This window comes from Sinohyriopsis cumingii, chromosome 16 (genome assembly GCF_028554795.1).
Source record: "Sinohyriopsis cumingii isolate HCF-2022 chromosome 16, ASM2855479v2, whole genome shotgun sequence".
In the NCBI taxonomy this organism is placed as follows: domain Eukaryota; kingdom Metazoa; phylum Mollusca; class Bivalvia; order Unionida; family Unionidae; genus Sinohyriopsis; species Sinohyriopsis cumingii.
Genome location: NC_142976.1, coordinates 24959765 through 25031853, shown reverse-complemented (window position 1 = coordinate 25031853; position 72089 = coordinate 24959765). Strand labels below are relative to the sequence as shown.

Below are 72089 nucleotides of genomic sequence, written 5' to 3'. Positions count from 1 at the left end.
AATTATGCAAATTTTTGAACACCCCAGCAAGATTTCAGGTCTTGGTAATGCTTTATATATAAATCTCACGCTTGTACTAGTGTATGTATATTTCTGTCTCTGTTGTGTTTGACCCTCTGCCATCATTGTCCCTAGACAATCCCACCATGTTCAATTCCCCTCGACGCTCAACAGTCCCAAAATTTATTAATTTCCCTTGACGCTAAACCGTCCCACGATTTTTCTCCATGTTAATTTCCCTTGACGCTAAACCGTCCCACGATTTTTCTCCATGTTAATTTCCTTTGACGCTATATGTTCCCACGATTTTTCTCCATGTTAAATTTCCCTTGATGCTATATGTTCCCGGGGGGGGTCTGTAATGCTAATTCCCATTGACGCTATAGTATCCCTATTCACTACTCGCATATGTGAACAGTGACAATTGTTTAGTAAAACATCTTTCCCATACTTTGAAAAGTGTGTCATAGAGTCATAAAGTAGAGACTGGAGAAGTGAAACGGAAAATATATTATGTACTGCAAGTTGGAATAAGAAGAGTCAAATTTTGATAAAGTAAATCATTGCTAGCTGTGAGGGGAATTCAATGAATAGATTCAGATTTAGGGACTTCAGTGTAGTTTGGATCAATAATAAATCTGACTGCCGAGTCTTATATACTTGATTTTATTCTGTGAACATATTTTCTTCAAAAGAATAGAAGTGCACTATTTTGGTGGAAAGATAGGAATGGATACACAATTTTTAGATTTATTATCGAACCTGCAATGGTATTCGTTCAAATATAATCTACTCAAAAGATCCGGGCATGAATCTGAATTTCAAATCCCAAATCTCTTTTCCATTCTAGAACTTCCTTTAGATTAAAGTTAAAACTGAAGAACTTTAAAGATGTTCTTGCCTTCACATACATTCGTTACTCTTCATGTGAAACTGAATGACATTGATTAGACATATAAACTTTCATCTTTTGGAATTGGAGACTGAACTCCGATTCAATACCTGAACGGTTTTGGGAGGAGACTGAAAATGTATGCAGATCATTAAAAGTAACTGAGCCAAGCGTTTTGAGTTTCTATTTCAACTTTTCTTAACTAAGACAAGTACAAAGCAGATGGGATCGAAACAAGTCACTGATGCAAGAACAAATAGATCAAACGTTTGGTGGAAGGGTTTTTACACTTGTCAGAATGCATCCATGTCTGATCAACTGTGCTTAATGCAAAGCGTTACCAAGGTGTGACAAACGGGCTGCCTGACTAAAGTAACAATGTTGTCAGGATGACCCGCATGAAATATGGCCGAAATTGCTTCGGAATGTGATTGAAAATTTCAATAGGTTTCTTTTAATAATGTTATCCATACCTCATGTGAATGGAGTGATTGATATAAATCTGAGTCGTTGTGCCTAACGATGTATTTGTAAATTCGACCTAAATTGATTATGCTCTTCTTACTTCATCTTCTTTTGATAACAAGTCATTGAAGTGTTCTGTTCTTTCAGTCACGACGGCCACATTTGATTACATTAATTCTTTGAAACTGACTTTGCTAAACGGAAACAATTACTAGAGATTCACAACGGGTTTATTGCCCAAGGTCTCAATTTGTATAAATTTAGGAGATCCAATTATGAGAGTAGACTTGCTGTCAAATTTGGCTCATTTTGCTGGCTGGTTCTGAGAATATTTCTTTAACTGTTACATTATTTTTTAATAACAAAAAAGGTAGTCTAATTCCAGGTAACGACAAACACCTGGACGTTATTATCACGATAAATATATTACACTTAAAATCTATGTAAAAGTCTTACAGGAGGAGTAGTAGTTTCAGTAATTCTTTTTTTAAGTAACTGGTGAGATATCTGACCAGGAATAATTAAAATTCACAAACATTTAAAAACGCTTAATGCCAAGGATGTATTCTCAAAAATTTGGTCTGCAGTAGTGAAGCAGATTTTGAGAAGTTAAAGCTAAATATCAAATATTGACAGACTCGCGACATATTCAGGTCTGTAATCTCACATAATAATAATGTGATGTGATGCGATTTGGATTTTTAACGTAGCTTTAACAATTTTTCAGTCATATCGCTACGATGTCTGCAATGTGGCAGTTTATAGTGATGTCTAGCATTGGGGCATCATGCCGCAGACATGTAGCATGATGTCCCACCCAGTCACATTATCCTGACACCGGGCCGACCAGTCCTAACACTAACCTCTTAACGCTGAGCGCCAAGCGAAGCAGCTGTTAGTACCATTTTTGTAAGTCTTTGGTATGACTCAGCCGGGGATCGAACCCACGACCTCCCGCATCCGAGACGGACGCTCTAACCACTAGGCCACCGGAGCGGTTCATAATAATAATAATAATAATAAAACGAAAATTGATATCTTCAGCGCTTTTCTATTCTTTTTTGTGTACCTACATGAATAAAATATTATTCAATCTAATAATAACAACAACAATAATAATAATAATAATAATAATAATAATAATAATCAGAATCACTTGTTTTGTCACCAAATATGCTTATCATCCTGTATGATCTATATATCTTTCTTGCATCTTAGCTTGGCCAACAAAATATTTGGATATAAATAGTAGAGATGATCGATTGAATGGATGACAAACTGGCACTAAATATTAGAGTTGTGTACCAAGTACCAAGTAAAATTTTGTCCCACGGTATTTTTTACATATAGTATCGGAAACTCCCTCGGCTACTCTACTCCAAGTCTCGTTATCTTGGGTTCTTTAGGATAGGTCTTTGTGTTTGGAGCGATACCCCGCCGTATCTGTCTGAGAAATGACGCTCCATAGTACGAAAGATTTCTACCCCAGTAGGTTAAATTCTTATTCCTGTCGAGGACTGCGCCGTCGACTGGGTCGTCCTGTAGTCGCCGAGATGGATTTTAAATAAGCATTGGATGAGTTACTTCTTGATATAAAGTGCCTAATCTGAGACACTAGTATTGAGGTCCAATCGATATAAAATGGAGCAAAATGTGTGCTTCTTTCCGTCAATGTATCCTTTATTTCCTAGAAGTATGTTATACTTGCTAAGTTTCTTCATTGTTGAAAAACAAAACACCATTTAAAATATATTTTATAACAAAACAAATGGCAAAGCCCAATCTGCGAAATTTTGTTCAAAACCGTTTCATGTGTGGAGTACCAGAAAGTTTACATTTTTCTATTACAGGCAGAACAGTACATTCAGGCAATTTTGTGTAAATTAAAAAAGAACTAAAATCCCCATAACACTTGGGCAATTTTACGTTCATAGCTGTGAACCATTTATATATCGATCATTTCACTTTTTGAGTGTGTGTTTGTGTGATTTGGATTTTAAATGTAGTTTGAACTATTTTTCAGTCATATCGCTACGATGTCTGCAGTGTGGTAGTTTATAGTGATGTCTAGCATTGGAGCATCATGCAGCAGACATGTAGCATGATGTCACACCCAGTAGCAGTATCCTGACACCAGGCCGACCAGTCCCAACACTAACCCCTTAATGCAGACTGCCAAGGGAGGCAGCTGTTTAGTACCATTTTTGTAAGTGTTTGGTATGACTCGGCCGGGGATCAAACCTACGACCTCCCGCATCCGAGGCGGACGCTCTAACCACTAGGCCACCGAAGCGGTCTTTTCACTTTTGAAACTTGTTCATCATCTTGTGAACTGTCGATTATTATTTCATGGAAACCGTACGTATTTTCAAAATTCTCCAAAAAGTCATTTTGCACAATTTACTGGATGAACTATTTTTGCTTTCATAGTATTTATTAACCTCTATCAAAAAGCTTCCAGGTTCAGATTTGGTAATATTGATTAATTCGATATCCTCAATAACTTTATGCTTTGTCTTCACAATCATCTTCGAGATTTATTATAGCTTCATATACCTTTAACAGATTTATTACTGTGGTAATATACGGTATTAACATTCTGTTGCTGCAAATGGTCTGGCAGTTACAGGTCACCTAAGGTCAGCTCCAGGCTCTCACTCAGTTGTAACCCTATATGCCTTATGATAACATTAGCTTGAGAAACCAGTGTGCGTGGGTATTCTCCGTTTGGAGTCAGCTGAACCTTGCCATTAAAGTAGTTAGACCAAAACCAAAAATTCAGTGCTTTCCTATCCGTTATTGGTCAGGGTGGTAGAGACATTTACATTGAGGCCAATGAAGCTGAAAAAAATGATCCATGTGAAGGGGCAAATTTCTGGCGATCTATGAAAAACACATTAGTTGAGACCAGAGAACAATTAATTAGATTTATGGGGACAGGCGCGTATCAAATCGCCATACTGCCATGATCGGTAATGTCTTTTCGAGGGGAGCATTTCATTCTTAATTAAGTATTTGTTTGTACAGCAGCCAGACGGACTATTAAGGACTCGGTAAACTTTGATTTCATGGTAAAACTGTCACAAATTGAGAATTTCTATTAACCCGTAGTCGTAACGTAGAAGGTCAAACTGACCCCAGATTTGGCGCCTCTGGAAAGAGGCGGCAAATATACTTAATTCTGTATAGTTACGCTAAATAAGGGTGTTTCCCCACACTAAATTTCCTAGTTTTAATATCACCACATCGAAAATTTTAATCAGTCTAAGCTTTTCTGCAAGAGAAAACAAGTCAATAAGACTTCGTGAGAATTTGGAAGAAATTCTCTTTAAAACTGTTGCCGAGAAAAACTGATGAACACATTAGGCGGTGGAATCGAGGAACGCTGAAAGCTCAAAGGTATTTGTGACAATTCCATGTAATTTGTTGATGCCATATATAATGCTTTGCTGAATTTATTTACTTATATTTGCATGAATTTAATTTCTACATTTGTATATCAGTTTGCTTTTTATTAAGTACTGTGTTGAGTTTATGCATAGGAAGTCGTACATTAATCTTTAGATAAGTTTGACGAATTGGGTTAGGTTCTAAGAATTTCATGCATTACATTAGTTAATGAGTTGCGAGAATCCGTGTGAATTCACCGAATTTAGATTTCATGTAGGACTAAGGTTGAGTGTGTATTGACTGACATGACGTAGAAGCCATGTATTTCATTTATTCACTTGTGCAAATTGAGGCTGGTTCGGAACCGTTATGCTTCGTGTGGTGTTAATGTGTGATGAATTAGCCATTAAACTAACTAGGGTCATTATAGTGAACGAAGAAACATGTTATGCAGTCGTACAAGGCATTGACTTCGATTGTTCACTCGAACTTACGATGAACTAAATCTATCAGTAAACAGATCGGCTACTTTATTTAAATATATTTTTGTTTTGTTGTAATTCGGTAAAAAATTATATTTAAAAGTATAGTATATTCCTGATGTAATGAATTCTCACAGTTGTTTTATATAATTGATTAAATTGTTTATTTACATGTACGGGGCCTCGTGTTGGTTTGTTCTGTATATCTGCTCAGATCTCTATCTATTCCACCTACAAGTTTCACCGCTTATTTATATTTACTCGAACCGGGCAATAATATTGAGGGCGGTCAACCTCTAGATAACGAAAACCAAATTAAGCATGACACCAGCGCCTTACATTCCACTTATCAAGAAATTTGAGGACTACTGCAGTCCGAAGCAGAACATCACAGCAGAATGCCACAGATTCAATACAAGAATCCAACAAATGAATGAAACCATTGACCAATATGCAACTGAACTTAAGCTGATTGCAAAAACTGCTAATTTGAAAATCTACAGGAAGAAATGATTAGATATAGAATTGTCTGTGGCACTATTTCTGGAAGAGTAAAAGAAAGACTTTTACGAGAAGATCAACTGACATTACAAAAAGCACTGGCTATCTACAGGTGTCGAAAACAGCACTATTTTCTGAAATTCTGCAAGACAAAACGGGTGCATGGCATCCAAGAATTCTCAAGTGAAGAGGAAGAAACGTCTTTTGTAGGAACAGTGACAAAAGCAAACACTGAAATCTGTGACAAAGAATGCTACGTCACTGACTCTTCATGGTACAGATGTCAAATTTAAAACTGATACTAGTTAGCAAGTAAACATCATTCCTGTGAAGTATCGAATTTTGAACTGCAGTGAATTTTAAAGTTGAATACATTGAGCATTAAAATCTTATCGCATTTAAGCCAGAAACGTCTTTGGGAAGGGTCACTTCGACCTTTCTTCGTTCATCTCCCCTCATGTTAGTGTAAACTTCAAAAGGGCAGCATTCCAACTCAGTGAAATTGATCGGGGTATCTTAACACGGTCCTTAGAAGTAAAACATTTGAGCTACCAACCCTAACCGCTTGATAGGAACCTATGTCCACTTATCATTTTTTTCAAAGGGAAACTATCACGCACTATCGTCCACAGATTCCGAACTGTCTAAACCTGATGATAGGAATTATTTCTTTGGGGAAATTTACGGACCGCTGCCTACGATTGGGCAGAATAAATTAAGGCGTACACTTTAGAGCAATCAGACTTTAAAGTGACGATCTTAATCGAAATTCTTTAGTCTGAAAATTTCCTGGAAGAGTAAACTTTGTCGACTCCGTTGAAAGTCTAAAGAGAATAGAGAATAGTGGTTTCCTCGTGAAACAAGAAAGGGATCAGGTGGTCATCTTGTAAAAAGAAAGACATGTTTTAGTGCTAGGACGCACAAGTTCTGAAAGAGAACAGCAATAAGAAAGTTCTGAAAGAAAACAGCAATAAGGTACGCATTGTTTGTCTACACAACCTACTGCAGCATGGGAAATGGTTGGAACAAATTTACTTATGTGGAATAATTACAACTATGTCTTGATAGTAGACTAATGCTCCAGATAATTTGAAGTTGCCAAGTTAGAAAATACATGAGCAAGCACAGTAATCCCACACACGAAGTCAGCTTTTGCAAGACATGGAATACCACGAGAAGTAAGGAGTGATAATGGACCACAGTTCTCTTCAAAAGAATATAGTCAGTTTGCAAAATCCTGGGGATTCAAACACAGTCTAACGGTTTAGCATAAAGAACCATTCAAACTGTCAAAGGAATTCTCAATAAAGCAGAAAGAGATGGAAACGATCCATATTTAGTGATATTGGAGTATCAAAATACACCAACTGATGATATAGGATCTCCAGCACAAATACTGATTAGTCGAAGACTTCGATCGACTTTTCCTACTAGCACCATAAAGCTACATCCGCAAGTTATAAGAGAGAGACACCTAAAGTGGAAACTGCGTAAAAAGAAAAATTAGCATCAGAAACAGTAAGACAGAACAGCTAAAGAGCTTCAAAATCTGACTGCTGGAGAATCTGAAGACAAGATCTTTGGAAACCAGCTGTAGTCATAAGGAAAAGTAGCACTTCAAGGTTGTATAATGTGAACACCCAGGATGGTGCTATATACAGGAGAAACTGAAGACATCTGTAACAAACAAAAGAGACATTACCAGAGATATATGGTACATACAAAGATACTAACAAGGAGGTCACTGAACTGAATGACAAGATGCCATTAGTCACCAATGAGCCAAACCAGACTGGAGAGATTCAAACAAAGAGTGGACGTCTAATAAAAAAACCTGCAAGATACAGAGATTTTGTTACATGGATTCGTTAATTTTTCTCAATTACAAAAATTGTGTCTTGTGAATATTAGAAACTGGAAGTGTTTAAGAACATTATATCTGTTATATCACATCAGTTTACAGGCAGATATAACAACTGGATTGAAACAAAATATTAGGACTATAGATTTAAGTGACAATGCCAATATATCACCATGTATTGGTTTTCATGAGTGTAAGAATGCTTGTTAGTGTCATAGGGCTAGAACTTAATTTTAACTACAATTAGTAGAACTTTTACAACTCACCATGAACTCTTGACATATATATATATATATATATCATATGTGAATTTAAAAGAAAGGCACAAAACTGTAATATATGGTATTAACATTCTGTTACTACAAATGGTCTGACAGTTACAGGTCACTTAAGGTCAGCTCCAGGCTCTCACTCAGTTGTAGCCCTACATGCCTTATGATAACATTAGCATGAGAAACTAGTGTGCGTGGGTATTCTGTTTGGAGTCAGTTGAACCTAGCCATTAAATTAGTTAGACCAAACCATGTTTTGTGTTATTTAGCAAACATAACAATTACAATTTTTAATTTTATTTTGAATATACTTGTCTGCATGTACACTGAATTTGGTTCATGCTTTCTGACAACTTTCATCAAACCAGCCATCACCTTTCCTCTTGCTTTGATGACAGTGTGTAGCTATTTTCTTTCCAAACATAGTTCTTGCACTTCCCAAAATAATATTAGAAAAACTGTGAGAAACATCACTGAATTCATCTTTGTTTTCTACACTGCTGATAAGTCGGGCAATACACCACTGCATATCTATCTGACAACCATGATTCTTTTTATCATATTAGTTTGTTGCAGAGTTTACTATCACTGTTTGCTGAAATATCCAATAATTATTAATTATCATGTTAGTTTATGTTATTTAAATCCAGTGGTGTATGATTAGAAAATTCACCGAAGGGCAGTTTCTAAAACTCTGCACATCAAATCTTGATGGGATAAAATGAAATAACCAATATAATCCCCAAACTGGTGGAACAAATTGATACAAAGATGGGTCATGTAACTTGACACCCATGTGTATGTATTTGTATGTGTGTAATTTGGATTTTTAACATAGCTTTTTAACAAAATCAGTCATATCGCTCTGATGTTTGCAGTGTGGCAGTTTATAGTGATGTCTAACACTGGGGCATCATGCTGCAGACATGCAGCATCTTGTCCCACCCAGTCACGTTATCCTCGATATCATCCACTCTGGAGTAGCGTTATCAAGGTTTTTAGAATTTCCACTATCTATATCAGCATGTGGCCATATTGTGCTGGAATGACGTCACACATAACAACATCACCTTAGTAATAGGCAGTAATGCAGCTGTAATTTTGGATGTTCTAACTTCTCATTACTCATTATTTTTAAAAGTAAATTTTTGGGAACTTAATAGAGAAATGGATTTTGAATATGTACAGAATGTTCTACAAAATTTTAGAAAAAAATACATTTTGATGATTCTCTCCTTAACTAACCTTTAATTAAACTGTAGGTGAATGTGAAAGGGTAATTTTTACAAAAGTGAAAATGTCTTTACTAAACGTAGTATATATATATATATATATATATATATATATATATATATATATATATATATATATATATATATATATATATATATAATGTGCATTATTTTCATACCAATAGTTTTTGTAAGGGTTATTTAGTTAATGATATAGTGCATACATTGTTTCATTCATAAAGTTTCAAGGCCGAGATGTACTATAGCATTGATAAACATCACATAAGCCAACAAGGATACAATTTCTTGTTAATGATGGTTGTTGGTTTTCTAAAAAGGCAACTGACCTATTTCCTGATTAACCAGTGTAAATCAGCTGATTTGTTTACTGATAGAGTATTTCAAAATACCAAGAATGATTCATTTAAAACCTTGCATTGCACTCTTGCTACTGCATGTTATAATTCTAAACAAGTGAATTATTACATGGAATTAGACATTCATAGCAGTACTATTGATCTTGGAAGAGTTCTATGAAAGGATTGATTTGTTTATTTAATTATTCATTCATTGAAATTGCAGTGCTCTAACATTCATTTATAATTTGGATATTTGGATATGTAATAGCTGTTTGGAATTACTGAATTTTTAATACAAAGAACATTATTTTGATTGGTTAATCCCTGATAAAATATGCCTGCCCCAGCAACCATATATTGGCCTTGGAGTTGAAACACACACCCCTCAAAAAAACCATCAACATCTCACGTTTTAGAACACAAATTTTGAGAAAGAATGTGAAGATTCATACTGTGTTAAAACAAAACAAAAAAACCCAAATAAATAAACCAAAGACATCATAAAACCATTTTCAGTTTATTCTTCAAAACATGTTGAAATGCAAATTGCTATTATTATATAGCAACACTTAATAAAATGAAAGCTACAACTTTACTGTCAGACAGCATGTACATATATAGTTGATCCAGTGCAAGTCCTAGTATGAAGATACTGAATCACTCCTACTGTGCTTTTGATTAAAAATGAACAAAATAAAACAAAACCAAACATAAGATTCTCTCCACTTAAAAAAACAAACTTTGAAAGGACTCCAAATTTATAACTAAGAACTGCTCTGACAAGTTCACTTTTCCAAACAAATCAACTTTTTTGTCAAGTATGTATTAAATACCAATATTTGAGCCTAGAAATATCACCTACAGCCCACCCACCCCTCCCCTGAATATTGTGAATGGCAGATTATACACCTGCCCTGTATTTAATATTCCTGAATTTTGGCACTAGTAGTGCATGGCTGACTCTGGAGATTACTCATTGGGTCACAGTGACCTAATGGTTTGCAGTCTTAAATTGTGCAGAAAAAATTATTTTATCTTGATCTCCAATATAGAACTCAAAACTGGTCGAGATATACATTCCAAAGATGATTTATATAAGCATAAAATGTTACACACCTTGATCTCAAATTACTCTAAAATGCAGCAGCCAAAAGTGATGGGAAAAAAATAGCAGTGACCTTGACCATAAAGATATAAATCTTAAATGGTTTAGAGTTTCATACCTTATCTTAAATGACTTTAAGGTTAAAGAGAGGAAAGGAAATAATAATGGAAAAAAATATTGAGCCAAGATCTCACCTTGAATATGGAACATCCAATGTAGAAGTCAACACATCTTCTAGTCATGATGCATTAATATATTGAGTTCAATCTGTTAATCCGTAGCAGTTTTAAAGTTATGGAGCAGAAGGAAATGTGCAATGAAAAAAAAAATATATTGAGTCATGGCCTTGACCTTGAAGATGTACCTCCAGTATGGTACACGACACATATTTTAGTGATAATGATACATCCATTATTCTGAAAAAGCTTTCAAAGTGTAAGGAAATTGCAAATGAAAATTTAAAATATTTAGCAGTGAACTTGACCCTGACACCTTATAATGATTATATACAAGTATACAAAGCTTGATTCCTTACTCACAAATGGATTTTAAGTCATTCAGTGAATATAAAATTATAACAAACAGAATCATGGATACTTTTTCTCTTACTTTTCCTCAAAAACAATCACCCAAAAATTAATTTTGAAAACATGGTTGGAAAGATGACGTGTATAAGAGCCTGGCTCATCAAAATTTACCAGGAAAGTAACCGTGGTTTTAGTAAAACTTAATCTAAACAAAAAGATTAGTGTCACAGCAAGAACATTAAAAATCATTAAAAATAAAGTCAATTCCACACCTGATTCTGATGCTGCCAAGGTTTCACCTTCAAGTTTGTTGAAGGATTTGACTGCAATGTCTATTGCTACTAATAATTCATCATTAAAAGATGTTTCTAAAGAACACACTTCCTCGTTATGCACTATAGATAATTGAATGTATCATATAAAAAATGAATGGCTTGCTTCCTGCATCAGTTCAAGCCAATTAACCAAGGATGCTCTTCTTAATCAAAGTCTGATTTTATATTTCTATCACCCCCCCAAAAAAATATAAAATGGATATTGTTTCTGTTTTACATTTCTCACATCTCTCAGAGTTTACCTGTCAGTTTCATCCAGATGTTTTCTCTTAAGGCCTTTCAAGAGCTTGTTGAGAAGTGTACCTTTACCTGTTTAATCCTTGCCTTAAACCTTCGTGGTCTCTCTATACATCCTCAGGTGTCTCTTTAAACTTGCCTAATCTTAGAAAATTGAAAATAAGTCTTGTGAAGAATTTCTGTAAAGGAAAAAAATTGTTCCTCTCCAATGGACAAGCTCTCCCAGAACATTCGAAATGGCTCATATCTCACAGCTCTTTTTCAAGGTTATCCAAGATGCGAGTTAATGCTAACCTCCAGTAGATCAAGATCAGATCTATTAATCTCACAAATGGCTGCTACCGACTCTCTTGATCTCATATGAACAACACTCCATTAAATGACCATTAAGATTCCTTGGTTTCTCCATCCTTTCTCTTCAGAACTTTTTTATCTTTTTCCTGTTTTTAACCTAAATGTTCTCTGACCAGCATTCCGACCTTTCCTAACAAATACATATCCCTCCAACATACATAACATGTTACCTCTCATTTCTCATTTATGTACACCTTCCTTATCTATGATCTCACATAAACTGTGTGTAAATTTATTTTGTAATCTCACATTACAATGATAGGAGCTGTATGCTGAACCATCTATTAAAAGCATGGCTGTCAAATGTGTGACACTGACCCCAAAGTAAAAAAAGTTAAACAAGCATGTTCCAGAATAAACGGTCTTAGCGTCATAATGATTCAAGGAATGTATGAAAATACATCAAGAGGTTTAGGAAATCTATGCAAATGAAACAACTGAACCTAAAACATGAATATAAATTTTCTATGAATGTGACCTTGAACCCACGGTGAAATGGCAAGAGTGCATGTCACCAAAATGTACTGTTTAAAATTCATAATAATTTGTCCCAATTGTGAAGAAAATCCATTATGTGGTTCAGGACATGTATGCAAAAAGAGAAATTTGAACCCAAACCACAATACACATTTTCTTTGACAATGATCTTGACCCTACAGACAAAAAGGTAAACATGCATTCACTGAAAAAAAAATTCTTAAATTTTTTTAATGATTCATCCAAATACAGAAAAAAAAATCTATCATGGTTTCTGAAAAAAAGCAAATGAAAAAACCTTGAACAAATATCTTTACGTTTTCTATAATTGTAACATTGACCTCAAGGACATAGCTAAAAGTGTGTCTTGGAATTAAATGTCTTAATTTTATAATGATATAATGCCAAAATATAAAGAGATTTTATCAAGAAATTTAAGAAATATTAGTAAGTATAAAAAAAACAACAAAAAACCTCATTCTTCAAATGACTGAGATCTTGCCCCAAGTAAAATGTCAAGCAAACACGTAGAATGGTTTTAACTTCTTTCTGATTTATGCCAAATATGATAAAAGTCTATCAGAGGGTTTAGGAAATATATACAAACGAAAAACTGTAAAATCCATACAAAATATTGATGCCAATGAAACTGTTGGAAAAGTGACTGTTGTGTCAGACTTCTTACTAATGAGAACGAAATTCACTTTGGTTGTATTTTTTTAAATTTTTTATTTTCCCCACTTAATTCTTCTACCTCAATGATGAATCTTACTAGCTATTTAAACAGCTCTACACTCTTGCTTCAAGCTCATGTTCTTGCTTCAAGCTATCATCCCTCCTCCTTGCTGCTACCACATCGCTGCAGATCTTTCAAACTTTTTGTTGTTGTTGTAAACATCATTTCTTAGATTACACACCAGCTTGATTTAGAAGCACACAATATCCCTTTACTTTCTCACTGAAAACATCACTGAATCCTTCTCACTACCTGTGGGAATTCATTCACACGCATCCAAGTTATACAATGACTGCTGTCATTTAATCTTCTTTTCTGACTCTCTTCCTTCAGCTGACTTATATGACCTTGTCTCCCAGGATTTAAGTCTCACTTGCTCCTCTCGACTAACTGACAATATTACAGCAGTTCTGTCCCTTGGCATCTCTCTTCCCACATCAGATCTGTTTGCAGATGTCATTAATTCCATCTTAATGAAGCTCTTTCTCCTCAACGAATATTGTGACTTCCTGCATTGGATTTCACCAGGCACCTTTTCCCACACTGAAATTCAGTCTGGTTATTTTGTTTTTAATCAAATCATAATTTATCCTTTTAATGTCTCTCAAATCGATGCAGATACATCTGAGCTCTCAGGCACTGAAATCTCTACACATTCCTCACACCTGAATGCTGCATCCTGTTTGCGGAACATTTTATTCCCCCGTCTCTTCCTATCTCACTCCAGATCTCAAAAACTCTCACTAACGGTGCTCTTCCTCACAACTAAAAATCCGGGGGATCTTTCTCACTTCTGAAATTCACATCATCACGAATATACATCTTTAGATTTACATCTTCACTCTCCTGTTTTTCTTAGATGCTCACACCAAAAATTTCTCTCTGAAGTGAACTGAGGACACAACCTATCCTTCTCGTCTCCTGCCATTCCTTCATTCAATCATTACCTCATCATGTTCTTCCCTCTCACAACTGTTACCTTGATTGCCATTTATCAAACTTCAGTCCACCTGTTACCTCATTAGCCACGTATCACTTGCAATGGTGTTGATATGACGATCCAGATGATGGGGAAACTGGAACAACTTTACAATTTTGCCTCAAATGTAAAGGTGGAACTTAATTCCAAGCCCAATAAGCACAGTCTTTATGAATCACCTAATACACTCTTAGCTTCAACGACCCCCCCCCCCCACACAAGCCCAAGGGAGATGTGTTGATCAGTCTCTGATCAAAAGCAATTCTCAATACATGACTTAGGAGATGACACTGTTTTCTTTTAATCCCTTTTGGAATTTCTATTTAAGGATCTAATATTTTGTGCTCATATATTCTCTACAGCAAAGATAAATACAATGTCAGCTATTATCCCATAATAAAGAAATGTCATTAGTGGCAACTCACATACTTCTTCCTTAATCTGAGTGGATATCTTAACTGATAATGGTTTTCAAAACGATAAACTACAAACTCATAACAATATATGCTCTAAAATCAAGACTTAGCCAAACTGACTTTTCTATTCTTTAAAAATAATATACTCAGCAAATCTAGTCTGAATGATAAAATTCATGTCCTGACAGCCATAACAATCTAATTATATTACAACTTTAGACATAGTTTTTTATTAAAGGAAAAAGCTTAATTGGTCTGGTTCATTTAAGAAAAGATACTGAAAAACTTATTATACAGAAGATCAAAGTGTACAATATCAAGTCCCCTGATGCACATCTTAAGAAGCTTATTTAATTTATGCATGAAAATAGGAAGAAGATTTAAGAAATACGTATTATCATTTAGTGGCAAATCAGTACAATAATTTTTATATGGTACTATTTATAACCCAAGTTCTTTAAATTTTAAATAAAGAATAGCACCAAAAAACTTCAAAAAGTAATAAGCTAAGCTTCAAGATTTATTAGTTACAAAATTGGTTATAAAAGTTTTAGGTACAAGGTTATACTGTGGAATTATGTATTTATGTGCTTAGGCGAAATGCTGCCTAGTTTTCTCATTTTTTTATTAGACTTTAATCACGTAGGATAGAAAAGGAGAATAAATTTAACATAGAAATATTTCAAAGGAAATAACCTTCGTTAACACAAGACAATTCTGTAGACCAACAGTTATCTTATGATGAAGATAAGTCAGACCAGAAATATTTACTCTGATCAGATGATGTTCATCTTATTATCTTTTGGGTTCTGACAATTTCTGTGCTGTGGAATTGATGGGCAACCTGAAATCTAGGTTTGGGCTTCCATACATTTAAATTTGGCAGTGGGCTGTGTGAATATAAAATGAACTGTTTATTACTTTATCCAAACATACCTAACACTTTACAAAAGATAAATTTTGACAATGTACAGAAAAAAACTACAAAATATATCCCAGGTGTTTCTTATTCCAGATCTTGACATCTTTTTGTTTGGAGATAATTCTGAATTTAGGTTTACCAGTTATTTGTCAATGTGACCATCTGTTTAGAAGTTAGCTTTCAATGTGGTCACCAATTTCAACAAGGAACAACTAGACATCATAATTAGTCATTTTGAGAAGAATCATGTCAACAAGACAATCTGTTCAAAAGAAGCAGTGATAGAATTCTCAAGATGGCCAGCACAGTGGACAACAGACTGAGGCCATTTTCATTTAAGACCAACGAGACCTTGGGATGAATGTGTAAAGTTTCACTGTAATCCTCACAAAAGTTTAAGAGAAGTATTGATAAAAAAAAAAGTAATGACAGACAGACAAACAGCAAATTGCATAAGCTCTTACGGTTTTCAACTAGTAGAGCTAAAAATATGAGTGAAACTTTCATGTTGTTGAGAATTTCTGGTTGATCCTATTGTAGAGGAACAAAGATGACAAATATGTTATTGTTTTCCCTATACCACTGACAGTACTATTTCAAAATAGGAACTGAAAAATTTACAATATAAAAAAATGTAAAGACTATATGAAGCCAAATCCCTTTGGTGTTATTCAAAACAATCATGGTGAACAGTTTAGAATTGTTTGGTGCACTATACCAGCATAATTAAAACTATTTAATAGACTCTACACAAATTCTTATTTAGTAACCTCAAAAATGTAAGAAATCTTCTGTTTACCAACAGAATTAGACCAAAAATTGATTCATGTTCTGGTCCAGATTAGGGGTGTTCTATTTACACATACATGGTACCCAGGGTAGGTTTTAAAAATATGAGCCAGAATACTTTAATTTCATAGAGTTCATATTAAAATAATAAGAAAATTCTAAATTGCATCTATGAACCAGTACCCCACTTTAAAAGTGCCTTCCCTGGGTCCCAGGTATGCATTACTGACCAGCCATTAGCCAATCCTAGTTACAAATTTTACAATAAAGCTCTGTACATTGAATTATCTTTAAGATAACTCTGCAGTGGAAATGAAGGACTTATTGACCGACAGTTTATTATGAGATCTAATCTGGTGATTGCATTGTATGCTGATTAAGTGATCCATTTATTTTTTCAGAGCAAAATTGTCCAAAACAACAAAATAAAACTATTAATTCCATCCCCCTCGACTCTGATGACCCCAAGGTCCATATCCCCCTGTGTGTCCTGACCAATCCCCATAACCAGTACTGCTAGTGCTAGTATGGCTGTCCCCCCAACTACCGGAGTAACCTCCCTGAGGTGCCCTTGTGTCTCTTGTCCCTCCAAAGCCTGGACCCATATTTTCATAGCTATCAGAGGCAGAGCTGTTATGTGCACTTGGGGTTGTCTGTCCGCTAAGTACAGCTTGTGCAGCAGCAAGCATTGCTGAACTCAAAACATTCATCCCAATATTATTAAAATTTGCATCCATGCCCCCAATCTCATGCCCAGAATTTCTGGCAGGTGCCCCCCATCCCCCTGATCGGCGATCATGAGGAGGTGGTCCATATGCAGGTCCTCCTCCCCTTCTATCAGCAGCATGGGGGTCCTTTTGTTTAGGGGCTGCATTACTGATATGAACACTATTTCCCTTGATGATATGATCTTCCCCACATAAAGACTGTGCTACATAAGCATCTTGAAATGTGACAAATGCAAATGATCGGAATGGTTTGGGAATGAAGACATCCACAACCTCACCAAATTTGCTGAAATAATCCCTAAGATCATCAGTGGACATATCCTCAGTACATCTGGCTACAAATATCTTCCTGCTCATGGCAGCCTGTGCACCAACGCCTTCCTGTATTTGTAAAAGAAATAAATTAAGAAATAGGGAAATAAATTATTTCCTTTAAATTGTACTTTGTCTATCATTTTAATGCTCTCCTGGACATGATTCAAGCACTACTATTTTTATGTTAAATAAATAATTTTTTCTTTTACATATTACCACATACTCAGGATCCAATACAGAACTGTACCATTTGTGAATCATACAACTTTTTTTTAACTGCCGCCAAAAGGAATAGATGAAATTAATAGACATTTTTCGTATACATAATAAATTGACCTGAATAATGACTATTTTGAAAGATCACACAGCGGAAAACAAGGCAAGTTTTAAGATGTTTCATTCAATATAAGAAATTATCAAGCTATCTAAAACTTCTTGAGGCATGTTCCATTTAAACATACATGGTACCCTAGCAAGACAGTTTTCTCAAAATATATTCCAGTGTATTCTAATTACTCATGGAGTTCATATAAAAATTATACAAAATTATACATTCTATCTAAGGGTGTCTGGTCCAAACTGTAAGTGCATTTCTGGGTCCCAAGTTTATTTTATTGGAACAGACCTGAAGATTTATGTTATAAAAAACCTAGCTGGTGTTAAGTTAATGCAAAGTTGTAAAATCAGGTCATGTTGGCAAAGTTCAGTCTGGCAATTATGGTACAATGTCGGTACATTAATGCCTACTACAAAGGGGAAAGCACAACCCAATTTAGCTACCCACAGAAAGACTAACAGATCTTAGGCTGTTAAGGTTTAAGTTGTAGGGAATAAAATAAAAGCAGAGGCAAAATAAAATGGTGCAATCAATAATTCTGCTTTTAGAAATTTGACAATAATAAGAAATAAAATACATGAAAATAATAAATATTAATGATATTTATGCACATGTCCCCCCAAATTCATTTCACTTTAATTTCATGCCCATGGAAGAAAATTTTATCAGAAAAAAATGACAGGTTGCCTTTGGAGTCTGCCAATATACCTGTAGACCCACCTGTGAGGAAAATTTAATTCCCTTATTGACTGCAGGCATATCTAACAATTTAGAAAATGACAATTGTCATTTTAGTCAAAAATGGAAATACTGAAATCCAAAAATTGGAAGGTGATGATATCCATTCACATTACAAAACTCGTGACACCACAGGCATGGCTGTTAGCAAAATGACTCCATGTTCTGTCAAAACTGACTTGACATAAATAAATCCATAGTGTCCCTCACTTACATTGCTGTTTGGTAGATTAACATCACACCATCTACCATCAATCATATGTCGTTGGGAGAGACATTTGGCTTGAGACTCGGCACTAGCAAATCGGACAAACCCAAAACCTTTGGAAGCTCCAGTCTTGGGATCCCTTTTCACCTGGCAAAATAGAAATCAACACCCAATTTATGCATGCACAATGTGCAGTCAATTGCACCAGCAATGAACTCTGATCTGCCATCACAAAGTAAAACAACAAGCAAGAACATTCTTTTGAAAATCAAACCAAAATGAATTATTAATTATAAAATAAAAGAAAAAGACCTGCCTAGAATAATTTATTTTACAGTCTACAAGACTGCACTGAATTAATCATTTTTTAATGTTTATAAAGGACCAGGATGGTTGATTGTGGAATTAAGAAACCTGATAGATCTAAAGTAATGTTCTTCCTGTTTTAGTTAAATAATATTGTTTACCATTGTGGAACAGGCAGTGTGCAGTACTTTGCACCTTTCATGAGCAAGCTGCTGCTTTTACTTGGAACTGTTTTTCTTAGTACTTTTTACAATTAGATTCTGTTGTTATCAGAATTGTTTTTACATTTTAGGCATGCAAAATATATTGATTCCCTGAAGGAGATAGAACACCATGTTCTGTAAGACAATGCCTCATTCACTCCTGGAGCAAACTCTTATACAGGCATGCGCAACTACAGTCGGCTCCACTTAAATGCATATCGCTTAATTGCATAGATCGCTTAAGTGCATAGTGAACGTATGTTCCCGTTTTTCATTGTAAATATACATGAATTCCGCTTAAATGCATACTCCATTTATATGCATAGCTTGGGTCCGGTCCCGAAGCTATGCATATAAGCGGAGTTGACTGTACTTCCAGGGTGAAGTCTGGATAGCAATTTTTAAAGCCAAAGTGTCAGTGTTGCCATATAAGACCAGGTCACAGGCCGGGTGTGGCCTGCAGGCCACATGTTGCACATGCTTGGTTTAATTGGACTCCTGAAATGACTTGCCAGAAATCTTTTCATACCTGAATTAGATTCAGTTCACCAAACTGTGAAAAATATTTTTTCATGTCATCTTCTGTGCTTCTGTAAGGCAAGCCTAACACAATCAGGTCACTGGTCACTTCACTATCCTTGCGCTTCATCTTGGCAACTGGGTTGTCAACTGCATCATCTCCTTTTCTCTTGGTATCTACTATATTTAAAATAAATGCAAGAAAATCATTAAAAAATCACTGTCTTGTTTGTAATGTTGGTTTAATGGCATCCCTCCCAGTCCTTTTTCTTTTAAAAAATTCAATCTTCTGACCCAGCCAGTCATTTAGGATCTTTCAGGCTTTCTGCTGGTTTTATGGATAAATCTGATGTCTATTCATTTGGGAAAGCAAGAGATATGGCCAATTCAAATCTTTAAATGTAACATGGCCAAAAATACTGGTATACTCAATGCAGAATGTGACAACTCAGCTTGACACCCAGGGCCCCTATTAAGTCTACAATCAAACCCTCCCATATTGTGTTATTTGACTTTCAAATAAAAGTATCATGTAATATGCTCAAAAGAAACCTTGAGACTGAAGACTATATGCTGTGTTTTCATTCTGAAGTTGTTGAAAGATGCTGAAAAATTAATATTCATCCCCTGTTGGGGCTCCATTATTAGGTTCTTTAAACTGTTGAAAATCACCTGCTTAATTATATCAAAAGCTATACACTTTGTTACAAAGAGAAGCATGTAACCTATGAATGTACAACATAGTTCTACTGTCATTGGTTACCATATATACTCGCGTATAAGTCAAATAATTTAGGAAAATAATAGAAGCCTGGAAGAAGGGGTTGTGGGGGGGGGGGGGTTGGCTTATCTGCTGGACAATGTCTAAAGTTGACAGATTTTAGGTCTTTTTGTTGACTGCTGTAATGGCTGTAAATCTTAATACATGAAACAATAATTTTTTTCCATGTCCTAAGACATAGCCATGTAAAAAAGTAATTTTCGGTGACCCGACAATTATTAAACTGTTATATAAAGTACTATAATTGATTTTGTTATTATTTTGCATGTGCATATTTTCTGATTTCTCCAACATGAAGTTAGATAATGGTAAATACAGACTTCAAAATCCACGGGTCGGTTGAGTTTACCAGGGAGACCATGCTGAAATGTACAGTACTTCCACAGTGCAAAGCGTGCATATCGTCATTTAAATCCTTACTTATTCCCAAACATATTAGATGCAGATTTTGCTTTATTCATTGTCTCCACCAAATTGCATTCTTCCAGATAACATTTCAGCTAGTCCTTAATAGCTGCTTCATTTATGTTGAATCACGTGCTCATGAGTTACTCATTTTCAATGATGTAAGCAATCCTACAAATTGAGGTAATACTTTTAAAAAGGTGCGCACGTTTAATTGTACAAGGCATATAGCCATCATAATTTAAATGTTCACGAAGAGTGGTAATAATAGTCTTAAATTCTCATATAGATCTACTAAGACCAACATCAATCAATTTTAGTTTTGCGTTTTAGCTGAACAAACATAACTTTCCACACAAAGGAAAGCTTGATGTTTTGGCGTCTCCTATGTTGATAGTCAATGAATTTGTCTTTCATTTTGCAACAGCAGTACAGGCCAGTTAATCATTAAAACCCTAAAACTGGATTGTGATAAGAGGGAATTTTGACCAGTAACTATACAGGTACATGTATGTAAAAATAATAGCAAAAGATATGCCCTTATTGGGCAGGTAGATTTTAAGTGACATTTTTAAATCCGCTTGCATTGGGTCTGTGTAAATGACAATTCTTTGGTCACTGCAGTCAATTAAAAGATGTGGAGACTGTACAGATAAACCCCGAAATAGTCATTGATTCCATGTCCTTAACCTCTACAGTTAATACAAATGCTTATAGATAAAACCATCTGTCATGGGTTGACTTGAGATGGGCTTACAATTCATCCAAGGGAAGTCGTGCACTCTCCATTGCCTCATGCAACAAAGTTGGATAATCCCCCGACTCTGAGGCTCTTGTGGATGAGGGCTAGACCGTAACAGTAACCCTAACCAAAATTGTCACTCAAAAGATGACATATTAATAATAAACAGGAATAGATGACCATTCATATACTAGTTTGTGCTTCAGTGTCAACTAATCAGGGGAGACTTTACTTATAAAAAGATGCTTTTGACAATGGCCGTTTTATGGTATCATTTCAGCCTATGATGCTGTTGAACCTGCCAATATGCTTTATGTTCCTTGTAACCTTTCAAAATTATTACCAAACTGATTATATCGCATAATTCTAAGCTCTATCACATGAATGACACCTTTTCTTGCCACATCTTTGGTATGTAATTAAGATAATCTGGCATAATTACCAGCTCACTTAGCCATTATATTCTGAACTTGGCTTGAACTGGCTGTTGATGCATTCTTGATGCTGGTTTAGTCTTTGCAGTAGTAATGTCTCATGATCAGCCAGCACAGAGAGTCTACTTACTGGATTATTGCTAATTCTGATAATGGGGTTTCTAGCATGAAGGAAAAGATCCACAAAAAAAGTAATGGAATGGTTCAACACTGAATGGAAGATTTCCTATTTTTAAAGAAATTGTTGATCAAATGGCAAGTCTGCCATGTTGGTAACTTTTGGTTTAGATCTACAGGGAAACAAGTTAGATGGGGTGCTGTCAACTATGGGATTTTATCAAATTCTTTGAGCACTATTACAATTAATTTTCCTGGCTTTAGTAAATGTTGTAATAGTAGCTGTGGTAGTAGTTTGTCTTCTTGTTATTTTCCAGAACATACATGTTATCAGGAAAATTTCAAAAATGAAAACTGCACAAGTTGCTCTTACATTTATATAGTAAACTTGGCACACTACATTTTTTTAGTTTCCTTAACTTTAGAAAAAAATTAACTTAAGGTGGGGGCAGCCTACAATATGATGCTGAGATAAGATTAAATTAAAGTGTTTCTTTAATGAAACAAATACAAATATATTAACAATGAATAAAGTGTTTCTATAGATTCATTTTATTAACTCCTTTAGCCCCAATCCCATCTGTAGGCATAATGAGGATGTACCCTACATTCGAACTCTTACGCATCCAGGTCATTTGAGATACAAAAGTGGGTGGTATTACAATAAAGCATACAGATACAATGATAACAAATGATATGGACATTCTACTTGCATTACAAATGCAGAGTCGAAAACATATCTTTTGAGACCCAATTTGTTTTACACCAAAACTTCGCCCATTGTCGGAATCGAATTCTGTGTCCACATTTTAGACTTTTCAGCCTGTGATCTAAGGCAGAATGGTCCGAACTGCACACAGACAGGTGAACCTTTGCAAAAAATAGTATATGTTGGGGATTGGGAATAAGAACTGGCCAGGAGTTGAAAATGATGGGCCCAATAAGCAAACAAAAAAAAAAATGAAAGAAGAAAACAGTACCAGTATTTGAGCTATTACCCTTCTGCACATGGGCGTGCCAAATAGCCAGTGAAAATTAAGGTTTCTAGCACAACAAGGCATCAGTCTAAGAGAAAAACTCTTAGAAGCAGATGTATTTGGATGTATTCAGAATTAACCTCCAAAATGCGTTCTCCTACTCCCATTACAGGTGAAAATGACAAAAGTCTCCAGGGCTGAAAGAATTAAAGATTCTTAGCATCCTTTTAACTGATTTTGGTATTCGCAGCTTCCATCATATTCCAGCCAAATGAAACATAGGCCAACATAACTTGAAAAACGAGAAAAAAAAGTTGACATATACTTCATTAATGAAATGAATAAAAATATACATGTATTAACATTGAAGAAAGTGTTCAAACAGCTTTCTTTCGTTCAAGGTTCTTATCATCCTTTAACTCATTGCAGTATCGTACATGCCAACCCCTGGCGAGGAAAAAGTGTAAACCAAGTGGACAAAAAGAATAATCCTAGCAGAAAAAGAGTAATCCACATATAACATGATAAAAATTCAATGAGCATATGTACATAATGAATTATTTATCCCTGGATGTTTAACATAAATTACGGGGTCAAGTTTTCGTATATAACACTTTGAGCTTTAAAAAGCAACAGACTCTATATTGCATTTCAAAACACTTTGTACCAGTGGAGACTATGAATATTTTGCACACCAGCAGAGCACTAAGTGCTGGGTTACAGCGCCTGGATCTGAATTCAGTTTTATTTTTGTTAAATATACAGAATAATCTCTCACAATCAGCATTAGAATGGTAAAGAACCAATATTCCTTTCATAACCTGACAAAGAAGAGGAAATTTATATCTTCCAGTTATTGGGTCTTTTAGCTGGGAAATGAAAAAAAAATCAACTCTGTCCGCATGAAGTATATTGTAGGGTAGAGTGCCAATTTGATACTTCAGGAGTTCTCCTTCTAATTTATCAGCAGCCTTTCCTGCAGCATTGTGCATCATATGACAGAGACAACCTGACATGTACAATGATGGAGACATTCAACAAAATACAGAATGCAACTCCTTTATGAATTCCAGTCATCACTGATGCAGTATCATCTGAAAACCCCATACAGTTCTGCCAACTTATATTTATTCAAAGCAAAAAATGTTATCTCAGTGTAATTGACTGTTAATTCTGTTAATGAAAGAAGAGCACTCTGACTTTGCCCTTTTTGTTGTCAAAGTCTCTTACAAAGACTGGTTACAACTTTTTGTTATCATAATCACTACTCCTGTCTGTTGCAATACTAAATGGCCCAATTTTCATGGCTTCTGCAATTTTAAGTGAAGTATTTTCTCCTAAACACCTAACAATATTTGATGATTTTGTTCTTGCACATGCATATTTACTGCAATTTTGGAATCAGGAAACATCCGTTTGAACAAAGGACCAATATATTCTTCTACCGCTAGGGGTAGTCCGTGTTCTATTAAGAAATCTGTACATAATGCCTCTGCATTTACAGAATTTGTGTCCACAGTTTAGTTCTGCTGTAAAACGAAGTTACCTTAGTATTGGAGTTACCAAAACAAGCCAATTCAATGTTTCTTTGTTTTACCATCATGACCAATATTCCACACAGCCTGCAGTGGATGTGAAGCTGCCCTAGAATGGAACGCTGTATTGTGCAATTCATGTGTTCATCTCTGAAATGATATTTCGTCTTTTCCTAATCCATCTGTGAAATTATTTGAAAGACAGTTTTGCTCTAACACACGCATCGAGTAGAATAAATCTGACAAATACCTACAAACTGGTTCTGTACCAGATATGAATAAGAACAAAGAATCTGAGAGCAAAGATTAAAAGTTAGAAAACCAGTCTGTTCTCTCCTAACTAAGCCATACAGTTGTTATAAATAGAAACTGAGGTCAAAAGTTTGAAAGTAGAAACTAGCATTGTGGGACTACTACCACCACCCCATGTCCTACATGTAAGACCATGACACTGAAGTTTATGTTTTGGGCATATGGGTCTTACTGCCTAAATAATGGCGCTGTGTAGCGTGTTTTTATTTTTACTAACATTGTAATGAATGTAACATTTTCAGGAATATCTCATACAACTGGCAGACAATAACGATGTTTTTCTACAAAGTCATGTTTTAATCAGACTTTACTTACTCTGATGTCTTTTCTTTAAGAAATTTAAATTCTCACACAAGAAATGGACCTGTTTTCAAGTTTCCTAAGCTTACATTAAGTTTACTAGAATGCATGGAAGCTGGGAATGCCGAAATCGTGTTAAGTTAAATATTTCTTTAATGAAATGAATAAAAAATATATTAATATTGAAGAAAGGGTTTAGCCAGCTTCATTTTGTTCTAGTTTCTTATCATCCTTTTAACCGATTTCAGTATTCCTGGCTTCCATTGCATTCCAGCCAACTGAAATGCAGACCAATGGAACTTCAAAACATGTCCATTTGTTTGTGGGAATTTGAATTTTGTATGAAAAAGACATCAGAGTAAGTAAAGCCAGACAAAAACATTTTAATTTGTAAAACAGCGCTGATATGGGCTGCCAAGTGTGTGAGATATTCCTGAAAATTTGTCTTGTCGTTCCGATGTTAAACGACATCGGAATACACTATACAGCGCCGTTATTTGGGCAGTAAGACCCAGACGTCCCAAACATAAATATCACCGTCGAGGTCTTAATGTAGGACTACCCCCACCCCCATCCACTGACCGATTCGAGGTCCTGTGATGGGGGTACGTGGGGCAGCTCAGTACGAGTCTATTTTTTTAAAATGTAAATCCATTTTTTAAATACATTTACCCTTTGGGAAAACAACAACATAAGTGGTAGGGCCCCACTGTCCATCTTCTGGAGGGTGTACTTTTCCATCAGCGAGTCGCACACCGCGCATGCCTCCACTTGAACTACGATATTTGAGACCACAAGCCCCTGGAAATTGGGCTGACAGAGAGGATATCAGTAGTGTGCCATCTTCCTCACATGGAATTTCAATGGACTCTTCGTTCTCATCTTCGGTAACGCTTACAAACTGGGGCATTTCAGGAAAAATACAGAAACAGTACGATTACAACATGTACCACATCAATACTTCCGGCTAGTTTACTTTTCATTCAGATTGGTAGTGGTCCGTACTAAAATTAATACATTATATTGACAAATCGAAAATCAAACAGTATACCAGACCAGCTTATTTGGGGTTCTCATATAAGTTTCTCGATACCATTTGCGCATGCTAATATTTGCTAATCCAGTCAATATCCCCCCCCCCCCCCCCCGCACGCTAACTCATTATGAACCTTTAATATTTTTAGCTTTTTCCATTGAGGACTCGTAGTACTAATTCAGTTCCCATAGTAAACCTATGCAAACACCATGATATTGAAATTCAATAATTTTAAATCTCTAACTGCTCATGATCAAACCTATATTTATCAGCACAGATGGTGTTATTTAAATCTCCTTTTCTGTAATAACACATACACCAAAGAGTCAGGTGCTAATTTCAGTAATGGGTGTTCCAAACTCAAGACTATTAAAGGACTGAAATTCCATCCGTAAAACAATGTATTTTTCCCCGTTACAACTAGGATAAGCCCTCAAAAGATTATTTTTTCTCCCCTACAAAATAACTTTCAATATCACATTTCATAATGGGATCAAATGGTTCCCATCTTTCCATACAATTAGAACTGTACCCTATATATGTTTCTACTCCCCACTACAATGATTTTAAAAAAGAAAAGCAGCAGGATATACAAAATGCACAATTTATAAATTGATGAATGAAATGACTAAGTTGTGTGCATTTTTTCTATCATTGATGTTTTTTGTTTTATCCATTACACACACACACACACACACACACACACACACACACACACACGACGAGTGATATATAAACTATACAGCGCACATACTATCCATATATTTTATTTATATCATATACAAAGACACATAATGGCGTTTCCAACGGAGTTAAGATTAACTGCATGAAACTACTGAAGTAGTGAGTGAACACTTTACACTCCTATCCAACGTATCCGCTACAACATGTATAGTTCTATACCTATTGTGGCTATTCTCAGATTGTGCAAATTTTTAAGTTGCCTTTCTGTTATTTGGCTTCTATTTTCGTTCATATTGATTAAATAAGTATCAGAATAAGTAGAGATAGAAGAGCATAACAAACACAGCAGGACTAGCTTCCTGAAAAATGAAGGCTCAGCATTCAGTCACTTGTTGAAACGAGTGTTGAAGAAAGACTAAGCTAAATGACGAATCAACAAGAGGTAATAGCACCATCTAGATTTATTTACAATTGATCCAAGTCATTATTATGCTTTAATTAACATTGCTACCGACCAGAAGATTCTTTTTATCCTCTATTTTTCTCTTTCCTTTTTCCACTGGTCGGTTTTCTTATAATTTATAGGTCCAAAGACACCGTCGCATGGCAAAGACTAAAATCCGATATGTTGGGGTGGGTGGGTCGTGGGTATTAGCCTGCAGCTTGTGACGATGGTCCAGCGGAAGAGATATGTTACAAGACTAATCTCGGGTTTATATAAACACGCAAAAATCAATCCAGAGCTTAACAATGGGTTTATTGTGTATGAGTTTATGTAGAATGTAATATATAAATCTGTCACGTTTGCTCAGCCCAGTTAGTAAATCGTGTATAAATTTAGGTATTAATATTACAAGCCATGTTTGATGTCTGAACATGCCGCAGGCTAGATTTAATCTCTTATGCAAGGTTACCGTGACCATGGAGATGACCCGGCAGATCGAGCGACTTCCCACATATGTGTTACAAAGATCAGAGGAACCGCAAGAGACCGGCGCATGTTCTAAATCCGTCCCCAAGTGGACAGACAGCGAGAAGGACATATTCCGCTAAGTTTGATTGGATCGAATCAAAGATACATCTAATCGGAATGGAGATGGAGGGTGTGGTAACAATTGTGATCCGAATTATGACTTCTAACTAGCAAGCGAAAATTTAACCTCGCCTAGGAAGATTGATGAGCAATATAGGGTTACTCCGAGAGAGCCACTCGTAATTTGGTGGTAAAATTTAGAGAGGAGATTCTAAGGAAAGACAAAGCTTCGTAAAGGTCAGCAAGTTATTTGTTCGATTTTGCAGAATATTACGGCATTGTAATTTTAATTATGTGTAGTATGTGTACTCAATTAACAAGATCGTTAGTTCGTAGAAATACCTTTGTAGTGTTTAATTTACACGCGTATTTGAGAAACGAGCTTGAGTATTATGTAGATAATTATGTAGATTGTTAACTTGTGGTCAGAAATAATTTTGTAATTCGCTCTTAGATTACTTCATAGTAAACTAGTGTATTTATTCATGTGATATATTAGATTTTACACATGCTTGAATTGTGAATTTGGAAAATGGTTGAAGTGTGTGAGATTAGTTATTATGGATGTATGGATATATCAGATCATGGATATTTGCATATTTGTGTACTTTGTATGAGAAGTAATTGTTACCTTGTTTTTATTATGAAGTTGTTTTACCATACACTCGTATGTGAATGAATGGGTGACCGAAGAAATTTTTATAGCCGTTATCTGATGATCGGCTGGGTGTGGTGTGAGATGAGAGGACTAAGGAAAATATTGTACCATTTTTGAGTTATCACAGGAGGCTTTTTGGGGGACAGAACTTCTGGTTCAGTTAAGTCCCGAGTCTCTAAGAGGAGAGACGTTAGTAACACTAGCTAAGCAGTCGGAGTCGACAAGTCTAGTCGGTACAGAGTCGAGGAGCAGGCCGAAAAGGAGTCGAGGAGGAGAAAGTGGAGAAGAAGGATGAGTATCGAGGAGTCGGTGGAGAGAAGGAATTTCGAGAAAGTCGAGAGGGAGAGGAGAAGGAATTTGAGTGGTTTTTTTTTTTTTTTGTTTTTTTTGTTACAAGACATGTGGCTAGTTTGTATATCTATCTCGGCCTAAATGACCACAACCATCATGCAACCGCTGTAGAGGCTCCTCACGGTGAGACTTGGGGAGTACCAACGGCAATTGTTCATGGTCATCAGCACTTGTGTTCCCGTATAGGACACCTCTTCGCAGGCGTACATCGCCAAATGGTCTGAATAATGGTAAATGGATGTTTGGGTTTGTGAAATGACATGTTCAGGATTTTCTTTGCTGCCTTGTTTTCGTTTTCATGTCTTCTTTGTTCACTTTCCATTAAATTCGCAAAATAAATTGCGAACGTTGACTTAACAATATTTCATAATGTTAAAAAGGATAATTGACAAAATAGAGAGAAGGAAACAAAATATGTACAAAAGAATAAAATAAAAATGTCATTTCTGAGACAGAGCACATTAAGAGCACACACAAATCTATCTATCTATCTATCTATCTATCTATCTATCTATATATATATATATATATATATATATATATATATATATATATATATATATATATATATATATATATATCACAAATGGAGAGCAGAAAACAGAGAGCACACTACATAGTAATATACCACAATGTTGAAAACCAGATATATCACTTAGGATATCCATTTATCTACGTTAACAGCCAAGTCCGAATTGGAATTTTTCAAAACCTGAGTGTGTCATTGATGATGATTTTAGTATTAGTGATGTCATACCGTGTAACCGTGTATCTAATTTGTCTGATCATGAACATCAAATAATTTTTTTTAAAGAACACACAGCAACAGATGGATTATTCAAGATGGCTAATGTCGTCACTTATTAGATTTTGAACATTATTGTGTGTATTGTTTAATCTAGACAAGCGAGAAGGGAGAGAGAGGCAAGCAGACACTCTCTCTGGTAGCTAGCTAGGTGCGACCGAAAGCTAGGCCACCATTCCCTTAGGACGAGAGAGAGAGAGAGAGAGGCAGACACACACACACACACACACACACACTCATAGGTAGCTAGCTTGGTGCGAGCTAGAGTTAGCCTACCTGCGACATGACAAGCGAGAAGGGAGAGATAGGCAGGCAGGCAGACACTCTCTCTGTAGTACCGATATGGCTTTGGTCGAGTGTGTGTAAGGAGAGCGAGGAAAGGCCTAGGGAATCCATGGCTTCGCTTTGGTACAAAGCCCTTGGTAATGAAGTAACGATTTCAAAACGTATCCCATTTTTTAAACATTTCTAACCAACTACCCACGTATAGTTTCGAACACTATTATATATGAAAAAATGTGATTATGATGGTCTCGGTTGAAAGGAGAGAGAGAGAGAGAGAGAGGCAGGCGTGCCCTCTCTGGAGGCTAGGTAGCAGGGACCTTGCTAAGCTACCTTTGCCATAGGACATGGTCGATATTAACGTGTCAAGAATTACAAAATTTGGCGCACGGTTGATATAAAGTGTGTCAAGAATTGCAAAATTAGGCATATGGTCGATATAAATGTGTCCAGAATTACAAAATTAGGCATACGATCGATATAAAGTGTCAAGATTTACAATATTTGGCACATGATCGATTAAATGCGTCAAGAATTACAACATTTGGCACATGGTCGATATAACTGTGTCAAGAATTACACACTTAGGCATATGGTCGATATAAATGTGTCAAGAATTACAAAATTAGGCACATGGTCGAGATAAATGTGTGAGGAATTACGAAATTAGCATATGGTTGATATAGAGTGTGTCAAGAATTACAAAATTTGGCACATGGTCGATACAAGTGTCAAGAATTACAAAATTAGGCATATGGTCGATATAAAGTGTGTCAAGAATTACAAAATTTGGCACATGGTCGATATAAATGTGTCAAGAATAACAAATTTAATAAAGTAATAAGTAGTAAGCCTGTCAATCAATCAGCTTCTTTCTAGCTCGTAAAGCGTAGAAAAACTGAATACATATAACAGAATTTCTAATAACTTATGTTAATTCAGCTCCTTCCGAGTTCTGTCGAGAAGAGTTGTTTTGATTGCCATGAGAAAATATCCTGTCCAGTATACCCCATTTCTCATATCATTTTGTACCTAAATCGTCTTTTTACATTGTATAATTTAAAGGTTCGGTCAGGCGTTTCTTTATTCATTAAGGTTTATATCTTTATGTCACATTGGATAACAGAATTATTCAGTATTATGATTCTGACGTTTTATAATTATGACATAGAATATGTTGCTGAGGTGAAATAATATTGTGTAGTTTGTTCTTTTTGCATTATGTACTCAGAAAGGTTCTAAGTGATTTTTGATTTAAGAATTTTATATATATCTCTACATCACGTTGCAATGTTTTCATTTTTGACCAAGAATAAGTTGTCCGAGGTGAAACTTAATGTGTAATCCATTTTTTTTGCACTATTTATACAGAAAAGTTTCACCAGAAGTTATTATAATGATTCCATTCTCAAAAAAAAGTTTTAAATGGTTTCTTCTTCTTCATTATAGAAACTACGTATCATCCTTTTTTGTTTATAATTTACCCATAAAATGTTTAGATATTTTTTTACCCGGCATGTATGGATGCATCCTCCTTTCATAATGGTTGTTGTAGTTTTGTTACTTAATTAATGACTTTGACCTTTCGTATTCACCATTATTTTTTATCGTACCATCCTTCTCCAACTAGTCATGGTGTTTAGTTGTGCCAATGCCACATTATATTCCACACCCAATCATCAAGAACATGTCATCATCTGTCAACAGTTCTAATTGTACACTCGTGATCTTTAAATTTGCAATATGTGCTAGTCATGATGCACTGTACTAATAAGCATTGTATAGTTTTGCTTTCTTATACAGACACATTAATAAATATCTAAAATTAAAACCGTGTAACTTTTTCTCAATAAAATAGTCAAGATCTCCAGGTTTCTATAACATCTGAAACACGACTGAATCATTTAGTCTAGAATGCAAGTTTTCTATTGGTTTCTTGTCTGATTCGCTGAATCTTTCAAAGCTATTCCTATGTTCAAAAAGATAAATGTCTTTCATTAAGGACGCAGTTTTACTGTGCTCTGTGACTTGAATGCCACGTGTTCATTTCTTTTACAAGAGTATTAATTATGAAATCGTTACTGAATATGAGTATTTTTTTGTCATGGTTCTCTATGATTGGTACCTCATTATCTTAGCCATTATAAACCAGTGTCTTGATGAACCAGTGACTACCATAGATGGATAATTTATGATGAACAATGGTATGTATTTTTTTATACTTGCAATTCAGTTTCCATTATTTATGTGCTGGGTCGCTGCCTGTTATATAGGTATGGTTTCGAACGTTATCTTTTAAATAACATTTTCTCACACTTATGACATGCTTGCTCTATTGAATTGTTTAATTCTTCTTTTATGAACACAGTAAGTTTTTATTTTCGAGCTCAAATCTTTATTAGCTGTCTCTGTTATTGTTTACAACGTACATCGTAAAACACATTTGAACACAACTTGAACCTCAGCAAACTAATGGATTGTATGTCTTGTGGATTTCATTGAGGAACAAAGAGAACCCTGATTGAATGTCTATAGCTGTTTTGATTCTTTAGAATGTTTCATTACTATCAGTGAGTTTTCTTGTATGGAAATGAACTTTGTTACATAGCACTATAACAATTCTGTGTCTGTGGAAAATGATTCTTTGAAAATTGCTATAAATAGCATATGTAACATTTACCTGGTGCTGATAACCTTTTACCTTTACAAATCAATCTTCCTCAGATATTTTTTCCATCGAATTATATAAAACTTTTTAAAAAAAATACATATGTTAACTTCCCATCTTTTACACATTTTTTAATCTCTGTTAAATCTATTTGAGGTTTATGTAAAAGAATATATGCATGAGAAAGTGTGATGCAATAGAACACCGCATAATTCTAGGATATTCAACAGACAATACTGGTTGTAAATTCTAAACTTCGGATTCATTCGGTTATAACAATTTTCTTAAGTGGTGTGAACCTTTTCTCTTCATAGTATTTTTGTATTCATAGTTGATATTATCAGAACCACAAATATTAAAGATATCACCAATATGTATTAATGCACACGATAATTGTTTTCAATATAGACGTTTGTTTTTTAATGCATGGGATAATTGTTTGCAATATGGATGTTGACATTTTTAATGCATTGGATAACTGTTTTCAGTATAGACCTTGACATTTTTAATGCATGGGATAATTATTTTTAAGATGGACTTTGAAATTTTTAATACGTGGGGTAATTGTTTTCAATATAGACGTTGACATTTTTAATGCATGGGATAATTGTTTTCAATATAAACGTTGACATTTTTAATGCATGGGATAATTGATTTTAAGATAGACATGGACATTTTTAATACAAGGGATAATTGTTTGCAATATAGATTTCAGTATTTTTAATGCATGGGATAACTGACATTGACATTTCCTTCGAGTCTGGTTATCTAATATGCACATCTATATGCTAAATTAGATTAGTGCAATCAAGCACTAAACTGTTGTCCGTTTGGAATAGATATATATTTTATGTAGACTGGGTGCGGTATAACATTTACTACAGTGTCAAATCAATCTTGAATTCTAAAGTTTCCGATTCAATTCTAGGATAAAAGAGTTGTTTTGTATATAAATTTTTGTATATAAAGATTTTACAATAATAATAATAATAATAATAATAAATTAAATGTTTATTTGTATGCATTTGAAAAGTAATGATCCATATTGTACTTACATCTATACATCGAAGTATAATCTTCGACCCTTTGTAATTCCGTTGTGGTCGTTTATATTGCTGGAATTCAGCTTGTTATTTCAGTGGTACATGGGATTTCAGTAGTGAATAAAAGCAAGATACATTTTAAATGTGTAATTTACACACAATAAATGTACATGAAAATGAAAAAGAAAAAAAAATATCCAGAAAAAGCAATCAAGATTCAGATATCATTTTTCAAAACCCTTTCTCAATAGATACATTTGCTAATAGTAGGGAAAATAATGTAACATTTATATAATCCTAGCAACCGGAAAATACGGACATTATTTCTTCCTTAGTTCGCAACCTTTTTAATTTTATTCGTATAAAATCTATTATAGTAGGTCCAAATAGGCGTGTCCTTCATGAAATGTTGATGAAAGTCAGTAGATTCAGTTGAAATTTAGGTAGTAGATTTTGTTGACAGCTATATGACATGTATATCAATAACTCTTTCTGGATACAATTTTTCTGAAATGGAATGCTAAAAAAAATATTAAAAACTTAAGTGGAGTATATTTCAGCAAACCTCAAGGGAATTCTGCATAGCAATTTCTTAATCTTTTGTTACAAAACGGTGGAGTTATTTTCACAATGTCACTACTGAATTCGGCACAGTTATTTAATTACATATCACTGTGGAACTATTTGGAGTTCAAAGCAGAATCGCAATGACCTATTTGATTTCGTTTCGCCTAGAACTAGAAACAGCTCCTGGTTTGGTTTCGACCAATCGAGCCTGAAACCCGCTCTAACGGCAGCTGTTGATTTAGCTGCGAAATGTCACACTCATAATACGTTCCATCACACAATTCAAGGATGCTGAAATGTCTCTTTCTTGTCCCAATCGAATATAAGTCTTCGTTCGGGATAGACTTAGTACATTCTGCATTTATATTTTCCAAATTCAGAGCAGAACTCTTCCATAGTTAATTGCCCTTTTAAGCAGGAATTAGGTTTTCAATCTGAGCTTGTAAAATCTATGAATCTGGGACTGAAGTTAAAATCTGGTATACGTAAAGGGGCCAGGTTCACATTTTCTCCTTCCACTAATTATTTTTACATTGACTTAGAAACAAGGTATGCATGCTGAATTAGCATAACGTTAGGACCTGCTACCCTTTCAGTTGTTGTCCTGCATGAGGAGATAATGATGGCATACTCGCTGTTCTAGAAGTTTTATCTTAAGTGAGTGGCGTAATGTATGTGGAACAAATCATTTGCAGTACTATCAATTCATTGTCTGAGCTTGTCTTAATGCTGATATTGTCTGCAGAGGACTCCTGCGTGGAATCTTTAAAAATTATTGAAATACTCTCATCCGAAATCCGGTTTAAACTTGATAGAATAACTAAAGGGATATCAGTAGAAGACTTTTGCTGAACGCTCCCCTAGTAGTTATCTGAACATCTCCATCATAAAGATGCACGGAATTATCACTAACAACGCTGGTATCTTATGTTGAGTGTCGCATATGAAGTGTTGCATCATCAGCAACGTCATAAATCAAAACCATTACTTTTATTCCAAATTAGAGTTCACGTTATCCCGGTAAAGTTGCTTGATCACATATTTGAGGACAGAAGTACTAAGTGCAATTAATTGTTTATGCAGTTCTTGTCTGAGTGTTTAAGCAGCCCAAAATAACAGGGTTGTCTACATCATTCCAGTTCACAATTAACGGGGTTTGATCTGCAACGCTTTGAAGTCATTGCTCAAGCAATTCTGTGGTAATTAAAAACTATTTTATAACACAATATTTTCCCTTAAAAAAGAAAAGCAGCACATTTTCACACTCTAAACTGATGCTACTAATCCATTCAGAAAAAGTCAGAAACTATTTTTGTAAAGAATGATGTACTTGGTCAGTCTAACATCAACTCTAATAATGATGTTTGAGCTGAAATCTGTATTTGATATAGTTAGCAAAACTATATCAACCAACTGGGCACAGACAGTCATCCTCTGTTCTTTACTAATTATCATTTCGAGACCGCGTACTTAGCCACACTCATCCTTGGAATTGTATTTTTGCACTCAGATATTCAAGTGTGTGTGTGTGTGTGTGTGTGTGTGTGTGTGTTTAACGTAGCTTTAACAATTTTAGTCATATCGCTACTATATCTGCAGTGTGACAGTGTTATAGGGATGTCTAGCACTTGGGCATCAAGCCGCAGACATGAAGCATTATGTCCCACCCAGTCACATTATCCTGACACCAGGCCGACCAGTCCTAACACTAACTTCTTAATGCTGAGTGGCAAGCGAGGTAGCTGTTAGTACCATTTTTATAAGTCTCTGATATGATTCGGCCGAGTGTCGAACCCGCGACCTCCCGCATCCGAAAAGGAAACTCCAACTTCTTAGGCCGTCGAAGCTGTCGACATTTTAAGACAAACATATTTTTGAAGGAATGTAAGGTAAAACTTTCAAGAATCTAACTCATTAATATGTTGTTGTTCTAGGGATTAACGCCATTTTTCAGCACAAGATAGGCTATACATGCCGGCCAGTATAACTGGTGGAGGAAGAACCCTGGAAAACCCAGGGAAGAACCACCGACCCACGAGAAGCTACTGGCAGGCTTTCCCACGTACTCACGCTAGCCGAGCCTAGGACTCGAACCCACGCAGACAGAGATGAGATGGCAGTGATCCGGAACGGTGTCGCTTTAGACCACTCGGCCACTCGGGGCCCCAACACATTAATATAAAAAACTTTGAAAATGAAATATTTATTACGAACAATTCTTATATTATAATTTTCACTCACACAATTTTGCCTTTTTGTATAGTTGTGAGGTTTGGGGATTTGTAAATACTCAATTAACTGAAAAACGTGCACAACGAATTCTTCAGGAGCGTAACTTGACTTAAAGACATCTATTTATTTTCTGCGTGCAGAACTGGTTACGAAGTCAATCAATATTTACATTTCATGTTACACGACTGGAATTTGGATCTCAACAAAAATTGACAAAAACTATTTTTAAAAAAATCAAAACAAATTATATAATATGATATATAAAGGCGGAGAGTGGTCCACAATTATAATGAATCGAATTCGTCAAAAATATTGTCATCACAGTTGGACGAAACGATCTCTTTTAAACACGTCTATATAAACGAACTACACGTTGCTTTAACCGCTGTTGTCTAGATTATCAACGGCTTGTATATTCAAGAATATACTGCAAAAGTCGCTTCAATGAAATGTAGCAGTTATTTCCTTTCCAAACTGGACCCGACTTATTGACTTTTTTGTTATCTCTACATGGGAACATATTTTGGAATGAATACCACTGTTAATTTCTCCATTCTTTTCAAGTTAAAAGATCTAAATGTTTCATACCTTGTTTAGGCTAAATGTTTCTAAATTTAAAGAAATGCTTTAAACGGGAAATGTTTCTACTCTAATAAAAATTCGTTAGACTTATTTGAAATACGCACAGTTGATGTTATAGTAATTGCAATATTTCATGGGTTTCGAAACACTTGCTTTTTCGATCTTTGTAAGTGTGCAAGAATCCCTTGTTAGAGCTTAGCATTACTGGTGTCTACGTCTACTAATATTTTGTGTGTACAGGTTAAATTTTCTATTCAAAAATGCTTTACATGTGGATCAATTCTGTTTTGTCTAAAATGTTTAAGATTTAGCTGTGGTAGAGTTCTTCGATCGTTGGCGATGATGGTGATGACGATGATGATGTCTTCGGTGATTCTGACGAAGAAAACTTACTGAAAGTGACTTCCATGTGCCATTTTACTCCATTGAAAAAACATTATACTGTGTTAAAGGTCATGGCAATGCACATTCCGAATGCAAGATCTCGTCAGTAGCCACGGGCGACAATATAACACATTCATTGATTAAGGAGTGTTACGGATTGTTGCCCATGGCTTGCGTACTGGTCAAACTTAAAACTTTGAAATATTGACGTGAATGACAAATGACAAAATGTTTCTTTTCACATACCGTTATTCTCAAATTAATGGAATAATTTGTCGTATAGTCGCATGTCCCTGTAAGTACAGGCAAAATGTAAGTGAGCGTAACTTTGTCGGGAATGGCAAAATTTGCCCGTAATTCCAGTTTGGTGCAACTTAAAAACATTAACAATGGCTTGACAAACAGAAAATTATATTGAGAGTAAAATTCACTGTAGATTTTAGCTGAGTGTCTTGATGGACGCGAATAGATCGACGGTTGAGTGTTGAACAAAGTGTTTGTAAATTCCTTACCATGTTCTGTAGTGTCATAAACATCATGATGTGTCAGAACTGGTCATATGAGTAATCTGAGTCATTCGGTCTGAATATCTTTTCTTTCAGGCTATTGTTTCTTGTTTAAACAAATAGCTTGCATCGATGTTAGCTGTGATCGGATCTGACACGATACTACCATGAATATTATAAAAGAGATTAGTTTTATTATTGACGGGGTTAAGTGTTATAGTGGGTCATATAATCATAGCATTGATCTGAGGATCTTTTGTAACTCAGTGTTTCTGTTTCTTCAGGCTATTGCTTTCTTCAACAATAATCTTGCATTAGCCATCCGTTTTACTAATCCATTGAACTTTCATTGGGATGGAAGATTCGTTGATATCAGCTCATACATCCCTTTGAATTACCATCTTTAAGTCGTCAAGCAGCTCCAACATCCCTTTGAATTACCATCTTAAAGTCGTCAAGCAGCTCCAACATCCCTTTGAATTACCATCTTAAAGTCGTCAAGCAGCTCCAACATCCCTTTGAATTACTATCTTAAAGTCGTCAAGCAGCTCCAACATCCCTTTGAATTACCATCTTAAAGTCGTCAAGCAGCTCCAACATCCCTTTGAATTACTATCTTAAAGTCGTCAAGCAGCTCCAACATCCCTTTGAATTACCATCTTAAAGTCGTCAAGCAGCTCCAACATCCCTTTGATTACCATCTTAAAGTCTTCAAGCAGCTCTAACATCCCTTCGAATGACCATCTTAAATTCGTCAAGCAGCTCCAACATCCCTTTGAATTACTATCTTAAAGTCTTCAAGAAGCTCCAACATACCTTTGAATTACCATCTTAAAGTCTTCAAGCAGCTCCAACATCCCTTTGAATTACCATCTTAAAGTCTACAAGAAGCTCCAACATACCTTTGAATTACCATCTTAAAGTCTTCAAGCAGCTCCAACATCCCTTTGAATTACTATCTTAAAGTCGTCAAGCAGCTCCAACATCCCTTTGAATTACCATCTTAAAGTCTTCAAGCAGCTCTAACATCCCTTTGAATTACTATCTTAAAGTCTTCAAGCAGCTCTAACATCCCTTTGAATTACCATCTTAAATCTTCAAGTAGCTCCAACATCCCTTTGAATTACCATTTTAAAGTCTTCAAGCAGCTCCAACATCCCTTTGAATTACCATCTTAAAGTCCTCAAGCAATGTTTAAAAAAGAGTAAAGGAAATCTGAATAGGTAGAGTTCAAATGTTAATATGTCTATGTGTCAAAATGACTCTTTTGGAATGTACAACAGTGTACATCACTGTGCACGTTAAGGCACATAACCTTTGTTAATTAATATAATGCTTATTTTAATCATGAGACATTTGTCGGTACTTTAGAAATGGGCATGCCTTAACAAAATTGCTCGTTTCCTCTAAGTAATGAGCTCTGAGTTTAGCATGGAGCTCAAAGCGTGTAAAAGGTGAAAGTGCACAATTTTTCAGAAGAAGAAGCAAACAAATAAACAAAAACAAACCAAACAATAAACCCATTTTATGTAATAACAAGAGTTCCTCGATAGTATTGATGCTCTATTGGCTGAAAACGATTTCTAGGAAACTATTCCAAAATAAAACGTTTCTTAATTTAAACTGTTTAGTTCTGAAACCATCTCTGATATTCTTGAGCGATAACAAAGTTTTAAACTGGCCACGGTGGCCACCATGTTGCATGCGATTTCCACCATTTTCATTTAGGACCAGCACATAACTATTACCAGTCTTTTGATGAAAACTCCACGTCAGTAGGATCATCCGTTAAGGAGCAATATTGATAACAATGTTTTAGCTGACTTTGTGGCAGCCATGTTGGTTGTAAGATCTGAACCATTATAATCTGCAACAAACTAGACATAATGAAACATATTTCGGTGAAAACCCCATGTTGATATGGCCATCCATTCACAGGAGTAGTAATAGCAAGATTTTCCAAATGGCTGCTACGATGGCCATAATGGATGTTAGATTGACTTTATTGTGATTGTAAGAAGTCTTCTGGTGAAAATATCCAAGGAAATAAGACTTTCCGTTTAGAAGAAGCAGTGATAACAATATTTTCAATTTGCTGATTATTTAATTGATGTATTCTTTCTGATTAATGTTTCTATTAGAGGTCTCTGGATCAGATTGGATGATTTCTATTATCTGATACCGAACACAGTTTATGTTGTGTCCAGACTGGTTAAACTATTTAGTCATTGGGGTCTCCTTCTTATTTGCTTAATTCTTTAGATAATTTTTTACTCTCGCTTAGAATTCCATTTTTGTTTTACCTATATATTGTTTCCTGCAAACATGGCAGATGAGTAAGTAAATAACATTACGTGTAGTACAGTGGCCTCTTAACTTGGAAGTTGATTTGACATTGAGGGTTGTATATGTGCTTCAAGATATTTTTGAATGATCCTTTTTTTAATGCAGAAAGTGCAATAAACGGCCTTTCAATTTAACACTTTCTTTGCGAACGATTTACCCATAAAACCCGAATGTTTACATGAAAACGTAACGATTATTAATTAATTGGATAATATGGAATGTATCTGGCAGAGTTAGGTCGAAAATTGCCCAGAGATCTGATTGCATACTAACATATGATAGGGCCACTTTGTTTCCCACAGCAGTGCCACCGATTTGAAGGTAATGGGAATCATCGAAGGAGAGGTTATTGCAGTGTAATACCAGTTTTAAAAATACAGCTAATGTACTATGATTTTTGAGAGACGATATTTAGGTTTATTTGTAGCCAGTGTTCTGGCTTAAGGTTTAAGCATTCGTGGTTGGGTATGTTCGTATATATGGAAGTGACGTCCATTGGAACCAAAAAGAAATCATCCGGTAAATTATTGAGGCTTGAATTTTAAGGTATCTTTAATGTTTGAAGGGATAATTTTGACAAATGATTCGATATGTTCGGCCATTAAACTGCTGATTTTTCAGCAGGAGAATTATTCTCACAAAGGATAAGTCTCCCAGGAATAAGGCTTTTTTTGTGTATTTTCGCAAGGAGATAAAATCTAGGTGTACGTACTTTGTCAGTGGTAAGGTTATGAGAAGCCTATCATCTAGTTCTTGGTTTCCTTCGTAAAACTTGGTCAGTCGTTCATTTTGTAGGACTTCTTCCGTACCATCAAGTTGATTGGGGTGGGAGGGCATTTGTCTTGGAGAGTGTTTTTTTTAAAGCTTTCTAAATGTCTGTTTCACACTCATCGGCTTTGTTGAGAGCATGGGAAAAACGTTAGGCTTGTTAATTTTATCGAGGTTTCTGAATGGATAGTGTTCCAGAAGGATACAAGTTCGGGATAATTCGTAAATCTCGGGAGCAAGTTTATCTCTAGACCTTGAGCTATTTTGCATCTTTCCCTGCACTGTTGCAGATAGTCAGCTACTTTTTGTAGTTTGACAAACTTTGATAGTGTTTTCCTTGTTTCTTTGATTGTTTTATAGTAACAGATGCTTCATTTGTTGTGTTCTGAAACCGGGTCGTCCAGTTTTCTTTTTTTTTTATATTAATGTTAACATCTCTTCTAGTCACTGTGCACGTGGAAGAGCTGGATAGAAATAATGATGCACTTCCGTAGAGACTTGTCGGGTTCACGGTGAATTTGAGATTGGTATCCCACAGAGGGTCGCCTTCGTTTTCGATATTATTTAAACTTGAAGAAAAACTGGATACATGTGTCTTCCCACTCCAACACCAGGAAACAGACATACATTTAATAATCATGTGGGCAATATACGATACATCCATTCATTAATCCTGTTGACAATCTTACGATCCGACCAGTAATAGCGCTATATATTTCAAGGATATGACAATGAAAAAACAATAACCTTATGTAATACCTTTTCTTACCCTGAATTTAACCAAAACCTTAGCTTGGTTTTTATATTCTACTGCTACTCAAGCCGGATCCCGGCTGTACGAAAGAATTATGTCTGTTGAAACCAGGCTCCATCTAACTTTAATGCCATCCGAAAAACAGTGCACCTGATGCAACACCAGGGCCGTCTTAACAACATTGTAAGCTCTGGGCAAAGCAATACACTGGGGCCCCCTACCGGCCCTACCCACCCACGAGAATTTCGCTAGATGTCACTATTTTTTAAAATTGGGAAACGTGCTTCCCACTGCACCTTTAAAGCAAATTAAATTGCCAAAAGATCTTTCAATATTCATTAACAATATGGGCAACATGATGCCCCTAGAAGCGTGAGGCCCTGGGCAACTGCCCAGTGTGCCCATGCCTTAAGACGGCACTGTGCAACACCAGTTTTGTGATAACACCCATAAACGGGTTAACAATTGAGGTCATGTGACCCAAAAAAACCGCTTTACAGGGGCTAGAGGTATTTAAACTTTGCACCAACAAAACACGGTGATCAGTCGAACAAACAGTATCATTAATTAGTCCCTCTGATGAGTTGCTAAGATAAAGAAACCGGCCAGGGATCGTGTGTGATCAGACCACCTCTGTAGAAGGCAGGGAGCTCCACCCCATTCCGCCAGACAGAACATTCTACCCATGACAAGTAGTTTACATCGAAACCTCTATGTAGATAAAGTCTTCCATTTTGAAGGAGTAGCAATAACATGATTTTTAATATTGCTGCCATATTTCTTATGTCTATCAGCATTATTTTCATTTATGACCGATTAAACATCATTACAAGTCTTCTGATGAAAACCCATGATTGATATGACAATCCATCTAGGTGGTATATCAATAAAAACTATTTCAAGATGGAAGCCACATTGGAGGTCAGATCAGGCATCATTTTCGTCTGAGACTAACTTGAGATCATATGAAATCTCTGCTGAAACCACGTTGCTGTGACTTTACATTCAGTAAACATTATTTATCATGCAGTAGTCATTGTAAACATTATTTATCATGCAGTATACAGTAGTAATTATAAACAATTTTTATCATGCAGTATACAGTAGTAATTGTAAACATTATTTATCATGCAGTAGTCTACAGTAGGAATTGTAAACATTATTTATCATGCAGTGGTCTACAGTAGTCATTGTAAGCATTATTCATCATGCAATAGTCAATTGTAAACATTATTTATCATGCAATAGTCTACAGTGGTCATTGTAAACATTATTTATCATGCAGTATACAGTAGTAATTGTAAATATTATTTGTCATGCAGTAGTCTACAGTAGCCATTGTAAACATTATTTATCATGCAGAAAATAAATTAGGACTATGGCGGCCACTTTTTGAACTAAAGCTTTTGTTTTTTTCTCCCAAGTTTTTATCTTTAGATTGTTTAACTTCAAATCTATTAAAATTTGTAGATTAAAATCTTTAATTAGCACTGTATACCTAGTTTTTTGCTGACATATGGTTAAACTGCATACATACATACATACATGCATGCATGCACCCACACATACATACATAAATACATACATACATACATTCAGACATCCATGCATGCACCCACACATGATACACATACATACATACATCCATGCATGCAAAGACACACACATGCACACATACATACATACATACATACATACATACATACATACATAGATATTATGACAGGTGTGAAAGTTTGTTTTTATTTTCTGTAAGTAAAGGTACTATATTCTGTTGATAAAAAGCAGGACTACTATTGTCTTTGCAATTGTTTATTAAAAAAAATTATGAAAATTTGCTTCAGTTGCAGTTATCATCATCCACCCATAGAAGCCTGATTTTAGTGGGTGAAAGTTACAGGCTTTGAGTAACCTTGACATGAAAGCATTGAAACAAAGTTCAAACATCAATAATTAACTGGCCACAACCTCACATGAGAAGCATGCTCATCTGCCTTGTATACTTACACACATTTACTGCAGTTTTAACCTGCTGAGGGTCACATATCACACCATGATGTACAGTCATTGATATGGTCAGTTTACCTGAATATTCACATTTTTTTCTTACTTCCATCTCTGGTCATAAAGGGTCTTTAGTGAAGGCAAGGATGCACAGTGCAATGTAGGTCACAATGACATTCTTTCACTGTAAGGGTGTGATAACAATAACAGAAAAGCATGCAATTGTCTAGTTTTATCATTTTTGCATGAACAGTGCTGGAGACTGAAGCCAATCTGTAAAGTGTGAAATATAGATAAAAATAACCATATCTTTAGCATTGAGCTCTCCTCTTCATCATGAAACCTCACTGAAATGACCACTGTTTTTGGAGAGCATTGTATAATTCATTTGATGCCAGAATTTACATGAATGGGGGAAACAACTTGTCTTGTGAGACCACTCATTCCTCACAAATAATGGAAATTCTCCCAAAAGAGGTTCCATGACATCGGGAATTCTTGAGAAAGGGTTCTGATTGCTTACCAGGGCAATCTGTAGGATCATGCATTTAAGGATTCTGTTAACTGGACAAAAAAGTGGCATTATGTCATCTTCAAAATATATATTTCTTATGTTTTGCTAGTTAAGTATTAGACACAAAGCTTGTAATACTCATCAGTATAAGCATGCAAAATCTCAGTTTCAGTTGCAGTTGGACTAACTTAGTTTTACTCAGTTCAAAGCAGTTAATTTGGAGGATCTACTTCAAACATCGTGCAAGATGTTTTATTCACAAAAAGTGGACTATTAACAACATGTTGTTTGCATGCTCCGTCATTCATATTCCTCTGTGCAGTCACCTGGGCATTGTTGACTTTGATTTCTTACCAAGAGGTCTCAGTAGTCTTGACCTTTGGTCAAAGTATAGCCTTGAACAGAAATTACTATGCAGAAACTTTTATTTTCATATTAGACTTACCAAGACCTTGACATATGACCTTGAGACCCCATAATCTATATTTCATACTTATCCTAAGTGCAAGCCATCCCAAAAACCTGGTCAAGGAAATTACTCCAGAATAAAGAGTCGGAGTGGCCAAGTGATTTAAAGCATTCAACATTCCAGATCACTGCCATCTCAACTATATGTGGATTCGAGTCTCTGGCTTGGCAAATGTGGGTATGTGAGAAAGATCCCAATTAGCTTCTCATTGGTCAGCGGTTCTTCCCAGGTTCTTCCTCCACCAGTTATAGTGGCTCAGCTAACCATGTATGGTCTATCTTGTGTTGCAAAATGGCGTTAAACCCCATAACAAGAATAATTCTGGAATAAAAATTCATTGCACTAGACACATTCTTTTCTAAGTCCCAATCATCTGACCCATGACCTCTTGACCCCAAAATTAGTAGGTCTCATTCTTGCCTTAAGTGCAAGCCCTCCATAATTTGTAGTCAAGGTACATGGCCTAAAGATTAAGTGAAGCACAAAACCATTTTCTTCTGTGAGTCACTGTGACTTTGACCTTGAACCTTATTGTTTAGCAACAGCTGATAGTGGAGAACTATATCTTATTGGTAGTGCAGGCCATAGCCTGTAGTAATATATTTACACAACAATTGTGATGAAGAATGCCATACTACAAATAAATTTAACACAGAAAGGTGAAATGGGAAAAACAAGAACACACAATAGCAATACGTAGGAAGATGAAACAAAACAAGCATTACATAGCTATGGTCATCCATGTAGTTAGAAACAAAATAATACAGTCACATGTGCATTTGATCTTTGGAATGCTGAGAAGACGTAATTTGAGATATTTTGATAGGGTTCTTAGACTTTATCAGAGAATTGAAGATTTCTTCACATCGGTATTTTTTTGTTAAAAAGGGCATTGTAAAACAAAGTGATATTCATCTTCTATTTTGCCTTTAATCACATAACATACACATACATTGATTTGGGGGGATGCCATTATGCAGTTCTTCCTCTAAATATTTTGAGAGGAACATTATGGTCTGGTTAATGCATTTTGTAAATTGGTAGGTAAATTAATGGTTGTATAAAACTGAATGGAAAAAGTTTCATAAAATTGATTATAGTGACATGCCTTATGTGATCTATTTATGGCTGAATTTCAATCCTGAATTAAAGTCTTTAAGATGTCTGAAATTCAACAAAAATGCCTTTTCATATCCTACATCCTCTGGGAACCAAAAATAACAAAATCCTTATTTGATCAGTATGTCTTTAACATTTGATGCCCATGTGATTTTACCTGGCTTGTCCACTTTTTTCAGCATAATTTAACATTTTCTTGGATATTGGTTATCACCTATTCTAATCAACCTAATTCAATATTTAATAATTTACAATAATAATTAAAACAGAGAGGTAATCTTTCATTCTTCTCATGGTGAAAGGGAGTATGTATGTCTGGGAAGGTTTAAAATTCTAGTACAGAACCTATCATGTACCTTTTCAATTGTATGTGAATATTCACACACCCCAAATTTCAGTGGCATAAGTTAATACATGTGTGATCATTGCATCAGATAGTTTGAATGCATCTGTCATGTAAAATCTACCCAACTTATTTAATAATACTCACTGTTTGTAGAGCCTTGTTTGTAGAGACTTGTTTGCTTTAATTGTGAGTTCTTGCTTTGCTTTTGTCCAAATAAGTTTAAGAGTGAAATATAATCTCATGTATTTACACCCAGATATGGGTTGGATTTGTTTTCCCTTATAATACTACTTGTTGTTATTCCTCAAAAATCCACCATTTCTGAATACCATAATTTTAGTTTTATCAAAATTCACACATTTTATTGTCACAAAATGTCTCCACAATATTAATTTGTCTTTGTAAAGAACCAACTGTATCAGCGCAGATTGCAACATCATCAGCATACAACAGAACAATAATGTCAGATACTTCCTTGGTAATCAAGATACCATCAATACACTTTTGTTGGAGGTCTGATTCTAAATAAGTTATGGATTGAACAGAAGAAGGCTTAATAGACAACCTTGTCTGGTGCCAATATTACAGTTGAAGAATTGTGTATATTGCCCTTTCATCTATATACATGAATGTAGATTTATGTACATCAAGTCTAGAACAACTTTCCACCAACATTCTTGTTGACTGAGCTTGGCAGTAATTTTATGTGATCAATAGAGTGATCACATATGTGTTCAATAGAGTGATTACATATGTGATCAATAGAGTCAAAAGAAAAGTCCATAAAAAGCCATTTTTTACTCAGATGTTTCTGAACCATTGCTTATGGAATACTGCCTGACCTTCTTCAGTTTTGTTGTTAGCTTCACAGCACTGAATGAGATGTTGGTTTAAAATTCTCGTTAAATAAATGAGAGATATCCCTGAAATTGTCATGGTTATATAAAAAGCCTTTTCTGTGTAATGGGAAGATGATGCTATCACCCATCTGCTTATGGTAGTGCCGATTGTCAAATGTTTTGCTAAATAATTTCAATAAGTAAGGCCATTTGTTTAAAGTTGTGGTTTTTTATATATCTTTCTGGCTGCTATTCCATCCAGTCCAGCAGACTTTCCAGATTTATTAGTTTGGATATTTTTGAAGATCTGGTTGTATGAAATAGCCTATCTTACATCTCCAAACTAATGTAGAAATTCCCATTTTCAGCCAATGTTGCAGATTTTACTCACCCTAAAAAAAATATGTCTGTCAGTTATACTCCCACTACAATTATTATGCATAAATGAAACAGGGAACAGATGAATGTACAATACCACCACATGATTTGCTCCACCTTTTCAATAGGTACATGTATCTTCCTTACCTTATGCAAAACATCCATAAAATATGGTCAAGGTAAATGACACAAAACTCAATTGTTTTGACGCCATTTTTTCTTCTTCTTGACTTTTTATCTTTGACATTTGATCTACTGACCCCAAAATCTATATATACTTTTCTAGGCTCATGTGCATGTCATCCACAACATTTGGTTCCAGTTTGTGGGAATGGATTTAAGTTATTTGTGTGTAAACCATTTCCCTTCTTTGAATCTCTCTGAACTCAACCTATTGCATTTTAAGCCCAAAATCAACAAATGTCCTTCTTGTCTCAAATGCATGCCATCTACAAAGTTTGTTCCAGACATATGATACAGAACTTACGTGGTGTCGTGGAAATAATTTTTTCTTCTTTCAGACTCTGTAATATTGACCTTTATATTTTTGATCCCATAACAGATTTTCCTCTTTCAATGCAAGCCATCTTCAAAGTTTGGTCACATTAAATGATAATGAACTTAAGATATTACATGGAAACCATTTTTATTCTCTGAGTTTACATTCCTAATCACACTTCACAATTCCATACCATTTTCTTTTAGTAATACTAGCTGACACAACAGAATGAAATTACTATTTCAAAAGAATGATAAAAATAAAAAGTGTGTACAAAATATTAAATATTTATATTACTTTTAAGCTGGGCTCAACTGCAAACTGTATAGATCCAGATCTGCTTTTGTATCAGCAGATCTATACAGTTTGTTAGGTGTAATCAGCAGAACAGACAACAAAGACCCTGATCTGCTGATGCAATGACAGATCTGGGTCTATGTTATTTGCAGTTGGACCCAAGTTACAAGTATGAGCAGAACCCTATCTTCTATCCAGCATGTTTACATTTCAAGCTTTTATGACCAACGGACAGTACATGTTAAGTCAGAGTGAGTCATACCAAAGACTTAAAAAAATGGCACTAGCAGCTGCCTCGCTTGGCACTCAGCATTAAGAGGTAAGTGTTAGGACTGGTCGAACTGGTGTCAGGATAATTATGTGACTGGGTGGGACATCTTGCTACATGTCTGTGACATGAAACCCCAGTGCTAGACATCACTATGGACTGTCACACTGCAGACATCGTAGTGATATGACTGAAATGTTTTTAAAGCTATGTTAAAAATCAAAACACACACACACACATATATTATATCTGCCATATATGCTCACTTATAAGATGAGTCCAAGTGAAAATGTACAGACCCAGATCTGGTATCAAACAATGCACTTGCAGATCTAGGTCTGTGCTGTTTATTAGGAGTAATCAGTAGAATAAACAACATAGATACTGATCTGTAGGTGCATTATGTTACAGCAGATCAGAATCGTTGCTGTTTGCAGTTTCACTTGACTTAAATGTGAGTATAGATAGTAATCAAATTAAAAATTCATACCTATTATTATGGCAGTTTGATTCATAATAAAAATAGCTTTAAAAAAAAAGAATCACTCTTGAAACTTGGAGAAAGTAAATGAAATGACAATGTACGTGTGCATATTTCAAGGTTGCTTTTAAGTTGACCAAAAGCAATGCAGAAAACAATGCTTGAATATGTGTCCCTAAATAACTCTTTCAACATAACATAAATCTTTCTTAAAGGTCTTGTCTGTAAAGCAAGTACATGTGTTCAAGAATCACCTTGTAGATTATCTGTTATACAATTACCTAAACTAGGATTGACTCTATATACATTATTATCAACAAAAAGAAAATCTGGCTTTTAATGATTAAGAAGTTCATTTGTCAATTCAACATCTAAATCCAGTTGAAATTCTGTATTCAAGACTTTGATCCCATTCTGCAGGAAAAATGAAAAACAAAGTTTTCCTATGTTTGGCAGTTGCATCTCAGCTTCACTGTATGGCATCTGACTAAGTGTCGGTGTGTAATCAAGTCCACCACTTAACATGGCAACAATACATGCCGGATTTTCAATAGGTCTGCAAAGAGAAACTACAGACCCACTATCCCCTTCTTTTGCAAACACTTCATCTGGAGCTGATCCAGCCAGGGGCTCAACTAACACATTGTACTTCTTTATCATTTCATTCTCCCTATAGAGCAAAGTACTTGCTGAAATTATGCCCATTTTAGGTCCTGTTTCTGCACCTTTCTTGAAAACTCTTTGCCCAACAAGATTTTCAGACTGCAGACTATCAGTACCCAAGATAACATAGGAGCATTCCTCATTCTTGTAATTTTCTATGTCAAACATACATTTAGTGATCAAATTAGGCTTGACTTTAACAGCAGCAATGTCAATTAGATCACTGATGTGACTCCAGGCTTTGTTTCCAATTTCTTCAGAGACTCCATCTTTAATAATAATTTTGACTTTTCCCATTTGAGGAGCTACATGACCATTTGTGACTAAATACACTGTCATGTCATTTGTATTAGTTTGAAGAAAAATGCCAAGTGTCCCATGTCTACGATCTCCATCATCATTTTCCCAGCATATCTTTTGTCCAGCTGAAAAAATAAAAGCTTGCGGATCATTCTCAGCTTGGTTTTGGTTTGCAAATGTTTGTGGTTCGGTTCCGATTTTCACATCATAGTCATATGGGCAGCCAGTAAGACATTCTGATATTTCCCGCTTCACTATTTGCTCCTTATCAATGTTGTTTTGTTTTGATATGAATACCATTAACTTCCCATAGTAGTCACAACAACCTTGCACATCTTTTAACCTGAAATAATACATAATATTTAGAATTAAAACTCATTAAATCTTAAGAATAATTGTTAATGATAACAATCCCATGTACTAGAAACATTTATTGTTCTCTTTTTTAATGCTTAGCAATTTCTGATGTCTGAATAATTCAGTATTTTGTAGCTTGAGAAGATTTTCTTATTTACAGCAATAAATTGCTTAAGGATGGCAACATCAGTACAAAAAATGAAATAAATAGGATGAATTAGATGAATGCATCATCAATGCAACTCAATACAGCTTGAAACTTTCTATGTTGATATGAATGAATCTTGCAACATGAACAAACTACAAGAACATTATAATTACTAGACACATACATCATCAATCTGCTTAGCCAGAATTCAAATGGATCATCTGTCTTTGACACATCTTTTTTCATTTTGTTAGCTTGTTTCTGTTCTTGTATTTTTGGAAAGCTGCACTCCTTTTTGTGGTTTATAACAGTGTGTATGAGAACTCCGTTCAGCTCAACTTGTAGATGATTCAAGGTCATCAGGCTCTCATGGACTCCTCTTATGAATCCCTCAGATTCTGAAAGTACTATCTTTATGTCCCTTAAAAGGTCCTTGGCTATCTTTTCATCAAGGTCCTCCAATTTTTTATTTTTCAGTTTCTCTTTAAACTCTGCACCTGCTGAAAAGAAATAAAACTATATAATTCTAAACCTAACATTAACATCAAATATATTAAAATTAACAAGAAAGAAACCCACAATTTTGTGAAAAACTTTCAAGTTGGCTCTTGTCTGTGCATGTGTGTGTATCTGTAATGACTACTCAATGCAGTGGTACAGAATTCTTGAACTCTTAATTTACCAATGTTGTTCAAATGTAGCAAGTCTAAATATTCATAAAACTTCTTAGATCATCTGAACATTCCTTCTTAAATCAGTAGTACTGTAACTGAGAACCAATTGACATTTTTTTATAATTCCAAACCTGCTGCAGACACGTACATGTACTTTCAATTGTTGAAAAATTGTAGTGTACTATGGTGGAAGTTCGTTTCCTTTAAGAGACTATTTTAAATGGTTCTTTTTCAATTCCTTCATGGAACCCCCTGTGAAATGACCATAAACAATTCATGATCTGTTAAAAAATTATTCATGGACTGCATTCATGAACCATTCATAAAAGTTCATAAACAGGTTCATAGACTGTTCATGAATATGCATGAACTGAAATGGTAAATTAATGAATTTTGAATTCATGAACTGTTCATGAACCAACACTTCACAAACTGTTCTTGAACAGTTCATGAAATATTAACGAACTGAGTTCATGAACAATTCATAAAAGTTCACAAATTGGGTCATCATCATTCATGAACTATGATGAACAAAGTTTCTCATGAATGATATATGACTTCATTGAACAGTTCCTATAAAAAAATTTGATTATCAAACAAACTCACAAATACCTATAGTAACATTTCATCCTGAATCATAAAATAACATTAGATGTGGGGTTTCTAAAACAGTATAAAATGCAACATATTATCTTAAAAATGGTATTTCAGATAAATTTCAAATATGCAACAAAGTACATGTAAACTGACAAGCGATATTCTTTTTTTTTAATTCTTAGCAACACTTTTTGTATGTCCTGTAATTTTTCTTTGAAAATTTTTGAAGAGATATTGGAGCAATTGTGTTCAATCAACTGCTGAAGCATATTTAACTTTCATCATCAAGGTGCTGTCTTTCCACTGGGGTTTCTCCTGACTTGACGAATCTTTTTCCCAGAGATTGACCTGTCAGATAACTCTTTTGTCAAACTGTTCAGGGCCAATACCTTAATCAAATCCAGCCCATTGTCACTACTGAATGTCTCCATCTGCAGCTTGAGCTGTTCCATCCAATTACTGTTTAGATATTTAACATTCCCGTACCAAAATTTCTCATGTATTCCGTATGGAATACTTCAGGAATCCATATGGAAGAGATAAGGACTGAAAAACTTTTGGAATCAGACAATTTATTCCACATCGATTCCATAGTACTTCACAGCAAGTGAAAATTCCATATGAAATAAAGTTGCAACTTTAATCCATAAGCACTTTTTTTCCATATGGAAAGCACTGCTCATGTATTGTAGTATCATGGAAAATACTCTCTGAAGAATTAATAATCTAAATTATCTAATTCAAATAGAAATATTGGTGGGAGTAAGAGTACATGAACATGTCAGTGTAGCAGAAGTGGAAGGATGAATATATACTCATATAAATTTGAAGAAAACACATGCATGTCAGTTTTCATTAATTTATTTCCATAGATGTTTAAAAACAGGCAAAGACATGACCAAAAAAGTAGAGAAAATGCAAACATGATCAGAATATTAATATCTGGTAGTATACACAAGCATAGATGAATCTTTCGACTTTGGTGCCAGGTGGATTTTAAACTTGATCCGATGTTTATTCTGAAAAATATTTTTTTTGGCTTCCTTTTAAAATATGCTCGACAAAAATCATACCCTATTGGAAATGTGACTAAAATGTCAGCAAAATCACAGTGAAATTTTTTTGACATTCACTCAAATGTCCTTGTTTCACTAAAATTATGGTATTTTAAGAGATTATAACAAAATTACTGAAAATATTAGTGAAATTTTATGATTGAAATATCATTGACTCTGCCAGCATTGCTGAAAATATCAGTGAGAATTTGTGATTCAAATTTCACTGAGAGTTTGTCAAAAATTCTGAAAATATCGTGATATTTTGTGATTTTAATATCACTGACATTTCAATAAAAAAAATATCAATAAAGATGTAATAAAATTTATTTTTTGTTTCTTGTACAGTTTGAATGATTTTCAGCAACATTTATATTTCCTGTTTCAGATAGCTGTATCTTTATTTTTCATTTTGGGCACAATAACTTCTTTCCACATCTTTCTTTGTTATATTTCTTTTTCAATTTTTTGTTGTTCCTGTTGTTGTTTTGTTGTTATATTTTTATTTAACTTCAATTGGATTTAACTGTCCTCAAACAAGTTTTCTTGTTTTCCATTTTAAAACAGAATTTTGCTTTTCTCCTGATCTGAATGTAATTTTCCTCGATATGGACCCATATTTTAATATCGTCTCTGAAACTTTATTTTTAGCAATGCTCTTTCTGGTCCCATTCTGCAATGAGCTTTTTAATAAGTATTTGTTCCATTTATTATTTAACAGATGATCGTTGTAAAGAGCTTTCTGATTGGTCAAATATTTTTACTTGCCCAAGGAATTGTCGCGTAACAGAAACTGATGGGAATGAGAATGCTTGCTAAACATGGCGATTCGAATTTTTGAGTGGGATACGAGTTTGAATAACCATTTGAAAAATGTGCAGCAATGAGAATAGCTTGAATGCAAAGTCGATGGGAATGTAATTGGTTAATCTGTATGAAAACTGAATGCCAGGATTAGCATTTCGCTTTTTGTGCCATAAAGAGCTTTACAGTAGCGCCTAACATGCTGAATATGACGAGGAATTGAACCAGGATGATTCTGAAGTTATATATAACTCCATACTGATTAACTTCCAGAATTTAAGTAGGGACAATGTATAGATCACTGGTGACAATTGTTACCAGATACCCATGTCTATGAAAGATAGTCCTATCTTTGCGGAGTTTTCTTGGCCCACAGGTAGAATCATCCTTCATTATTATGAGTGGTATTATTGTGTATATTATCAAAATATTCTAGGTATGTTAGAATTCATTGTTAAATAAGAGTAATTATATCATGATAAATGTTTGTCACGGCTGCTTATGGAACAAGGACTAATTCAAGAGACCACAATAGCATCATAGTTTGTACACTAATCAAAAATCAAGTCTGAAGTACAAGTGACATAAGGCAGGTTCCTGGCATTTCTTTTTTTCATAATCAGTGACTCAAATGGATGCTTTTCTGTAATTTCGCATCATTTTCACAGCTGAATTTTTCAATGTAGGACAATATTTTATATTTTATATATGTTTATGTGTTCACAGATGCCTGTGCATATATTCCAGGCTTGATACTTTCATTTTTAAAATCACTTAATTATTTAGTGTCAAGCCAGATTCTTCAAATCATATTGTATATACTGTATATATTGTACATAACAGATAGAAGGCCTCAAGGTAGATTAGTTCTGTAACTAACTGAGTTACCTTCTCTAAATAAAGTCTTTGTTATTATTATTATTATTATTGTTGTTGTTGTTGTTGTTGTTGTTATTAACTCCCATATCTCTTGCCTTGTATAATTACAACATCTGTATAACATTTTTCATGAAATATCACCTTGGTTAATAAAGTCCTGTCTAATTCATATCTATTATTTATTTGAAACCTTTTGATATGTCTGAAAAAGTACTGAAACTCAGTAAAATACTATGTAATGATTAAAATTTCAGTGAAATCTCAAGAAAGTTTTAGTAAACTCTCACAAAACTTTCAATGAAATGTTAGAGATCTTGCCAAAACTTAAGTGAAAGTTTTGGCCAAATTTTTTTTGAAACCTCACAAATAATTCAGTGAAATTTTAGTGAGATCTCACCACAATTTCAATGAAAGTTTTGGTTGAAATATACGTGAAATCTCACCAAACTTTCAGTGAAATGAAAAAGATTTAAGTGATGCCATCATGGATTAGGTTTTGTATGCAAGAAAGAAAATGAGGACAAGAAAAATCTAAATCTTATTTGATAATGTCTGTCAAAATAAAATTTATGATCCATTTTACAAATTATTGTGAATATTTATCATTGATTCCCAATAATGTCTAAGAATAATTAGGCAGTCTAATATAAATCTGAAGCAGATTTTTTGTGCTTTAGGCAGACTATTACCAAAATTCCATATGAACTATTTATAAATTCCATATAGACCATTTCCAAATTTCATATGGTACATTTCCAAATTTCATATGGACTATTCAAAAATTCCATATGGATTATTGCCAAATTCCATATGGATTATTCACAAATTCCATATGGATTATAGCCAAATTCCATATGGATTATTCACAAATTCCATATGGATTATAGCCAAATTCCATATGGAATTTAATTTTATTCCATATGGACAATCTACAGATCTCATGGACTAATTTGCATATTCCATGGGATTTTCCATAAGAAGTATGTAAGGAATCCATAACATTTCCATAAAGATACACTGAAAGCCATAAGAGTGGTTCAGCTATAGAACAAAAATGTCCCTATGGATATTTTTGTAAAATTATGTATGGATTCCATATCCAGTCCATATGGAAAATTTTTTATGGGTTGCTGCAGCAGTCTTGTCTCTTTCATCTTGGCCATAGGATCATCCAGTTTTCAAATTTTCTTCCTTAACCTACAAACTCCATTCTCTAACAATTTTACTTTTCTGCTGTCTGATCTGAAAGAAAGATAAAGTTAGTTAATCACAAATAACACAGATCAACATTGTCTTCAGATTTTAGCACATTATTATTGTACCCCACTTTATGTACTGGAATAATTATGATCCAACTCAAAATTATTGAATCCCTTACACTTTATATTCAACTTACTGAGCATTTATATTATTGGAGAATTTTGTCACTAGTTGTGTTTTAACTGATGCTGGCTAGCCATAGGTATAGTTACAGGAGTCGGATGTTTTAATCAATAAAATATGACAAAAATTTTGACAACATCGTTACACTAAATAACCTTATCTGTATATATATTTTTAGTACAGATACGGTTATTTCATGCTTTCAAAAATGTTTGCCGTTTTCTAACAATAAAACGTTACACTTGTGTGGTATAGGCCCTAATGTCACTAACGCATCCACTCAGACTTTGCATGTTGCACATCGCTGCTTCCGGTTTCATCACGTTATTTGCATCTGTATTATGTACAATTTAGTGTTTTTTTGTTTTAATTTACGAAATCACATCAGATCATAGAAATTGTGATGTCATGAAACAGAAAATGATATCGAACATCTAAATTCCTATTGTAGATGCACTACCGCCTCAAGATCAAGGTGGGGGGGGTAAGATAATGTTTAGTGATTTTAAAAAATTTTAAGAGCAAGTTTAAACTGGGTTTGAAAAAAATCATGTATCATTAGTCTGGTTAAAACTAATATGATGACATATAGAAACCAATAAAATATCCATCATGAATGACCAAGAAAAAGATGCTCACCATAATTTTGATGATTTTGGCTGGGTATGCTTTTCTGCCTAACTTTGCTCTCACCAAATCGGGGGCCCCGAGTGGCCGAGTGGTCTAAAGCGCTCTCCATTATGGATCACTGCCATCTCACCTCTGTCTGCATGTGTTCGAGTCTAGGATTCAGAAAATGTGGGTATGTGAGAAAGCTTGCCTGTAGCTTCTTATGGGTCAGTGGTTCTTCCCGGGGTTTTCCTGGATTCTTCCTCCACCATTAATACTGGCTGCCATGCATAGCCTATCATGTGCTGAAAAGTGGCATTAAACCCCACCACAACAACAACTCACCAAATCATTTCCTTCATATTATTCTTAATCGCCTCTCTGCACTTCTACTTACTTAAAAGAAATGATATTGAAAATGTTCTCATCTGTCCATTCCACGGAAGTCCACGTTTTTTGTGAGAGGTTTTTACTTGTTGCAGAATTGTTTGCGTGCTCTTTTGTTTGTGGGGGAAAAGGAGGATCAGCTGTTTAAATTTTGCATGTATATTAACCAATCATATCAAGTCTTCTTTCACAGTCATCCAATCAGGATAATCATTGTTTACATATTTCGGTTTTTACAGCAAACTGGCAACCAGTAATAGTTCTATTCCAACAGAATATGCAATTTATGACAGTAATGGACGAAAACATTAGAACAAAGTCATTGAAAGTTTTTATAGCAAGTACATTTTGTTTATGCTGACTAAAATATATTTTCCCTTATTATTCCAGAACTACTCAGGTTAAGTACACAAGTAATGGACAAAAGATCTCTATGAACATTTATACAGTATCATATAATTGTTAAAAATTTTTTATTCAGCTTTATTTATATTTCACAAATATTGTGAGGAAGTTTGTGTAGTGAATTTTCATGAACATTTTATGAATATAATGATATAAAAATGTCATAAACATTTTATGAATATAATGATATAAAAATGTCATAAACATATCTTAGTGGCACATCAAACTACTTGAATTGTTCATGAACCAAGTTCATGACATTTCAGGAACTTTATTGATATAATAGTTAATAAACATTCATCAGTGTGTTCATGAACTTCATATATGATGCATCAAAATTCATGAAGTGTTCATGAACTTAGTTGTGGAACTTTTTGTTCATGAACTCAAATGATGAACTGATCATGAACATTTGAAGAAAAGTCGTGGACATTCATGAACAGTTCATGAGTGTTCATGAAGTCATGAATTTGTTCCCAATTTAATTGTACTTTATCCAACATTGAACTGAACCTCAATGATCCAGGATGAATACTTTCCTGATGCATCCAATGTTTCATCAATGAAAATGCTTTAGATTGTATGAACGAAATGTTATCAAGGATCCAGTGGCTTAACTACAAATTTGGGTCCCCATTGTAAAAATGTTAAGAAAAGTCCACCTTCAACCCCATGTAAAACTTGGGATTTTGGACCACATTACAGGGGCAGCAGGGGGTGATTTTACACCACTAAAAGTATCACAGAAGCATTATTTAATTTATCTTACCTATTTGCTTCTGTTTCAAATCATTCTGAATACCCTCTCTTGTAGCGGCTGATACGCTTCTCATACATTTCTCTTGGAATTTAATATCTTCCAGCAAGTTATGGACAAGCCAAGTAGCTATCTTAAAAATGGCAGAGAACTGTACTGTAATTGTTCTCTCGATGAACTGAATTATCCGCTCTAGAACAGAAGTGAACTGATCAGTACTTCCTTTTCTGTTGGACTGGTCCATTTCATTGGATACATCCATCAAATCCTTGGTTATGTATTCATCTTGGAAAAACTGATCAGTACTTCTTTCTCCACTGGACTGGTCCATTTCATTGGATACATCCATCAAATCCTTGGCTATGTATTCATCTTGGAGAAACTGATCAGTACTTCTTTCTCCGCTGGACTGGTCCATTTCATTGGATACATCCATCAAATCCTTGGCAATGTATTCATCTTGGAGAAACTGATCAGTACTTCTTTCTCCACTGGACTGGTCCATTTCATTGGATACATCCATTAAATCCTTGGCTATGTATTCATCTTGGACAAACTGATCAGTACTTCTTTCTCCATTGGACTGGTCCATTTTAATGGACATACCCATCAAATCCTTGGCTATATATACATCCTGGAGAAACTCACTTAGTGATGAAACCAAATACTTTTCTCCAAAGATGAAACATCCACCCAGTCGCTCTCGTTGAACAGACAATAATTCTTTGATGCATTTTTCTATTTCCTGGAATTCTCTTACCACCCACAGCTCAAGACTGTTGCTGATCTCTGTGCTAACAGTGTTTTGTGGCATGTTTTGAATCATCTTGTTGCACCATTTATCTTTAGCTGCATCTGGTAAGCACTTGATGACCTCTTCAACCAGAACCTGAGCCTCTAGTTTAGACTGTTTTCCAACATCTAGTAACACAAGCACATTATCCAGTCCTGATGGAGAGAGTTCTTTCTCAAGCTGCTCTAGTTCCTGATGTAAATTCTGCAAAAAAATGGTTTTGCACAATTTGGAGTTTCTCAATTTACATGACAGATATATACACATTCAGGTATACACAACATATATACATACTTGTGTGAGTATACACAATGGATACACACACTCATGAAGGCATAGTGACAGATAAACAGTCATGAAGGTAAACACAACAGATTTACACACTCATGAGTCACTACACAACAGATATATACACAATCACGAAGGTAGACACATCAGATACACACTCATGAAGGAAGACACAACTGATACACAGTCATAAAGGAAGACACAACTGATACAGTCATGAAGGCAGACACATCAGATACACACTATTGAAGGAAGACAAAACTGATACACAGTTATGAAGGAAGACACAAATGATACACACTCATGAAGGAAGACAACTGATACACAGTCATGAAGGAAGACACATCAGATACACACTAATGAAGAAAGACACAACTGATACACACTCATGAAGGAAGACAACTGATACACAGTCATGAAGGAAGACACAACTGATACACAGTCATGAAGGAAGACACAAGTAATACACAGTCATGAAGGCAATCACAATGATACACACTCATAAAGGTATACATGACAGATATACATGCTCATGACAGTATAGATACGGATACTACACTAAATCCATCAACAAATCTGTTACTGAAACACCATTCCCTGAATGTCAGGATGGATAGGAAAAGCCAGATGGAATAATAAATACCACCTGATAAAAGAAATGCACAAGACAGGAACTTCAATAACAAATGTCCAGGCCTATATGCTTTATGTTGAGAAGTTTTTGACAAGAAGTTGTTTAAAGGTTGAAAGACCCATATGCCTAGATGCTATAATTAGACTGAAAATCACATGGAGGTTTTCAAGATGTTGAAAACATTGTGCCAAGATACCTTCATTCTAATTTAGTCAAACTCTGTTAGCAATTTTTGAGAAGTCATTTCAATTTTTTTATTTTTTTTTTAAATGGCAGCCACATTTGATGATGAACTGTTGTCATTTTGTACAAATTTGAAAGACATATGTGCCATGATGCACATCAGCACAATCTTGGCTACATGGTGACAATTAAAAATTAAGTTCTAAAAATGTAAAGATAAAAGACTGCATCCTCCCAAATCCTTAGTTAGAAAAGGGACAAGATTACTTTTAGTCTGAATTTTCTTTTCATTCTTACAATAGCTATTGGTGACTAGTGCAAGCTTGCTAGAGGTGTGCTATGTAATCATTGATTACACTAGCAACTGACATGAAGAAAGATTACAAAAGGACAACATAAGTAAACTATACCTGGTCAGCTGTACAAGTGTAGACAAGAACTTGAGGAGCTGTATTTGAAATGTGAAGATGTAACTTGGGCCTGTCAAACTTTTCTTTCTTGCAATCTTTTTCCAACACCTTACTGGCTACTATTTTATCTTTCTGGATCTGGCTGTGCTTTTGACCAAACAAAATGATTTCTGGTTGTTTGTCTATCAGAAGAGCCACACGCTTGCCAATGCCATTTTCTATATCTATCCATTTCAAACACTGTGGTAGCTTCTCTATAAAAAAAAAAGTAGTTTTTCAATACACTGAATTGTCTGCTCAGGACTTTAGATGATATCTAGATCTGTTACTCAGTGAATTTCTACATAAACATCTTTAAATGCCAATCTGATTTCAATACAATATTCATCACCATAAAGAGGAAAAACATTCAGCTGCAAAACAAACATTTATTTCACATCATCTACTTTCATTAAGCTATTTAATTTCCACTTACTGGTTTTGTCTGTTTCATGATCTAATTTGTCCCATGAGTAGACAATATTGTTTGATTGCCTGTGCCATGCTATGGCTCCCATTCCTCAGACTCCTGTGTCAAATGTAGGCTCTTCCATAAACACCCAATCCTCAGACTCATATGTATCAAATGTAGACTCTTCCATAAACACCCATTCCTCAGACTCCTGTATTAAATATAAACTCTTCCATAAACACCCATTCCTCAGACTCCTGTATTAAATATAAACTCTTCCATAAATGCCCATTCTTCAGACTCTTGTATCAAACATGGACTCTTCCATAACTCCAAGACCAATGTGAGGGATTACATGTACACAGACCACTCTCTTTCAGCATGATCGAGTTCGTGACACTGCACTTTATGTTCATACAAATAGCACTGAAATCATGTGTCTGAATAATTGGTCTTTTTAGCTATGTTTCAAGGTGTTCATGGGAAAATTCACTGAGCAACAGATGCTGAGCTGAATAAATTATATGTTGCCTTCACTTTTTACATCTGTTTTTTTGTTACCTATTATTTTAATTACATGAAAAAAATTCGAAACTGATGTAAAATATCATACAATCAAAATTATGAATTGGTATTGTACACGTCATTTGACAAAGAGAAGTGAACTTTACAAATACAAGACAAAATTATGAATATTCACAAAGTTTAATTTTTAATTACATAAAATCCCCAAAACCATGTATGATATGCCTGGGCCTTTGTTCACTTACTGGTACTGTATGCTAAATGGTGTAATATAAGTGTATGTCAGATTTAATAATGTTTACTGGCACTGATGTTTCTACCTGTAAATCAAAAAATGCATGCATGCATGCATGTACACATAAAGCAAAGAATGGCCCCTCAATTATGAGAGTGAGATCTTCTGGTCTAGAGGTACATGTCATAAATAAAAAAAGGTATGCCAGTACTGACCAATCGAATGCAACGATGTTCTGTTACTATGATAATGCATTTTATGATTGCATTCTCCTTAAGTATGATACTTGTATAGAAGACTTAAATGTCTGTTACACAAGTCTTTGCAGGCCAAGGACCCAACTCTTCAAACTAGGTTACCTCCCCATGGTACGATAATACCACTGCCATATATAGTGTCACCTGGAGAAAACTATCACTGTCTTTCCAAAACTGATTTTTGGTTGCAATGCCAGAGACCTTCTCTCTCATGTGACTTTCATAAATTATATTAAGAGTTTTATATAATAATTAAAAAAAGTAAAAAATCAGAAATTCTTTTCTTTACTTTAACTAAGAACAGTATATAATCAATGTTATTAGGTAGTAGACATTAAAATGTTCATGATAAAAGAGCAAGTGTGTTTGGCGTTTTTTTTTTATATAATGGTGGTTATCAATGTCTTGAGGATGATCGCCTATGGTGTTATACCCTGGATCGAATGATTATTAAAAATATGAATTTAATGGATGGAATAAGTAGAGATCTGAGCAGAGACATAGAACAGAATAACACAAACACACTGTATACATAATATAACAATTTAATCAATTGGATAAACAAAATAAAATTATACAAGACCAATTGTAGGATGCACCTGTACCAGAAAAATAAATAAACTCAAGGTTCTAAAATGCTATTTGCAGTTCTGTTCAGCCATGGAAGCTATTTTCCTGATAAAACATAATAAATGCAGCCTAATCCTTTGATGGTTTTGTTCACAACAAGAATTGAATATACAATCCACTCTCCATTACTAAAAATAGCCAGTATCATGTTTCATAAAGATCTCTATTGCTACTCGGTTTCAGGTCATAACCTTGCATTCATTTTATGCATTCATTTTAACAGTACTGTATTTGTCTACATACACCTGATTTTCTCTCTTTCCATAGACAAATAACATAATAAAGGAAAGCTAATATATTTCTCCAATAGAACTACTGGCACTTATCAGTACTAATTGGTTTATAGCATAGTCTGCTCTCACATTATGACAATTATGCCCGTGCAGTGTGAACTAGTATATTGAACTAAATGTTAGACACATGAACACATACAGGTGATCTGTAAATATTGTATAACCAACATTGCTACTCCAATGATAATGCAACCAATTCATAGGTTAAAAAAATTCACATCTTAGTGAACAAATTGATCAAACAAAATTCACTCCTTAGCTTTATACTACACTATTGTAACTAACAATTCGTCAGCAGAAATATCCTAAACAAAACCTAATAATAATCACTTCTTAGCATACATGATTCATGTATCATTCAAAACAAATCAATTCAAACCCTTATCTTCAGACAAATATCAATGAATAATTAGGCAGGAAATTAAGACACATTACCCATTTTGCTTTGTGATTTGCTCCTTTTCCCTCTAACAGAGCTGGCTCAAGTCCTTATACCCCTGGTTACATGTCTTTCATAGATTCTCAACTAAACATCCCTTGGACAACCTTTATGAGGTTCTCCACCAACTGCGGAGTCAAGACCTATTCACCTTGTGAAAAAAATGGACTGCCTGATTTTATGTTGTAATTCATTTTTAAAACACAAGACTTCATCTGGAAACACATCCCAAACCCTTAATGTACCCAATCAGAAATCAGGTTTATTCAACCTACATTATTAACACATGCCCTCCAGGCTTTGGAAAATTCTACATGCCTGCTTCCCTTAATATACTGATCTCTGCAAAGTATCAACTTATGACAAATATTTTAACAATTACAAATGTTGTTTCTGCAACATTTCAACCCTTGGCATTTTGATAAACAAAACCCATTCTTCAACTCTAACCAGTTTCACCTGACATAAAATAGTTACCAAATGGATCCTCAATAATACTCAATCATGGCTCAATTGGATGCACTAAAGTACTAACATCATCCTTAAGCAAGCCATGGATTTAAGCTGGTGCAAAAAACTGCATACATTAATTTAAACTTGCTATGTGTTACAATGATATCAGCAAAATTCAATCTTACATAGTGCAAGCTGATACGCACAGTCTGGTTCCTACTTTACTTAGTTTGCATAACTTCTGATTATGTTAAGGAAATAAAAAAAGGATCCAATGCAATTCCTCCAACACTTATCTGCAGAGATGACAGACTAAAGATAAAATGACCACGGATAATAATATTTAAAAATGTATGTTATTGAAGTTCTAGTTTTTGTTCATAGGGCCAGTGAGATAGAGAATGGATGTCTGCAAAAGATGACATGAAGCAACTTTTATTGCTTGCCATGTAAATCCACATCTTTTTCACATACATGTCAAGGCTGATTTAAAACAGGAGTGAATAAACATTACATATCATGATACTTGGTGGTGATACAATACATATTGTTAAACAATTGTCACACAATACATGTCATGATACTTGGGTGGTGATAAAATATATATTGTGATACAGGAGTGATAATACAATATATATCTAGATATAGATTCCATTTGTCTTGTCATGCTTTGTTTTATCACAGTGTTGGCATTGTAAGAAACTGCAAGGTTACTGATATTGCCCAAATATAACATGACTTTGCTGGAATTGTAAGCATACTTCAAGGTTACAAATATTGCCTGAATAAAACACAACTATGCTGGAATTGTAAGCATACTTCAAGGTTGCAAGTATTGCCTGAGTAAAACACGACTATGCTGGAATTGTAAGCATACTTCAAGGTTACAAGTATTGCCTGAATAAAACACAACTATGCTGGAACTGTAAGCATACTTCAAGGTTAAAAGTATTGCATGAAATAATACATAACTATGCTGAAACTGTAAAAAAAAAACTGGAAAAATCTCCCCATCAAAAATATGCATTGAAATTTCAATGTTTTCAGTTTGAACTAACCTCCTGATTATATATCATTTGTTTTGTTTGCTGGGTTTCATCAGACATCCAACAAATATAACTGCAATATGTTTAGAAAATTTCAAAAGTTAAGGCAACATTAAACGCAGTGCTGGGATTAAAAATCTGCATAGGGATATGAATAATCAGCTTTTTCGAGAGCATGTATTTACGATGTTAAAAAGAGAAGTCACCTTAAATTAAGAAATGGGAGCCATGCTACCATCATGTTATAAGCAGAATCACATTATAATGGGTTTTACCTGTATCATTCATACCTAAATTTGTAAAATAAAACAGAAATCCTCAATATATGATGCATTTATCATTTGACATCGACATAGTAACCGAATGAGTAAGTTAGTGTAATGTTTTGTGACTGAGAACAGTGGTGTCTCCTGCTGTGTATGGAACATCAGTTTGATAACTAATGTCAAGTACTGTAGAAGAATAATAAAAAAGAACAGTGCTCAAGTCTGTAATACATTTGTTGAAGAGATATCAAAGACTCCAATGCTATTTTTCTCTCAACTTTAATTCATGTATATCGAATATTACTACATAAATTTATTGTCACACTCATAATGCAGTAAGTATCATGACATTCTGGCTATAGTATAGATCAGAGAGGCCCAATTATTTATTTATCTTGATCCTTTCCCACCTAAATATTAAGGAGAGTCAAGTTGTAGCACACCTACCATGGGCACTTATGCAAAATAATTAACACTTCTTTCTTCAAACACTGAACACATAAATATCTAAAAGTATCACTTACCAAAAGTCCTTAAAAACCTTGGAAAAAAGCTCTTTAAGGAATCTTGGACATAACTAAAACGAGGGTAAGCCTGGCTTGGAAACTGGTAGCATGTACAAATTTCTGAATCTGTGAATGTCATTGTTTTATTTGGATCCATTCAAGAAGGACTGAAAAACAAAAGCAAATGAAATTTTGTCAAATAAGTCTTACCTTTTTAAAATCAAATGTTCAAGCTATTTTCAAACTGAACATTCTAATTTTGTAACAATAAATTTAAAAAAATTTAAGTTCATACGTATGTCCTGGTTTTCATTTTGTATGTATAGTTTTAACTTTATTTCATTTTGTATGTATAGTTTTAACTTTATTTCATTTACAAGTCCATTTTTATTCATATGCATATTTTCTACAGTGCAGAACCCAGTTTCACTGAATTTATAAAAAAATACTCCTCAAATTGAGATCTTACTTTATCTTTCTATGATAACTTTTACTAAATTTGGATTTGCATCAGCAACAGAACTCATACATGTAACGGAAAAGAGGTCAGGTTATGACACATTGAGAGATCTGCAGAATTTGGTCCAGAGTTTTGACTTGAAAAGAGGGAGGATTTGAAAATGATGAATTCTTCATTGCAGCACAAGTCTTCAATTTACATATCTCAATGTGGTCCAAAAACTTGGGTCACTGTACAAGTAGTTTTCATCTATTTGTACGAGAACTTTTGTGTGGTTTATGTGTCATAGAACATTATTTAGTCTAGATCTGAAAAATTATCTGCTACAGTTAAAACGGGAGATTACGTCAGGCAAAAAAGATGGCAAACAGTGTCTCAGCACATATATTTTTTATGCAGATCTTGCAAACATGGATTTCAGTGATGGCATATTCATTCTTGCCACCATAGCAGATTTTAAAATCAGCTTTACAGGAAGCGAAAAATGCATTTATGTTCTATGATTCATAGTATGAACTTGATTCCAACCACTAAAATTCCTGTTTTGATCCATCAGTGAATTTTGTGTGATATTGTGTGTGCTTAGATGTTTTTACATTGGGAGATAACACACACTTAGACATCTCAACAAATTTTAAATACCTTAGCCAAACCGACCCTGTTTTATGCTTATTGTGTTCTTTAGTAATCCGACCATAATCAACTATCTCTCTTTATGTAGGCACCCCCTAGCCCTGTTCCTCCATATCTAGCTGGTTAGGACTTGGAGATGTCCCCTCATGTTTTTCTAAATAATAAAATGGTTCCTATAGTTTATTTGCTTTTTCCCTGTCCTGTCTCTGTTGTGTTTTTGTGTTAAGATAAATAAGATGATTTTAAATATTTTTGGGAAACACAATTTGTATGAGGTTGCTCTAATTTTGTTCTGCCATTTTATATTTGAGTTTTCTAATCCCTTTTTGAATATATGAACTTAGACTTGTACTCCCCACCTCCAGGCACTGTGTCCAGATAAGCTGTTTTTCATGCCCTTTCTTTGTTTTTATTAGTTTTAAATTTTTATCTGAAGAGTGACCTTTGCCATCGTCATTGTTTTCATCTCTTTATTTTGTGCATCTGTGTTTGCACTGTTGTCTGTGTGACAGAGAACATCCTTTTGATATGTTCATAACCAAATATATCATAGAGATAGTGTGTTATTTCTCTCAATGACTGATGGGAGGTACAGGAGACACTGCTCATCTTGGGAGGAAAACCATTCTGGAGGTTTCCACATATAGTAGAGATAGCAGGAAGGATGAAAAAAAGTCTAAGTTTGAAAACTGCACATCATAACCTAAAAGCTTTATCTTTACGAAAAAAAGTTGAGAACTGTTTTCTTCAGGGAATCATGTTTTTTCTGTGATAAAACAGGACTACTATGAGAATTAAAGATATTATGACTTTTTGTGCAGCGAAAACTATATCTAAAGATTTCAGTTTGAGCAAGGACTTGCACAAATGTATGCAAATGAGGAAGAAATGTTGAGTTGTCTAGTGAAACTAGGGCCAGATGATGGCATTTTGTGATCTTTAATGATGGAGTTAGCCAGAAAACCCACAGATAACAATTTATTGATCTTCAAGGGATGGACGTCAGCATCAATTTTCAAGAAAAGCATAACAGCTATAGTCTGAATTCAACCTGGTATAAGACCAACTGAAACATCATCTCTGACAGCAATATTAAGAAATACTCTGCCTACCAAATTTCTTACATTTTCAAATAGCTCATTATTTTTTAAATTTTGCATTGCTTTATATAGGAATGTCGGTAATTGCCCCAAACCAAGAGTCCACCTGAACTAGGAAGATCCCTACCACTAGCTTAGAATAAAAACCAACTTACTATTGGACACCAAGGGATCAACCTGGAACCACTGAGGTGCAAAGCAAGTGGTAATGTCATCACACTCTTGTACTCAGACCTCGGTAATCGTAAACAGTATACTAACTGTCTGTAATTAATCACTCATTTAACATAATAAATCTGTCATCTGTCATCTGAATACATGTAAAATCTGTCCTGAGAGACTATACCTTTTTTTAATGATAATTAATTAAATAATTAAGACAGGTGGTCTCTTAGACGATCACTCTATTTAGTCAAATTAACAATACAGTTTTGCCAACATCATGTTTTAAAATTAAGTCTGCATTAAAGAAATTTGCTCAATTTTAGGTTAGGCTACAGTTTCAGCCAATCAATTTTACTGGATTCCAAACTTAAGTCTGGACCTAAAGTCTTCTGGTGAAATCTAGGCCTTATCTCTCATTACAGGTTGCCTAATATAGCAGTGGACTTTCAAGTCTAGTTTTTAATGCCAGTACAATCTAATCAGTCAAAAATACCCTGTAATCATGACTGCATTCAGATTACCATACCATGATTACCTTTGAATAACAATATACCTAAAATTCTCAATGTGATATACGTATCAATTTTAAAAGAAATCTGAACAACACAAAGTTATTGAGGACTGTATATACTCACTTATAATTTCAGTCCAGCTGCAAACATCATGGACCCTGACCTGCCACTGCATTATACACTTGTAGATCAGGGTCTATGTTATTTGATTATCTGTTCAATTGGGAAGGGGGTCAAGACAACTACTTTGAGAGTCCATTATGTTTGAGAGTCCATTATGTTTGAGAGTCCATGATGTGCAGGAAGTACTTCATATTTGGCAGCTCAGTATTTATTTCTACATTAAATCCTTTATTTAGAAGATGCTTCTTTTACAAAATGTTGAGGTGGGGTAGATGTTTCTCTTACATTTTCAGCTCTGGATTAGACCATGGGTTTTAGTAGGCAGAAGAGTCAATGGTGTGTGTTCAGCCTAGAAAACTGCATTTATGAGTTTGATATGTGTGCATCATGTTTTACTGTGTGAGGATCAAGTAGACTAAGGAACTGCTTTTTCATAGGACAAAAGTACAAACTCACTGTGTGAAATCAGACAACTAAAACCAAAGAAAGCTCAACCAGAGAAACCTAAAACATAATGTAATAATTGACCAATCTGTTTAAAAACAAGATCTCAGACATGACGTCCATCTGACTAGCATTGATATGAGGTCATGTTCTGCTGACCTCTCAATTCACCAATCAGATTACAAATTAACATTGATATGAGGTCATGTTCTGCTGCATGACCCCTCAATTCACCAATCAGATTACAAATTTCATATATATGAGAGTGAAAAATTTCATTTAAATCATTTCATTCCTAAATATAACTCTCCCTAACAAGATATGCAATGATTTATCTGCTGGGTTACTAAAAGCAAATACACTGGGAATTCCAAAGGTCACCAGAACATGAACCTTTTTAAGTGCCTATCAGATCTCCTCATAAACAGATTGATGATCAGCCCAGGAATACAAGTCAGATCAGGCTTGTAGCCACTTGAACCCATGACACCAATTCGACTCAGCTCGAGGCAATTTTAAGACGGACCGACTGCTTATTATCATCAACAAGGGTCCTTAAATCTTATTACTCAGTGGACATACTCAAATTACAATGGCCTATGGACAAAATGTCTTTGTCTTGACTATACGCCAGCGTGTGTTGCCACTGTTATCACTACAAGGTGCCTGTAGTATCATTGGCGATGGGTCGAACAAATATGCTACAGTCTCACACATGGGTCTCCTAATATTTCAGTCCAAGTTATCATTATTTTAAAATTAAAATAAAATGGTCCGACCTGTCTGCAACATTTATTCCGTGTTGTTCTTTATCAAAATACAAGAGCCAAGTCGAATCACGTTTGGGTACGTGTTGTCCAAAACCATGGCCAACTGGTGTTGGCCCGAATTCATATTTAGCAGTTTATGATCACCAAACATTGACTATCACAAAGTAACACCCAATCGACGCAGTTCAACTGACAGTCACCCTGTAAAAGTTTTCACCACGTAAAATGGCAAATAGCAGGTTATACGGCGGAAATAACGTAGCACCGAATCCATGCATAATCCAAAACCTTGTCTATAGTATAATTCATAGAAATGTGTGGAGGTACCGTTACCTGGTATAAGACATAAGAAAACCATTTACCATTGTTGACAATGCTTCTACTTCTAGGACATCTCTGCACTGTAAGGTAGGTCTCCGTTGTTTAAATGAATAAAAAATAAATTAGAAGAAAAATATATTCTTGTAGTAATATTGTTATATGTCTTCTTTCGCTTTACGTATGTTACTATAAATATATCACCGGGAAATTTCAGACTGGTCTTGATAATTTCTAAAAACACCGAAAAAAAATTTAGAGAACCACACAATGACCGCAATTACGCGATCGGAACATCGCTCGGTCATTGCCGTCATAACGTGAAATAACATCGAAGTGGTCGTATGAATACACATCAATTTTGAACGGTGTGAGTGATACAGGACGAGTAGGATATTAAATAGATAGTAGAGTACCATTTCACTGATAAATGTAGTTATTGTTACGAGAGTGAATCGAGTCAATATCTATGCATTCTGTGGTTAGCGCATGCCATTGTTTGATATTTCTCGAATGTATGTTACGACATTGATAGAAATAAAGATTCCGTACCTGGACTGCTTTGATAGTGTAGTCGTTGTCTGAATTAAAGTAATTCAGAAAGATACATCTCCTTTAGTTACTCTTGCGAGAAGAGATGATTAAGGAAGTCCCGAGGGAGTAATTGCACATTGTTGGTGCGAGCAAGCTGAATTTGGAGATAAATTCAGAATTGTGTATTGCGAAACACTGTTGTGATGCTGTTAGGTTGCTTAAGAGTGATTTAAGTGAGTCTGTAGGGTAAGACCTTGTTGGAATAGAATACGGGTAAGTATTCTTAAGGAAGCTGTTTCATATAAGGCATTAATCGTTAGTAAATACGTAAGCTAAGTAAACTGGTTGGTGATACATTCCAGTAGACTAGAATGGCAACTGATAGGCAGTTGGTCAAAGAGTTTAAGTCTATTGGTAAAGACGAATTACGTAACGAAGGGACCCAATTAGCGGAATTTGTAGAGCGGAGGCTCAGGGAATACAGAACGCAGCAGGCGGCAGAGAAAGAAAGAATTAGACAAGGAGAGGAAAAAGTAAGAATCATACAGGCCGAGGAAAAGGAAAGAAAAAGATACATCGAGTTAGCCAGATTGCAGGCCGAAGAAAGCCAGGGAGAGCGAACATACGTTAGCCATGGAGAGACTAAGGATCGAAGCGGAGCTAAGAGGGGAGAAGAACTGAATGAACATTCAGGACCCACAAGCAAAAGATCAGAGGATAGACGTACTGTCCAGATAACAATGCCAATGTTTAACGACAGGGACAAAATCATCGATAACTTTTTAACTCAGTTTGAAAAGATATATATAATCTATCATATAGCCAAAGACCAGTGGGTCATTATTATCTGCATTTTTGCAAGGAGCTGGCAAGGATGTCTACCATAATATGGCGCCTTCTGAAGTAGATGATTACGACGCTCTCAAGAAAGCGCTGCTAAGGCACTACGAGTTGTCAGCTGAAAGTTTTCGCAAACTTTTCAGAGAGTCGTCTAAGCGAACAAGGGAGATACGCGCAATTTCATACTCGCGTACGTGTGCTTTTTTAAATTTTTATAAATGGATTAAAATGACAGGCACCGCGCTCACTTATGAAGATATACGGGAAGAGATCTTGAAAGAACATGTCCTCAGTGCGTATCTGAAAGACCTGATCGTATTTTTAGCGGAGAGTGATTTAGCGACCTAAGAAGATATAAAGTCGTATGCTACGGCTGCAACAAACCTGGCCATATTCTCAAAGACTGCAGAAAATATAGTTCTATTTTAAATGCAGTGACATCAGGCACTGGTAGAATGTGTAAACCAGTAGAATGGTCGAATACAGCAACAGCTACGGTAAATGGAGAGAAGGCTACCGTGCTGTATGACACCAGCTTTAGTTATCCAGCTTTGGTGAATAG

The 72089-nt window shown here is 34.9% G+C and overlaps 2 protein-coding genes across 6 annotated transcripts; both read right to left on the bottom strand.

Moving 5' to 3' along the window:
* Positions 1-9955: 9955 nt before the first annotated feature.
* On the bottom strand, positions 9956-26265 carry LOC149780088 (TAR DNA-binding protein 43-like). 2 transcript variants are annotated; one of them, XM_089936851.1, is made up of 4 exons: positions 25961-26265; positions 19696-19865; positions 18664-18804; positions 9956-17440 (listed from the first exon to the last, which is right to left on the bottom strand). In XM_089936851.1, exons 1-4 carry the CDS (start codon positions 26196-26198, stop codon positions 16766-16768), a joined length of 1224 nt encoding a protein of 407 aa, XP_089792977.1. In that variant the 5' UTR covers positions 26199-26265; the 3' UTR covers positions 9956-16765. The 2 variants fall into 2 exon arrangements, with proteins under 2 accessions (XP_089792977.1, XP_089792978.1); XM_089936852.1 differs by having other exon boundaries at positions 19696-19862.
* A 22020-nt stretch (positions 26266-48285) lies between these two features.
* On the bottom strand, positions 48286-70344 carry LOC149780087 (uncharacterized). 4 transcript variants are annotated; one of them, XM_089936847.1, is made up of 6 exons: positions 70198-70344; positions 65647-65795; positions 60528-60781; positions 58232-59216; positions 50854-51169; positions 48286-50507 (listed from the first exon to the last, which is right to left on the bottom strand). In XM_089936847.1, exons 2-6 carry the CDS (start codon positions 65783-65785, stop codon positions 49538-49540), a joined length of 2664 nt encoding a protein of 887 aa, XP_089792973.1. In that variant the 5' UTR covers positions 65786-65795; positions 70198-70344; the 3' UTR covers positions 48286-49537. The 4 variants fall into 4 exon arrangements, with proteins under 4 accessions (XP_089792973.1, XP_089792976.1, XP_089792974.1 ...); XM_089936850.1 differs by having other exon boundaries at positions 50854-51166; XM_089936848.1 differs by lacking the exon at positions 70198-70344 and adding an exon at positions 69845-70131.
* Positions 70345-72089: the final 1745 nt, after the last annotated feature.

Bases quoted from the DNA above. Each gene is read 5' to 3' on its own strand.
- LOC149780088 (XM_089936851.1), bottom strand. From the start codon at position 26,198: ATGCCCCAGTTTGTAAGCGTTACCGAAGATGAGAACGAAGAGTCCATT. The intron at 19,866-25,960 runs GTAAATGTATTT...TTTTAAATATAG, and splicing joins TGTTGTTGTTTTCCCAAAGG to TAGATACCAAGAGAAAAGGA. The intron at 18,805-19,695 runs GTATGAAAAGAT...CTATTTTGCCAG, and splicing joins GTGAACTGAATCTAATTCAG to GTGAAAAGGGATCCCAAGAC.
- LOC149780087 (XM_089936847.1), bottom strand. From the start codon at position 65,785: ATGGATCCAAATAAAACAATGACATTCACAGATTCAGAAATTTGTACA. The intron at 60,782-65,646 runs GTAAGTGATACT...TTTTTTTTATAG, and splicing joins AAGGTTTTTAAGGACTTTTG to AGAAGCTACCACAGTGTTTG. The intron at 51,170-58,231 runs GTAAGATAAATT...ATTTCTTTTCAG, and splicing joins TTTGAAACAGAAGCAAATAG to CAGGTGCAGAGTTTAAAGAG.